The sequence below is a fragment of the Leptosomus discolor genome, chromosome 6 (genome assembly GCF_034619465.1).
Source record: "Leptosomus discolor isolate bLepDis1 chromosome 6, bLepDis1.hap2, whole genome shotgun sequence".
In the NCBI taxonomy this organism is placed as follows: domain Eukaryota; kingdom Metazoa; phylum Chordata; class Aves; order Leptosomiformes; family Leptosomidae; genus Leptosomus; species Leptosomus discolor.
This window is the reverse complement of record NC_141396.1, coordinates 8,026,022-8,098,110: the sequence shown is the minus strand read 5'-3', so window position 1 is coordinate 8,098,110 and position 72,089 is coordinate 8,026,022. Positions and strand designations below refer to the sequence as shown.

Here is a 72,089-nt window from a genome sequence, read left to right as displayed (position 1 = left end):
ATGGTGGCCAGGCTTTGTTTGCAAAGCCTTCCCCGCGCAGATTAAGAATTGTTGCACTGCATCTGTCAGCATTTGATTTTACTTCCCCTTTAGAAAGGGGCTGCAGGAGCGTTGTCTGTCCAGAAGCAGCTTTGCCTCCCAGTCCCAACTGTATTCTCACTTTGCACATGGTTCAGAGAGCAGAAGGAGCAGAAGGAGGGAGAAGCGCCTGCCACAGAGCTCTGCTGCGTTGGCAACCCGAGCTTTGCAGCAACCAAACCCTCCACACATGCTGGCACTGCTGTCTCCCAGGTGTAGTAGCAACATGAAGCTCTGTGAGGGAGAAGACATTGAGGTGACAATTTTCCTAAGGAGGAAGGGGTACTACTTCTCCCATTTGGGGTGCGTGCCTGAGGAGGCAGCTCTGCTCCTTCTAGACTATTGCTGGTTGCTTGGGTTTGGAGAAGAGGAGAAAGAAGAGGGGCAAGTGAAGTGTTTCCACCCAGGCAATAATTTGGGGATGGGGAAGAGGGCATGAAGAAGTGGCTGGTTGGCTTGTGAGTGAATGAAGGCTGGTTCTGCCGTTTAGTTACCAGGTGGAATAAAACTTCCCATCGAGGGTGTTTCCTGGTTGTGTGACTTCATCCATGCTAAAAAAAGAGGAGGAACAGAGACTAATACCCAAGCTTTGGCTGCTCCTGGGGAGTATGAGGAGTGTTTGCCTCTCATCAGTGAAATGATGGGACCACTTTCTTGGCTTTGGTGTGAATAAAGAATGAAATAGGAAGTGCTGCTATTCAGGGTGAAAGTCCTGGACGTCTTTGAATCCACTTAGCATTATATACAGTGTCAGGATGCTAGTCCTGAGTGCTCTCAGATATGCACAGAGGTGGCAAGCTCAAGCACTTGACTCAAGCAAAAGCTGAGACTTTTAAAGATGGATACAAAGGAAGCTAAACCTTCCCTTGGGGTATCCAATAGACCCTGAGCAGCCAATTAGTGCATTTCTCTCTCCATCCCAGCACTGTGAGGTGTGAGAGGACAGTGGGAAGAACAGGAGATATCAGGATGACTCATACTCCAGGGGAATATGGCTGGGGTCGGGAGGAGAAAAATAATCGCAGGGTGCCTGAAAGGCATGTGTCGCTCATCCAGCAGGATATAGATGCTCTGCACAAATGTCATGTGTCTGTGTTGGGGCTCGGACTGGGTCAGCCCGGCTTCTGGGCCCCACTGCGGGCTGAAATCCCACAGGGACAGGTCTCAAGAACCTGAGAGATGGGAGGGATAGTGGTAATCATGGTGGGTGGGAGGTGGAGAGTCCTTTGAAAATGCTTACGGACACTACTACTGAAACCTCACTGACACCCTCCCTAGCCTTCCTCACCAAGTGCAGTGTCCTTGTTTCTGGGGGCACAAATCTAATCTTTACAAAGCCTTGAAACTGCTTTCTTAATACAACTGCTGCTGCTACCGGTTTTTCATTGTTTTGGGGTGTGTTCTTTTTTGCTTGGGGTTGATATCACCTTTTTACAGAAACACTCATTTTCTTGGGGAGCTTAGGTATACTAGTGCATTCTGGAAACACTTTCTGGGGGCACATGCTAGAGCAATAGATCAAATCCCTTGTGATCCTTGCTGACATTCAATCTTGAACTGAGCGTTTTTAAATCTCATTGTCATCAAGTACTGCCGGGCTGAGGACTTTGTCCTTTTCCAAACAATATTCTCATCGGAATCGATGCCAGATGCAAATAAAAGCAAACAGCTTAGTCTGTTGCTATCTTTTTTTACGGGGCACTTGCCATCCTTTAAGTCACTTTGGTTTTGTTCAAAAAAAGGGGAAGGCATTACACTATTGAATATTTGCCCATACAGTATGTTGAATCCAACAGTGCATCGTAGAAGACAGGTAAACACAGCAGGTCTTTCACAACACAGTAGATGACTTGATGCACAAAGATTTTTACTATTATGGAAAAACATCTCACTGCCCAAACAATGACCTTCTTGGTTTAACCTTTGTAATCCAGAAACATCAGATACAGTAGGAATTATACATATATTTGTACTGGAATAATTAAACCTTGCAGCTGTGGTCACAAACTTTCCTTTCAAGCAGCACCTTCAGAGCACTCGCATTTGCCCTAATCAAAGAAATGGAAGTTAGGAAAAGTGCAGGTTTGCTGTCCATTAACATGAATAGGAAATATGTATTGCAAAAATCTCTCTCAATACAAGTACCAGTAACTCAATTTGGAATAACTTGTGGTTAGTGGGATTTGCTTTTAAGCAACTGAGTTCAAATGTGTAGTGCAGCAATAGTGGGAAATGGTTTAGATTAAGCAAATAATGTAAAAATCATTTCTGGATATATTTTTATTAAATTTTCTCATTGTCGCAAGCTCAGAGCCTGGTGTTGCAAATGGCTGAGAAGCTCCTGGGAATTGCTAAATACTTTGCAGTCCTACCATGCACAGGAGGAGGCTGAGAAGATTTTAGAGCACTTTGGAGGAAAGAGATTTATATCTGAGATGTAGATGAAAAAATCTGAAGGACAAACTGGGTCAGAATTACCATACTGGGCATAAAACCTTTTTTAGAAGAACATAAACACGAGTACACTGCCTCAGACATAGAGCTCATTTGTCCTAGCACCCCGTTTCACTTTTCCAGCTGCAAATTATTTTCAGTTCAGGAAGTTATTGAATCCTCTGTGACTTGTAGTCAGTATTAATGATTGTTCTTCTAAGCATCTCTCCATCATTTTCTTTAATGTATGTAAACCAACATCCTTTGTCAAAGAACTTTCCACCTATGGGAGTAACCATCCTGTTTTGTTTTGAAGAAGGTTTCTACTTGCTTCAGTTGATGGTCCCCAATTCTGGTCCCAGAAGAGACTACAAACATTTAATCCCTCACCTGCTCTCTCCAAACCACCCATGAGTTTGAAGACTGCTGTTATGTACTCCATTACTGATTTTTTTTCCCCTGGACAAAGGCACTATTCAGTCATTCCTTGTCTGAAAGCTGTCCATACCTTCAGTCAACAACAAGGATGATTTTCCCAGTTTAAATATGTGCTGAGAGGAGGGTACCAGGACCACATTGACTCCTCCATGTATGCGCAAACCATGCATTTGTACAGTAGCATGTAGATGTCCAGTGTTTTAGTCTCTATTTTTAACTGATAATTCCCAACATATGCTTTGCCTTTTCACCACGATCCTGTTGTTGGACTGATGTGTTTGTGGCACTGCTATGTGGTACCCCTAGACCTGGCTGCTGGGTGGTGACAGTCAGCCCAGAGCCCATCACTTTGTATGTGAAGTTGGGATTTTTTATCCCATTTTACACATATGTACATTGCTTTTATCTACCATGTCATTGCTAGGCATCCTCAGGTCCTCCTGGAATTCCAATCTGCCCTCAGTCTCGCTGCACTGAACAAGTTCATGCCGCCAGCAAACATTGCCATCTCCCTGTTTACCCTCTTTCCAGGCCATTTATGAATGTGTGAAACAGCAGAGCACCAGCACAGATCCATGCATAACTCCACCAGTGACCTACTGCTGCCTTTTACTCCTGCCCTCTGTTCCTCTCAATTAACTGTTAATTTCTTCCTGTGAAGACTTTCTCTTTAATGCCATAGCTGTTTAATTCCCTTAAAAACATTTGGAGAGGGACTGTGTCAAGACTTCTTTAGAAATCCAAGCAAACACTAGTACTCACTCTCTACAAATCTCTCCAAGATAAGCCAGCATTGTGCTTCCAGCATGGAGGACCCCACTGCCTACAGCCACTTCACTCTTCCAGCTGTCCCTTTGACTTTTCTGTGCCACTTGCTCCTCTGGTAAGGACACCAAACCTAAGTACTTTATCTCTAAGTACAAGCCCTCAGGAAGTTCTATTGCTTCTGATTAATTATGAACATTAGCATCTTTCAACCCTGTGTTTCAGGTCAATGGGAAAAAAAATAAGAGAGAGATTGACTGAAATAAGAGGATTTATAAATCTGTGGTCAAAAAGCAAGACATGGTCAATGAGGCAGATAACCAGAAAAGTAGCAAGCACACAGGCTTATTTTCGTCTTATCCCTGAAAGTCTCTTTTCTATAGTGGAGGCTTCCATATTGATGAGCATAAAATACCTTGTGATCCAATTTGCTCAGAGTTTGACCTAAAAGAAATCACTATAACCATGTAGGATTTCTTTGCAGTATGGATGTGTTGCTTATATACATCTCAGTAGGTCTTGGCTGCACAAGGTCTTTCAATTTTTAATGAAAGACTCTTAGAGATCAAATATTTAACACCTCTTTCTGAAAAGTCCAACTCCACTTACTACCACTGCTAAGACTGCAAAGGGCAGTGGTACTGCTCATTGATAGAAGTGTTTTAGAGTAATGGGCGAAAAGAAAGGTTTTCTTTTTAAAGTTGGATATAGTTTGCAAAGATCACTAACCTTGAACTGAATCCTGCAGTTCTTTCTTACTAAGGTCAGTGGGAGTTTCAATTAATCGGAAGACTTCGATCAAGTTGAGAACTGGGCAAAACCTTATTGACTTTTTTTAAGAAAAATCCTTTAAAATTTGAAAGAACCCCCCTACAAAGATTACGTGTTATAGAGAGAGAGATTCTTTAAATCATCTGTAAGAAATTAGTCATTCTAAAGTCTGCCCAGAGGTGACAACAATTAATGCCAACACCTTCTTTTAATGAATTTTAAATTTCCTTGTTCATTTCTGGGAGAAACCTTTAAAGAAATCCATCCCTTACAGTGTGCATTTTCCCTCCTGAGAGTTGGAAATGTTTCTACTGTATCAATGGGAAACTGCAGTTCAGAACAATAAACTTTAAACATGAGTTGGCTCCAATGAAAACCCACAGAAGCTGGTAATCTGTGTGCATTACAGCGCTGGCTGATCAATAGTAATTCAGGGATAGAGTGGCGTATCGTCAACCGAGAAATATTTCAAGGCTTGATTAGTTGTGCTCCTTTTCCATTGGGACTGTAGTGCAATCTTCACTTATAAAAACATGTGATCTGAAAGCCTGAGGCAGAACAATCCTTGTTTTCACAGGAGAAGCTTTTCTAGGATGCAAAAGCTTTTACATGCTCATCCTTGTTTCTAAAAGCTGTGTCTTCTCCATAAAATTAAAAAAAAAAGTAAGCTTAGGATGGCATCAACATCACAGCCTCTGCGAGGTAAAAGGGCATGTAAACAAATATTTTGGGCAGTGTTTCCTCATGCCTGCTTCATTCTGTCTCTTGTGATCTATGCTTTTCTTGGGGCTCTCATGTTTTCCCACATTGAAGGTAACCGGAAGGTCAATGTAAGTGGAGAATATAGAAAATTTCTGCAGAATCTGTGGTACATCTCCAGAAATTTATCAGGTATGTACTGGAATTTCAAAATGACTTAACTGTGCAGGGAGTTACTCATTCTCTTGCTTTTTGAATGAGATTTCTGCCTTTTGAAGACATTCTTCAAATACTAACAGCTGAACCTGCAAACAGGATTTTCCCTCTGCTTTGCTAAAGACTGCTGTTTGCTTGTCTTCCTTAGCTGTGATTTTGACTGCAAGCTTCCCTGGTCCCTGTGTTCCTGCCTGAAAAGACTTTTCCTGAGGTGCCTGTGTTCTCCCTTTTGCCCAAGTTACCTAAGGTCCTTAAAGAGCAGCTGAGATTCCCATGGTATTTCCTTCTGATTGCTGGGGACTGAATCCTCTGTCTCAGAAAGTCTCTTCCACTTCCCTCTTGCCAGCTCTGAGCCTCCCTACCAGCCCTCTGGCAATGGGATGCTCGGATGGAAGCAGGTGCAGTGCTGTGCCCCAGAGCCAGTGGTGCTGTTGAAGGGGGTAGAGGGGAGGAGGAGGGGTAGAAATCCTCCTGGATCTGTGTTAGGCTTGTACAAGGGGTTAGACTTTCACTCAGGTAGCTGTGCTGACAAGATGATCTCTTTGGGGCAAGCATCCCTGTAGATAATATCCTTTCAAGCGGAGCTCAGCCACCGGGAGGAGGAACAAGGGGTGCAGGCTCTGGTATTCACAGTGGGGTGCTGGGCAGTGCCACCCAAGTTGTTCATATCGGTGCCATACTGACAACCCCACATTTCTAGTATCTTTGGGTCAAAAGAAGGCTAATCTCCTGGGGAGTCCAAAATGAAATAGGACATTCAAGCTGAATATTCAATCTGTCTGCCCTGCTTCTTTATGCCTATTTTTGTGTCATATTTTGACTTTGTTGGAGCATAGGTTGTTCATATTTTCCTTGTTTCTTTATTCACTGAAGCCACTGGACCCACCTGATTTTTTTTTGGTGGGGGGGAGTGTGAAGGGGAAGGAGAGAATGAGGTGAATATTTTTATCTTCTAAAAGAGTACGAAGAAATCCTCAGCTGGAGTAAACTTCACTGGAATAACAGGCTGGCTGCTCCCTGAGTGTTGGTCTGCAAATACTCATCATATCTCATGTCGTTACTGTAACAGACAACATGACAGAGAATGAGGAGATATTTAAGGAAGAAATCCATGCACTGCTCAACACAGCTGAACGAGACTGGTTTGTCAATCCAAAAGATATATGGACTTTCTTTGGGTCTCTCTTTTTCTGCTGCACAGTATTCACGACTGTGGGTAAGTTCAGAGGTAAAGTAACCCCTGGAGAATCAATTGCTATTGCTGCTTTCTTGAACATATTTCTTCCAGGGAATTAAAAAACCAAATGAACAAACAAACCCTGAAACCAAATCCCCTTGAATTTTTCTCCTGAGTATTGCTGATGAGTCTGTGAGGGGTTCTGGAAACCCAGATTGCAGAGATGCAGCTGAGCCGCAGAGGCAAGTCAGAATTTAGTAACTAGTGATGGTACATGCTAGTCAGCTGCGTCATTACATGCATGCTATAACGGGTACTCATATATGACATGTACACAAAACTATTGCACTAAAGTAAAAAGAAAGCTCAACTTTCCAGCCAGACCTTATCCTTCCCACTATTGTGTGTTACGCTGGGTAATGTTTTCTTCACTGGGAGAGGAAATTCATTATGCATGTATTGTTTTTCAGTTGATTCGCTGTTATTTACGTCTAACCCAGCTTTGTATATCTATGGCTGTATAATTAACCATACTGTTGTTGCTCACACTTTTCTGGGTTAACAGCACACGGCATGTTTAAGTCACACCTCTGAAATCTTTTGTTCTGACTTCATATTTCAAAGGAGGACCTAGATCAAATAGGAACATCTGCTCTGCTTTTGGCTCCCTCTGCATTGCTAAATACAACTCCTCACGCTCATTCCCAAAGCTACTTTTATCCCTTTGCTAATCTTTCTCAAATGCTCGCAAGTACAGAGACTGACTATCGAGATTTGTCGGAATCAAAGCTGGATGGGAAATAGTCCCGCACCATTGTATCAAATTGCAAAGACATTTCTCCACTACATTAGGATATACTCAAGATTCCAGCACGGGCATGCGTCTTAATGCAAAAGAAAAACTGAACCTTAAAAAAGAGCCTATCCTCTACAAGGAATAGCACGAGAGTGAATATGTCGACTTGGAGCACGCAGGAGACCCTTGCGCGCTCTCTAAGTCACAGCAGAGGCTTGAACCACAGACTCTGATGTCTTAGGTGACCAGCTTCAAACTCGGCTTCCTGCAGCCCCTGTGTTTGAAGACAGTCATCTCTGTGGTCAGAGACACATGCTCGAGATGTAGACCTGACTCCTCGCCCCAGTGGATATTTCCTAGTGCAAACACAACAGCTAGGAATGTTTGAAAGAGGACGTGTTATCAGAAAACTTTGACTTCAGCAAACTGATGAAAACCCCTGTTGTTGAAAACTTCTTTTCTGGGTATATTTACCCATCTCCATTAACATGGGACTTTACAAATGTCCCCATACACACTGACCCAACATATTTGTTTCTAAACTGCCATTATTTTTGGCCTTCGTAGCTCTGAGCATTAAACCACTTCCTCAGGTTTTGAGCTGAGTTTTGGGATCAGTGGGAAGGTGGCTATTTCCATTGTGGTGGGTTTGTTACATGCAGTATTAGGAACTGATAAATCACTTCAGGTTAGAGTCAGCTTAGCTACCTTTAATTATGTAGGATAAGCGAGGCATCTTCTCTGAAGATCGGTGGTCTGAACTGCTATCTCTTCACTGCCCGTGGAGGTTGCCTAGTGGCTCAGCCAAGCTAGATTTCTGGATAGCTAAATTTAAGCTCAAGATAAGTTTCAACCCTTGAAACTGGACTAGATATTTTTAATGCATGTAAATTGAGAAAAAAGAAAAAAAAAATCATTCTGTACAATAATTAATCTTTGCCAATTGCTTCAGCAGTGAGGATTAGCATTCCCAGTTAGCCAGTGAGGAACAGAGTGTCAGAGAATAAATAGCTTTTCAGTTTCCCACAGCAAAGGAGTAACTAAGGTTGGATTCAGACCACAGGCTATCGTACCCATTAGTGAAAATGAACATGAATGGATGAAGAAAATGAAAGAAAACAAACCTGAGCATATGAGCTAGCAATCTTACAGGCTACTTACCTGGTCTGGAAGATCATCTGGAATAGAAGCATTTTTGAAGGCAGGGAAGAAATGCTTAATGTCTTTTTGGAGGATGAGAAGAAAAATTGTTGTTAAAATGGAATGCAATTAATATAATGCTGATGTTTTCTCCCAATGTAATGGAAAAGCACTAACTTACAATTTAAGTTTCATATCCAGTATGTCAGAGGAAGGAAATATAAATACCCAAATTGAATTTAGAGAAAGGGCATATCTTCTGCTACCATTTTATATATCATAAAGGCCATGCGTCTGGCAGTACTTCCCTATTTGTTGTAATTGATGTTTGTAAGCTTTAGTTCTCTAGAATAAACATGCATTTCCTCATGTGATAAACATATGCTCCGCCGCTTGATCCTTTGTTTTTCTGAGCACATTTAAGAGACTCTGAAAACTATGAAGTCAGTACAAACACAATGTCAATGCAACCTATGCCATTAGAACCAGATCTGATGAACTAGGGACAATTTCAAATTCTGTTATTAGCTTACCATTCCTCACTAGTAGTTTTGGCAAAGAAATGGAGTTTGAGGTATGGATCCCATTGTCCCAGTCTGATCCGTAGCTCTGTCCCAGTTTCCAAATTCAGACAGTCACACAGATCCAAATCTTCTCAGAGCTCAGGGAGTTTCGTTCCCAGAAACCATTCAGTCATGCTGTGAGATCTTGGAGGCTGGCCAGGAGACGATTCCCCAGCTCCTCATGAACAATCCGTTAGCTTCGCCCAGCATCAGCTGTTGCCTCTCTGAGCTCAGCCCTCAGCTTGACTTCCCTGCAGAGGGACCCGTAGGCCCAAGACCTCTCTTGCTGTCTTGCCTTTTGGATCCTTCTTAATCCAGATTCTCAGGTCAGGGAATCTTCCTGATAAAAGTCTCCAGCAGGACAGAGGCTGCACACCAGTCTTGGGCTGGCCCGAACCTTTTGTTTCTCTTCCCTAAATGACCTCTTGTGGTCAGGCAGTTAAGTCAAACAGCAGATAAGGTAGGAAAAGTTAATTCAACAGAACTGGCAAACTCCAATCCTCCAAGACCTTGAAGAGGTAGAATGGCTGCACTAGTAACCAGAATTTTGAAACTCAGAAATTAAATAGCTTCAAAGCAAAGCCAAAAAACCAGCATGCTCTGGACTAAAAATTTACTTTAAAAATTGACAGAAATAAAAAGCTCAAAGGATGTGAATATTTAATAAATCACAATGTTCTCTCTCTCTCTCCCTTTCCCTTCTCTTCCTCTTTTTGTTTTTTTTCAAGGTTATGGTAATACCTATCCTGTGACACGGATTGGAAAATATCTCTGCATGTTGTATGCTCTATTTGGCATCCCTCTGATGTTCTTGGTCCTGACAGACATGGGAGATATCCTTGCGACTGTCTTATCCAAGTCTTACAGTGAATTCAGAAAACTACAGTCAAAAATTCTAGCCTCTAAATTCTGTCCTGGATCCACATGTAAGAAAGAGGATGAACTGAAATCCAGAGCGCTGTCTAAAGTAGTCATCAATGAGCCCTTGACTATTATGGAAGTGCTGAAAAGTCAGGCAGGTGTTAAAAGGAAGCCTGTCAAATATCGCAATGCCGAAATTTTTGAAATGTTAGTTGCCAGAGCAAATGAACAGAGAAAACCAGCAAGAAATAAAAGCATTGAGAGATGGAGTTCATGTCCTGAACTAGCCAGGGGAAAGACAATGTCCAGAGTAATTGAGAATTTTGACAAAATAGGTAAACAGTTAGAAAAATTAGATGTGCCCATTGCATTAATGGTGCTAGTTATCTTTGTGTACATCTCCTGTGCAGCTGCTATTCTTCCAAACTGGGAAACCAGGTTGGATTTTCAGGAAGCCTTTTATTTCTGCTTTATCACCTTGACAACTATTGGCTTTGGAGATACACAACTGGAACATCCCAAGTTTTTCTTGTTTTTTTCCCTCTATATTATTATTGGCATGGAAATTGTCTTCATTGCTTTTAAGTTGGGCCAAGACCGCTTAATTTGTTTGTATAAAAAGGTGATTTCATTTTGTGGGGAAAAAAAGATGCCATCGAAGAAGGTATATCCGAAATAAGAGCAGTCATTTCTCCTTCATTTGTAAGCATTGGCCACTGCAACGAGATGAAACTGTTCCTGTGCATTTCTGCCTTGGGGTGGCAGGAGGCGTATTTTGTTCTGATTTCCTCTGAGAATTTACTGTAAAATGGATTAATATCTCAGGAGAAACTTGGTGAAGGCATCTCTAGTGAGTACTTTCCAACAGGGTCCCATGTCTTAAATAACAAAATCAAATGACAAATGATGAAAAGCTGATGGTTCTCCCTGCCAGTGCTCCCTAGCCTCTTTTGCAAAGCTCTGACCTTCTGCAACATTTGTGTTCTCTCTCTCACAGCAAGCCAATTTAGGATTTTTTTTTTCAGTACTGTCCAAGCAAGGCCCAGATCACTGTCTCGTCCTGCCACTTTGTCTGCATCCAGGGACAGCCTGGTTGTGGCTGTTGGTGCTGAATTGTGACAGCATGCTACTGCAATATGATTCACCATCAGAGAGAGCTGGGCAGAAGAGGTATGAATCCAGCTGCTCCTCTGTCATGACTGCATGTATTGCAAACATCGCATCCTTGTGCAGGCCAGAGGAATTTTAAAATGAAAGGAAAGATACCAAATTTTCACCTCTTTCTCTGTCCCCTGTCCAGAAATTGGTCATAAAATTATCCATCTGTTCAGGGCTGATACCACCCCTTTTCCATCATGATTTATCCTATCTGTACTTAGCCCAGAGCTGATACATGTCCCATGGTGTACAGCTATAGAAGTGCTTATGACAAGTTCTGCTCTTGGGATGGCCACCTCGGGGAAGGCATGCAGCAAACCTGAATGTGGCTACAGCCATGGAACAAAGCTCCACCTCTTTGCTGGTAAAAGAGCATGATGGTCTGGTGACACCGATCCCATAAGTCCTCACTCCTGACCCGGGTTTTACTCTGCACAGACTGCTTGACTGCTGGGAGTTCCTTGACCCACTCATAGAAAGAAAAGCCTACTTGTTTCACTGGGATGAAATGAGGATCCTGTAGTTACAAACTTGTGGAGCACGTTGTGAATAATGCTGTTTCTTCAAGATTTTGTTTATATTATTCATAATCTGAATTGAACTATCAATGCTTGATAATGTTTTCTGTCAAAAAAACCCCAACAACACACTCTATAAAAGAAACCACTGACTTTAATTAACCACCTCTTAACTTGTAAATTACATGCATGCCCACTGAATGTGAATGACACCTCTAGATATGAAAGCATGCTTGATTATGACAGAATGTACATATATCTCCATAGCAAATTTGCCATTTAACACTGAGATTTTCAGGACATTTACATGGCATCTTACCTCTGTTACACTCCATGTACATGGTCACGTGTATTCAGTCCTTATTAATAATTAGTTGCGATTAAGCACTGATGATATGCAAAAGATATCATGAATGGTGGTATACAGAAAAGTGCTTTACAAGCATAACAATAAAGAATGCAGCAGCTGGAAGGAACTGCAGTTAACTTTTTAATGTTTGCTGTGACTTTGGCTTCACATACAAAGCCCCTCCATTCAGACTACTCTCATATTATTTTATTTTATGCCTTTCGATTAAAATCAGTGTAGAACTTTGGGCTCATGCCGAAGTCTTCAGAAATCAATGAAAAGGCTCAGATGATTTAAGGGGCTTTGGATCAGAGAAATGCACTTCCTGCTCCTCAGGGTTTTCCCTTGTGATATGACTAACAATGCCAGCATTAGTAAGAACTGGTCTTTATATTATTTGACTTGTTTCTTGCATATCAGTGAGATCTCATTTACAGAAAGTGACTAATCCTGAATTCATCCCCTATAGATTTCTCATTGAGGTGGTACCTTGATACCTTCACATTTACTTTACAGACTTGGGGAATTCTGGCTGGACTTGCAATAAGGATTCTGCACCAAATCATTCTAGTTATGGCCAAGGGATGGCAGTAAACACCCTTCCTTCATATAGAACCTGTCAGTTATGGGGAATAAAAATATATTTTATAGAAGGAGAGAGAACAAATCACATCACCATGACCCTCTATATAAAGACAGCGCACCTGCCTCTTGAATGCAATGAACAGCTCTGGTCCTCCACCTCCCGAAGGACATGTGAAATTGGAAAAAGTTTATAGGCAAGGGCAAAGGATGAACAAAGACAGGGAACAACTTCCATATGAGACACATAGAGTAGCTGTCTAGTCTGGAAAGAGGCAAGAGACTGAAGGAGAGATGTGTAACATTATGAGGGCATGGAGGAGGGAAATAGGGAAGGACGGAATGATTGTTAAATGTCTGTCATTATGAGAGCTAGGGCTGCCAAATGAAACTTGCATGTGGCAGGTTTAAGAAAAGAAACAGAAAGAAGAGAAAATGGTGCTTCACACAACATATAATTAAGCTGTAGATACTCCTTGGCATGGGAGGATGTGGCGACTAAAAGTTCATGTTATATCACTGGAAGACGGGACAAAATCATGAAAGAAACACTTCAAAAACGATTAAATACAAAGATAACACTGCTGGTTAAATAATCACTGTGTCCCAGATTAGCAAATGAGGAGGAAGCATCTCCACAGACTTTCCTGTCTGTGTTTTTACTTTGCAAGCCACTACCTCTCAGAAACAGAATGCTGGTCTGCATAGTCTTGTTCTGACCTGATTCCAGTCCCTGTAATGCATCAAAACAGGTTGTTATGTAGCTAACAAAATATCCAGTAAATTTAATTTCTGAAGAGATATTTAGTTTCACATTTGCGTGCAAGGTAGACAAACCAGCACATTCTGATTCTGCAAAACATATTGCAAAAAATGTGACTTAGGCAACGCAACACAACGAGCCTGTGGCAAATATAACATTTGCCTTGTGTTGTGAACCTAAAGGAGAGTGGACAGCTGGAGACACACCCAAATGTCAGGGATAAAAAGGTATTTATGTCTTTGCTCAAGTGCACTGAAGCATTGATCGTACACAAACAGGAATACTGGCCCTAATTTTCTTATTATCAAAGTTGGAAGCCAGTTTCCCAGATGACAGAGCAGCATGCAGCAGCCTTGCACTGACAGTGATAGCAGCGGTTCGGTCTGTAGAGCAGTATCTGTACACAGCTCAGTAAATACAACAATAGAGTTAATGAAAATGAAACAAAGGAGTGAGTAGTGGCTCATTTAGTGAGTCTCAGGCATATTTATGAGTTGACTGTTGTGATCATGGTCTAAATCCCAGAAGAATTCACAGTCTCTGCCCCCAGAAGTTTTTATTCAACAAAACTGACACGGAAATCATCTTTGTTTGCATCAAAGCAGTACAAAATACTGCTTTTCATAACTTTTTTCCATCGCATGCTGCATGAGATGGTGGATTAGCTGTGAAGGGCTTCATGGAAGAACTTTTCTATCAGGAAAGACGTGACTGATGGGGAAAGAGTTGCTTGATGTGTAACCCACAAAGGATATGAGTTATTACAGACCCAGCTGGAGAGCTTTACAGATCAAATGCACTTGGCGCTGAAGGATGCTGGATCAATCATTCCTGATTGGGCCAAGATGGCAGCTGTCACGAGCACTTAGGAGCAGAGAGGAGGGTATTCCTGGTGTGGGAATTACAGAGGGAGGGCTGAAGGAATGAGTGGAAGGGGCAGAAAATAACCTTTGGGCAGAAGGGTTAGAGGGACAAGATGACAGCAACGACAGAGGAAGGAGCCATTTTCTGTACAGACATAAATGTGGTGAAGAGATGCTTGAGGGCTGGTGCCTCTGGCCTGGGGAAGGTTTGTGCAGCCAGCCCACGGACAGAGACCCCTTCTTAGATCATCAGGGTGGTCATGGTTTTTGGGCTTCAACACAGGTCTCACCGTCAACAGCCACAGGGAGGGCCGAAGAATTGGTGTGGGGGAGCCTCCTGAGAGATAAAACAGTGGCAGAAAGAAGACAGGGACTGGACTGAAAAGCCATTAGTGAAACCATCAGAAATATCCCTCTTATTCTCTGCTTTGTCATTTAAAGAACAACAACCCATTCAGAAGCCTCTTTTACATGAGCAATATGTCTGAGGACTCAGGAAATACTTAATGTGATGTAGGACTTGTCATCTGTGTGCCAGTAGTTCAGATGTAGTCCAGATTTTAGTGGGCTCAACGCTAATAACATCTGATAGCACTTTGATGGCCTTTATGCTTTTTCAACTCGTTCCAGGTGGAGATGCACCCACATCACAAAAATACTCTCATATAATGAATGCTAATAGCACGTGTGGTGGCAGGCTCAGCAGAGGCAAAGGCTGAGATTCCAGCTGAGAGCAGTCCCTGCAGTCCCCTTTGCTTCCAGGTTCCCAGCATACCTTGTGATCCTAATTTCCAGACCACAGTGTGCATCAAATGTAGCATGTGTGGCTGTTGCATGCAATATGAGTGTTTTGTGAGCCTAGAATGATGGGTCTTATTATCTACTCTGGCTTTCACAAATAGAACACTTTTATTTTTATTTACTATTCTTATTTATTGTTATCAAGAATTTATTATTACTATTAATATAATATCATTAGTAATTTACTGTTATTGTTGTTATTGTTATCATTATTATTGTAGAATAGAAATATTTCTCAAGCCATCCAAAACGACAGCCTGCATTACACACAGACCAAGGGAGATCAAGGTGCTCAGGATAAATTTTAATTATCTTTGTTAAAGTACATAGGCACAGATGGTGACAGAAATACTAGGAATTTGCTCCATCACTCATAGTAAGTAATAGCTGCGTGAAGACAACAGATCTCTCATATGTGGCCAATATTTTTAGGACAGCAGCACAAGGTCTAAGTGCAAACCTTCATGGACAATGAAGTCCATAAATGCATTGCTTGTGCGTGCCGATAGCCGGTTGTCTGCACGTGGTACTCATTAGAGAGTTTTAGGAAGTGCTTGGACAAATGTTATCTGGCTTGTGTGCTCACGGTTTTGCATGTGAACCTGAGCTTTTTTTTTTTTTCTGTGTGTTAAAAATTCAGCCTCTCAGTAGACAAAATCTAGTTCTTTTGGGGTTAGTTCAGACTTTTTCAAGCTGATGAAGCTCTCAGTGTCTGGGCACAGTCAGAATCCTCCTGACCCTGACCTTGTATATAAAACTTTATGTTTGTGCCTATTCACAATGTACCAAAGTCCAGAGGAAATGGAAAGACATAGGCAAGAAGGGAAAACAAAGCAAGAAGAAAAGCGTAGAGATTTGACAGTGAGAAATGAACTGCTGTGCTAAGCATCTACTGATGAGAAATCAGGGTAATGATGTTGTCTAGCAACATTGACTCATTACATTGTCTGCTTCCACAAAGTCCCGTGTGAACAGGAAAATTGAGAGAGAAGACACCACAAAATCAGCATACAAAATTGCCAATGTACTTGATGCGCTGCTGGAAGAGAGTTATTTGATCTGCTGTGTGATGTAGACTGTCATCATGCTCGCTGATCAGTGCCCTGTAGGGGAAAGCCACCCTTTCACTGTCTTTTGTCACATGTGACAAAAAGATTTGAGAAGCAGTGCCAGAGTTGGAGGTTAGGGCTCTGACTGTGAGTATAAGACACTCACATTCTACAATTTCCCCACTTTACGCTTTTCTTGTGGCAAGTGATAGAAGTTGTTGCTGCTAAAGGAATTTGGGAGTTTGGGGAATTCAGTGTACGTATAAAAGCTTGATATTACACTTGATTTTAGGCTGTTTTTCTCTCACACAACCATCCAGAGTCTCAGGAGAGCATTGACTGCCTAGATTTATTAATTAAATATTGATGTTTAATGGATAGTTTTCCAAATACACTTGCCAGCCAAAAGCACAAGGCTGCTGGTCTTCCTAGGCGATAGATCTGGCTGATGCCTGGATGAAAACTGATGATGTAGAAAAGAAGGTTGAAGAAAACAGAAGTTTTGAATATATATTACAGCATTTTCATAAAATGTTTTCAAAGCAAATATGAATTTGTAGGAGGGTTTTTGGCTGAACTGCAACATGTTGATGGTCAAAAGAGAGCTTTTGAAAAGGTTTTAGCAATTTCATCTTTGAATGACTCCCTTAGATAAGCCATTTGTGTGAGTAAGAATGGAAGGATCTGAAAGACAAAGTTCTTTGTGTTACCCCCATGCTGTCGCTATAACTCCAGCTTCTCACACAAAGACAGTGATGTGTCAGGTCACTGCTGGTTGAAGATGACTGGCTTTCTCCAGGGCTGATTCCAAGTTATTCCATATCTCCCAGGAAAAGCTCTGGTATGATCTACTTCAGATGATGCAATATGTGGGGTTCTTGTTAAAAGATGTTTCTCAAACAGTTTAGTCAGCTTTGTAGTTACTGGGACGATTAAAAAAAGAGCAAATAGAACCTCACAAACTTGCCTTGGAGTTTAAGAGCAGGACATGATTTGCTGTACTAAGAAGTTTGATTTACTGTCTGGGTCTGTAAATAAAATGCATGCTTGGGCTAACATTTGACAACCAACAGCACTTCTTTTCTATCTTTTCTCTGCAACAGAAGTTACGCTGCCAAATGGTTTTTACAGCAATTTACTACGCTGATGAAACAAATACATTTTGTGCTCAAAGAGATTTAGAATTGGCATGTATACAGGTTTTTACTTTATAGACAAGCCACTTCTAAATGCTACCTAAGAAGCAAAGGGCTGAATTCTGATCTTCTTGAAAACCATGGCAAAGCTCACCGTACCTTTAGCAAAATCAGGTTTGGAAACAAGTGACAAATTGACTATGTCTTGCCATGAAACCCTTTGATCCTGGCTTTAGAAGAGCCGTTTCATGCCTAAACTGGCATCTCATGGAAAGGTTCTTTTTCTACACACAAACCACCTAAATTCCTGATGGTTGTTGCTTGTCGTTTTCTCATGAAAGGGCTAGCTGTTTTCTTTGCTATCAGCAGTGACCTGCAATCAGGATATGATCACAGACTCTGGAGACACGGAAACTTCTCAGTGAAATAAAGCCAAGTTCTTCTTGGTCAAAAATAAACAAATATGAAGATGTTTCTTATACCCACATCAAGCACTCTTCTGGTTATTAATTATTTTTTCTGTGGCCATGTTTTGTCATTGATTTAGGGCAGAACTCTCCATCTCAATTCCTGTCAATGTCCCAGCACACCCTCGGATCCTCAGGCAGAACCCAAGACATGCGATGTGCTCCGTGGGACACAGGCTCACCCTGTGATGGGCCAGAGTTCACTTCTTCCTTGGAGAAGCATAGAGATTCCCTCTGTTGGCCTTGTTTTCCATTACAATAGAAAAGGGAAACAGAAGCACCAACATTAACAATGATATAAACACAACACTAAGGAAATAATTTAATTCAGTCTCTAGGCAATTTTCAAATAGATTTTAGGGATAATGTTCAAATAAACTTTTTGACTAACCCTTGAGCTTAGTTGAAGCCCAGTTTTTTTTTAAAGTTGGGCATTTTATTTTTTTCATTTATAAGCCATACTGATGGGAACAGGAAACCATATTAGAAACTGTTTTCAGTATTTCTAGTGTTTGGAAAAAGGCATCATAAAAAGATATTTGGAAGTCTATTCCTATAAAATTCTACAGTCTACTGCTTCAGATAGAAGGATTTGAAGTGGTTAACTTCAGTAAAATCTTCTTTGATCTAAAAATCCCACCTGCTTTTTTTTTCAGCCTGAACAGCACCACCGAGGATCTATACAACTTTTAAGAGTAGCTCAATTACAAATAACGGGGACAAAAGATTTGGGCCCTGATGCTGATTTCATTTTCAGCAGTTTCAGAGGGAAGCAGGTCTGTCCAAGTCAGCAAAATCATTAAATTCTAAACCCAGCATGGGAATCAAATTCTGTAATAGTTATTATTGCTGGTGTTCATTATTTTTATTATGGCAGTTCCTTGGAGCATCTTAGATAAGGACCTTAAGAAACCATCCTTTATCTAAGAGCTTATAGCTACATGCCTGCCGCAGCATGCATCTCTCTGTAACTAAAGCAGACCTTATCACTTCCTGCCTGTGCTGGCTAAGCAAGAAAGAAAAAATCTTTATGGCAAGTGTACAAGTATGTGTCACTGGGTGATTGAGTAGATCTGTGAAGCAGCTGCGGTGTATTTCAAAAAGGAAGAAACCTAGTGAAATAGGAGCTGTGAATGCAGAAGCCTCATGCAACACAATGAAATTTCATGACAAGGAAAGTGTGTGCACTGCCTGGTTGTCCTGTTCCAGCTGTGTTACTTCACCCTACCAGCTGTGATCCAGCTCATGGGCACTTGACCTGACCAATCAATCAGTGAATGCCTGACCAATGTATTAGTTTTGGGTGTTAGTAAATACCTCTTGTGATCTCTGCATAAATCTCTTGGATGAGTCCTCTGAACATTGGGAAAAGCAAGTGTTTGTCAGTCTTCAGTTGTTAATTTAGCATTCAGCAATGATCTGGATATCTCTTGTTCAAGGTGCTTGCAGCTGCCTGGAAAGCTGGAATAGCAAGGTAATCCAACACAGCAAGAATTTGACAAGCACAGAGCCAGTAAAACACTTCTCTCCTCTCCAGAGTAGGGAAAGAGAAATGTGATAAACTTGCAAAATTGCAAATCATCGAGCACATTTTAAAAAATCGGACTAGAAGGCAAGTGTGTCAGAGAAGTGCTTATACAGAAGTGTTTGTGGTTGTATTATTATATTGTCAAGATTATGTGATTGATAGTAAGAAAATCTGTATTCATGAGTCCGTGAGCATCATTTGTTCACAGACGAGAGCTGCCTTTGAACCAAGCTGGAACAGGTGCAGAAAAGAGAGCAACCACACTTGAATGCTTGTTATTTGGTGAGCAGGGACTGAGAGAGAACTGATAGATCCTCAGAGGAGAAGACGTGTTTCAACTGACAGACTGCCTGGCTCGCTCTCTGAAACATTCGCCAAAGTTGGACAGAAACATGCTAAGCTGGGAGAGACCATCATAGCAAGAAGGGCTTGAAACAACAGGATTTAAAGAAAAGGAAAGGAAAACAAAGCAGATTATGATGTCCGAGAGAGAACTGTGCAATGCACAAATGGTCTGATAGGTTATAACTCTCAAATCTGGCAGGGAGATGAACTCCTGAACCTAGGATGGCCCTTCCTTCACTTCTGCAGTCCTATATGGATCTCTGGAGTTAGCAAAGGAAGATGAATCCTTGCAGTCTGTTAGAACTACAGAGGTCTCTGGGTCCTCGCAGTCTGGAGAATACATTCCCACTCCTTCCTGCAAGGTTAACATAGAGATAAATTCTCCAGACTAACTGCCTATTTCCATTTAATGTCTAGTCCCAGAAAACACAGTGAGTGAAGGGAAGTTAAATTTGTATTGCAACTGGGCAGCGGTATACATGAAATACTGTCCATTCAAGCTGAAGTTGTCTTAAAGTCCCAGAGCCTTTTAAACACGATAGTGTCCTTATTTCTTCCTGCTTGTACAAGATAGAGAAACCAAAATGCCAACAGAAGAGCAAAGCAGAGAAGCTGGCCACAGCCTAGGTCTGTCTGGGCCCTGAGGGCACTAATAGGCCATGGTGTCCCTGCCCTACCCTCCCAGGGCTTCCCCCGGCCTGCCCAGGACCAGCCCAGGGCCATCAGTCCCTGCCCTGGCCACGGCATAGGATGCCAATCTCCAGCTCTCCACAGCCCTGCTCTGTCTGACCACGGACCCACTGAGTCGGGCTGCCCCACAGACTGATGTCCCAGCCTGGCCTCCACTGCTCATGATCTCAGCAATGTCTGTATCTGCATATTTAGCATAGGTTCTACACTCTTGTAGAGCTGTGGTCACTATTATATTGTAGGTGTCTTCTAATCATTTATCAGCACACTGTCCTCATGGGTGCAGGAGCTCCTGTCTGTTCCACAGAGAGGAAACAGAGGAGTAGAGAGATGAAATGATCTTTCTTACAGTTTGAACATAGAAGCTAAATGTGGTGAGTGTTCATGCAGCCTTTTTCATCATGATGTCCTCCTCCTGAGAGGAGTCTCTTACACATGTAAATACTGCACAAGAGCAGCTGCTTCTGGAGCTGAGGTCTTCGATTACAGCAGGATGCTACCTGCCTTGCAAGTGAGTTCCTTCCATGACTTGCCACCACACTCATCTTCATGTACTCTCTGACTCCCCCTGCTCCTGGGCACACAGTTTCACTGCTCTTCCAGTGGCAATAAAAGCTGAGGTGTCATAATGTACTATTGATCAAAACATTTTAACCATGTCAGATTCATTATTCTTTCAGCTGAGAGTTCGTTAGCTCTCGTATGACCTGTTGTGTCTGCTAGGCGTAGGGCAATCTTCAGAAGGACAGTGAAAACAAATAGGCTATGGCAACAAGTGCTTAAGTTCCTCAAAAGGCTTTCCAAGTCATTGTATATTTGTGCTCTGACATGACTCAAAGGCTGTTCTGAGCGAAGGATATAATTTACAAAGAATTTGGTCCAGGTGGTTTAGCAGGTCATGCACTTAGCTTGTGAAATAAATGGAGTCATAAATATTAACAAGTATCCTGCATTCTTACCTCACAACACTGCTAGGAATGATTTTTCTTTGTTCTGGAGCCAAAGGCTTTTGGTGGAGGCAATCAGCTAGGTAGGGCAGGTAGGCTCTTTGGAGTACCAGGGACCCCAACACACTGACATCATGATTGTGTTTACTGGCAGCACTTCCAGTTTGATGGCTGGTTCTTTGAAACTCCTTTACATGTGGTCATTACCAAGATGCAAATCTCAGCTAATACATCTGCCCCCCCCCAAGTTTTACATTTCTAATTGTCCTGAGGGACACACATTGTTTCCTAATGGGTGAAGCTCTACTTTCTATATATACCATACTGTCCTGACGAATGAACCATTTGTATTTGAGGAAGTGTATAGACATCCATTAAATACAAGCTGGAACTTCATAGCCAAGTGCCTATCTCAATACTTCCTGGGTGCTTTACATCTCTGACATGATTCAGATGGGTCTCCATGGTGAGAGGACAAGGTACTGCTTGCATAGCTCAAGTAAACTCACAAACTTGGAGTTACTGATGCCAATTGCAAAACTCTTATTTTCTTCAAAGGAAAAACAAAGACCTTACATGTGACCCTATGCCTGAATAATGCAGCTCCTACCATTTTAGTTGCACTGCTAAAGTCCTATGAGATGCCTCAGTGCATTTCAAAGACAATACCAACATTCAAGCCAAGGGAACTATTGACTCAGTAAGGCCTGTGGAGTCAAGGCCTTTAATTGCCTTTTTCTCTGTAGTTGTGTGTGCAGAAGATTCCTGGTGATTCCCAACTGTGGGCACTCCCCATATCTGACTCAGCGTCCATTGCAACGTTGTTATGGAAGGTAATCAACTGGAAAATAATATGCAACAATAATACTCTAAATTTCATACAGAGTATAGAAATGCTCTGTATTCCATGAGTATACTTCTAAACCTCCCTCAAAGCTAAGAAGTTATTATTATTTTATGAAGTAGTGTGAGGAGGGATGTGGAGGAGTGAAGAGGCATGCCTGAGATCACCCACTGGCAGGAGTCCTGTAAACTGTCAGCTCTGGGCTCCCAGTCCTTGACCAAAGATACTTAATCTTATTAAATTTATGGTTTGGTCCTGCTTAGTCTTGGACTCAGGGGCTCTTAGTTAACATTTCTGCTCCCTATTCTAGGCAAGATTGGAGGAAAGAAAGAAGGGGAACGAGAACTCATCTCTCATTGAGTTGACTTAAGAGTAATCTGGAAACACACAGGATGCTGTGAATAAGGCTGCTTTCCTGAGACGGGGGCACTGCCCCAAGCTTTTGGCCCTATCTTCAAAAGAGAGGAACCAAGCACACTTGTGCCTGAGTCTGAGTGTCACAGAGCTACCCACCATGAGCAGAACAGCTCTGCTCCAGTGCAGGCAGCTTTCTCTTGTCTGGGCAGCGAGTACAAATCCAAGGGAAGGTGAGGGGAGAAACAGGGCAGAATTTTCTGTGCTAAAGTTTGCTCTCACAATTTGGGTCAAAGACCAAGTTGTCTCCTGCTGCTGAAGACTGATTTCAATATTTTGGCTTTGTCTACCTGCAACTCTCAGGGCTTGTGCCTACATCTTCCCTGCTTCTCTTTGGTAGCACTGGCATGAGCAAGGTGTGAAGCAAGCACTGACATCAGCAAATACAGAAATTTTCACACCGTGACAGCACATTTGGCATGGGCAGACACTCCAGATTTAGCACTTGCTGTGGTGGTCCAAGGCAAGCTGTGCTGACACAAGGTAGCACTGATCGGTATAACGCTCCCAAGACAGCAGTAGGCTTTGAAGGAGCAGAGCTGGGAATTTCTAAAATGCCTTGAGGAGTCGATGGGAAAGAGCTTAGCCAGCCAGAACATCTCTCCTAATGGTCAGGTTTTCAGACAACTTCATGATGGGGGTTAAACACTGAAGGGATGCATATGGTGCTTCTTCCAGCCACACAAAATCTCGTCTCATTGGCATAGGGCTGGTCCAGACCACACCAGTGGTCCTACTGGTGCCAGGACTTGCTGAATATTGCTGTATTGCCTCTGCCAGGTCATACTCTTCCTATCTGAAGAAGAGTTGAAGATTTAGACCTCAGCCTGTGAAGCTTTCAGAAATGACAGTGAGAGACTCAGAGGTGTTTACTTCTGGGAATACTTAGGGAAATAAATATGTTATTCGGTCCCAACACAAGCCATCCTCGTTTTGGGTTATGTTTTTCAGTATTATGGTTACCACTGAAAAACAGTAGAAATGTATTTATGGAAAATGATCTTCTCTTTAACATTTCTTCCTAGAAATGTCCCTTTTTTTCCATTCTTCACTCCGTAAGAGTGATGGGATACTCTCTCTGTAACATCCTTTTCACAGCTCTGCTTCTCTCTGGAGGAAAGTAAAGCTGTTCTTAAGCAACTGCAAAACGAAGGATGTGTGACAGCAATTACAGTCTGACCTCCATAATCTCAGCCCTCGGAAGTGTGGTTGGACTGATGCCTTTTTTGGTATTATTGTGGAAGAACTTTCCTTCTCATTTTCTTTCTTACAGATTCCGCTTGTGCTTTTAATGGTGATAAGATGAAATAAAAATTGGGGAAAAAATAACTTATGATTAAAAAATTCTCGTTATACTACTGTAGGTAAGTTTGCTTTTTGTATTTCCTGTGTTCACTTAGAATAACTTGCAATTGCGAGTGCCTTGTATCTTTTTATTACTCAGGCTTGTTGGTCATTTGGGCTTGCGAGTAGAAAAGCCGCTAGATGGTGCAACTAGACCTCGTTCCTTCGGGAGGCCAACTGCCACCAGATGGCACGGCTGAGAGCTCAAGAGCTGCAGGGAGGTGGCTTGAGTCAATCCTTCCATTTCATTTAATACTGACAGCCGCTTGACACCGCCTCGGGATCTGGTCCTGCACTGCTTGTGTTCATCTGCTCTGGTAACCGGAGAATGACTTAGAAAATTTTATGCAGTGTTAGGAAAAAATTTATTTGCGTAGGACTAGTGCCATTTGTAGGTGGAGACTTTAGAAGGAGTAGCAAATGAATGAAGTTTGGGAAGGAATGAATAACAAAATACTTAAACTTGACATAGAAAAGACCATCTGTTATTAGTTTTAAAGCAAGACCATAAAGACCATTTAGTGGGATGCCCTACATTTACCTACATAGAGAGAGAAGAGACTCTAGGACTCTCCTCAATCAATCCTTAATTTAACCTTTCTTTTAGACAAATATATATAGGATGTACTGAAACATCTCAAATTTCTTAACCATGGCCATATAAATGGGTAAATTGGGGCACAGAAATCTTAAAACGGTAGCAGCCCAGGGCCAGTGCCAGAAACTGGGGTTGCTGGCTGCACAGTGGTGCTGTCCTCCCTCCCCACCCCTCCCCAATTCTTCTTCTGTTCCTGAGAAGGTGAAAAAAGAATTTCCTCCAGAAATGATGAAGTGCCCGCTCATCAGCCAGACCCATCCAAACCCATATGGAAGGCAGCCAAGGAAAACTGAGGCCTTTGCAACCCTTGTTCATGTATGAGGAAGGCCAAGAGGGGTACATTCACTGCCCACGTAACTGTGTGTGTCGCTAGGGAGAACTACTGGCTGATGGAAAGAAAATATTATATAGAACTGGGCACTTTCTGCTCTCTTTTTAATTTTTCATCACTGTGGCTGAATGACCTAAAGCAAATTAGAACCTTCCTTGGCTTCATTTGCCCTCATCCATTGAAATGTAGTAATAATACCTTTGAGGACTGTGGCAAAGCCTAATATGCTGTTTGTTCAGCATAGGGTTTAATTAATACCAGAGGAGGGACTGGGTTCTAATTCACTATACTCAAAACTGATCTCTACAGGTCTTTCTAGCATTAGAAAATGAACATAGAAAACATCTCAGACAGAAAGACTTGTTTTGAAGCTTTTCTGTCTTAAAGTGCCAAAAAAATCACTGGACAAAACCCAAACCAATAAATAAATAAATAAATAAATGTGTATATATATATATATATATATATATATATATATATAAAAGGCAAAACAAACCACCACTCATCACACTGAAATGAAAATAATTGTCAAAACAAACCCTATTGCAGTCAGAAGAACATTGACTTCAGGGTGTGTCGGAAGACAGCGGAGCTCCTGGAAGCCATGTCACCAAACATGCCCCATGTACAACTGGAGGAAGATGGGTAATCTTTTCCAAGGTTCAGTGGAAAGGTGTTTGTTATCATTTCAGCATTATAGAGAATAAAGAAATAAATGTTTCAGTACTCAATTTTCTTTAAACAATAGCTTTCTTAAAATCAAGAATCTGCAGGATTTCACCTTTTCTGCTTTCTGGAAATAGCTGAGGAACAACATTAATGTGAGGTGTGTAGGAACATGGTTACCACAGGCGTTTTGTTTGGACCAGGAGTGCACTTAGAAGTGAATCTCTTACTTGTCCCCACTTACTACACTTGGATTTGCACCCCAAATTGGGCATGTGGATCCCTGGGAAACTGCAAGGTGCTCATCAGGAACATGCCTGAAGCACTTCCATTGCTGATGACTGCTGGGTTGACAGGAGCAAACCAGACCTAATCCAAAGTAAAAGCCCTGAAACACAGACAGTGTGGACAGGGGTCCCAACTGGCAGCTGTGCCACCCTGCAGGCCTGCTCCTGCTGTGCTGCTTTACTTGCTGACGGAGACATACAGTAGCTGATGATGAATCCTGTTGGAGGAAAGATCCATGAAGGCATCCTCTGAAATGGTGATATTCATCCTATCTAATTGGGGTGACTGGAGACTGACAGAGGCATGCAGTCTGAATCGTGTCAAGACCTCCTCTGCGGTCATAGGGGAGAAACAGGCACTTCCAACATACCTCTTAGCACTGAGGAGGGAGGCAGCCCAGACTTCTTCTTTCTTAATGGATGAAACCACATGAGGCATTTTTGTGCGCATATTCTAGCAACCAGCTATGCTAAGACTGCTATTTGATGTTGTAAAGTGATGAGCATTGAACCATGGTGCTTAAGGTCTTGCCCCTGCCTTGCCTTTTCCTCTCATCCCATGGCCCTTCGAGCCCATCCATGCCCAACACTATGCCACGCTGCTTCTAGTGGCACTTCTGCTTGTGCAGATGAGCTGGGAGCCAGATTAGGGAACAGATCTGGTTGAATGATGCCCTGGATGCACAAGTTTTCTCTGGATCAGTTCCCCATCCATTTCACATCATGCCCATGAAAACAGCTGGAGGAGGGGGAGTATGTTCTCACAATGATCCCTCATGTTACTGTCACCACTGAGCACTTCTAAATGTCATATAGCAGCCTGAGGGTTAAATCTATGCCTCCACTTGGATTTCATACTGAAATAGTATCCCTGAGATAGGCCCCCTCAATGCATACAATGCCTTTTTTTCTGCTTTGGAGTCCTGGCCTTTGTTGGAAGCCTCCAAACATCATTTTTGCTTTACAGGTTATCTCTGAAGCAAACTCAGCCATTTCCATCCCACTGCAAGCAGCGATTTTCCTATTCTATAGCCGGTCAATATTTGAATTGGCAAGAAGGTGTGTGTTTCAAAGGACAGATAATCTTTTGTTTGTTCTCTTCCAACCTTGCTCATACTCAGCCCAGACTTCTGCTTAAATGTCGCCAGTTTCTCTTATTATTACTATTTTTAGTGGAATTTAAGTTGCACTTGTAGAGGCCATGGGGCCTGAATCATTCCAGCTTATGGTCTTGATAGCATGGCTGATTTTAACTGCGTGAGGCAGATCTGATGTAAATACACGAAATGTCAGCTCCTGCACTGCGGCCCCATCCCAGAACAACGCTGACCTTACCACCCCTTTAAATGTTGCTCTGGCCGCTGAACTTTCCCTGCCCCGAATGCAGGAGGAAATATGATGCACGGGGATATAATGGCTGCCAGCAATGGCAATAAATACGTTGTGGATGACTCTGTCGAAACTGGGAAGGAAAAGGAGATGTTAACCAGCAGCGACATGCTCCTAAGTGTCATTCCCGGGCCATGGAGTACAGTGTGTGACCTTGGGGTACCTTTCTGTGAGGAGAGGGGTAAACAGGCTCAGATCCCTAGCGATGGCCCTGTGCTGCCTCTTTCGCCTTCCCCTCAGCCTGCCAGCGCTGCACGTTTGCAGGGGTTTCTGTGTTTGCTTTTGAAGGAGGGGACAGGGCAGATGCTGAGGGTGCAGAGCAAACACAGTGGCCACCATGCCCTCCCCCTGCGCCTGTCCTCCCCACCTGCCTTCTCCCCTCTCCCCGCCGCCTCCCCCTGAGCAAATCTCACATCGGTTCAGACGGAAATCTGAGCAGAAATTAATGTTGCTTAGAGCAGCGTGAACTTGCCAACAAAGGCTTCAGAGGGAGAAAGAGAGCGATGGAGACCAGAGCAGCGTGAGCACTGTGCTGATCGGGCTGCTGTGCAGATCCAGGCCTGCACAGGGGTGCACAGAAGGGTGAAAACTGACCCAAATTCACCTCCCCAGCACAGATTTATCACTCTGGGCTTCATCAACATCCTCATTTACGTTTGCGCAAGCTGTACCTGTGTCTCTGCGACTTGGAGCTGCGACAGGCCATATTTTCCCAGGCGGCGGTTATCATCAGATAAGAGTAAGACAAAACAGAAGTGCAGGTCATACACAGAGACGGAGGCTGTACATGTACAGAAAATAAGTCCCAGTACTAATTTTGCTATCTGCCCAATGACTGTTGCTTCTTTTACTAGAAAGGAATGACTGGAAATTACTAACGAAATGCTCAGGAGTTATACCGGAGCAAGCAAATGATTTTGGTGAGTATTCGTTTACATTTGTCGATTAATTTTTTTTGGACAAACACAAATTTTAAAAAGAGTAAGAGCTGTTCCCTCAAGGTACCATTTGAACACCTATCATCACAGCATTGTGCTTTAAATAGTATCATATATCCATAGACAATTCTTGGCAAGGCTTATGTGACCCAGAAAGAAATGCTTAACATTTAAAAGATGCCTTTATTTCTGTTTATTGATCTCCTCTACACACTTCAGAGCCAGTTCTCTTTCTGTTCTACAAGTCCTGTACACAGAACTGATAAATAGAAACAGAAGCATGTTATCTGCATAATCAAATAGAACTAAATCACATAGGAAAGAGCTTCTAATATTATCAGCCATTTACACTAAATGGCTTGTTGCTTCATAAAATCAAATTAATTACAGTATTCGATAAATACTAAGAAGGTGTGCTCTGCTGGTGCAATATCCACAAGGAGAAGTTCCAACTACAGAATATCGCTTCTGCTTTCATAAACTAGTTGAACACAGCACTGCTAAATGGTTAATAGAAGTGCTGTTTGGACTTAGGTAGTCATGTTCAGTCTGCGATGGAACAAACTGCTCAGCTCGGTGCTGTCTAATAGAGGGGTGTTGCTAATAGTAATGATAAATCCCTGTTGATGTATTAGTATCTGTATGGAGATAGTTTGTAGTCCCAGTCCAGGACTAGAAGTCCTTTATGCTACGCTCTGCACAACTAAATGATATAAAGGTAATTCCTGCCCTGAGCAGCATATGATCTACATCAAAGAGAAGAGAGGCAGGGAGAGCTGCATTAAGAAGCACAAGGGGGAAAATGATATCGTCTAATGATCAAGCTGGCAGCAATTTCTATGTGCCAGATGTCCATCTGCTTGCCAAGATTTTTCTACTCATCATCGGCTGAAAGAGGACAACAAAGTTTCTTTGATTCTTCTTTGGAGGATGCTTTTGGTGTCAAGAATAACCAGAGAGGGAGCACAAGATACTACTTAAAAATATAACAAAGTCTGAGCATCAGCAGTAGAGTGGAAGCATCCTGGTAGCACAGAGGCACCCAAGGACACACCTTCAGTCAGGCTCTGTGTTTGTTGCAGCAGTGTGGTTTACTTTGGTATTCACAGACACAGCCACTGCGCTTCCCAGCAGGTGCAGTAAATGCAATTAGTTGCTATGGATATTGATCCTGCCTTTAGAGTCTAACTTTGAAGTTGTTTTGGGTTATTGGAAAAACAAAGATGTAGTATGATGCTTTGCCTTAACTATGATTGCAAATTATTTCTTTCATCCTTGATTTTTCCCTTTATTGCTTTGCTTTCTCTCTTTTATTTATTCTTGTGAAGAGAGAGACTCTATGCAAATACTGTGATTCGAAAATATAGGCGGTGGAAGCAGTCTATGGAAAGCTCCTTTCATGTAGATGCAGGCTCTAGCAGAGCTAAATTAGAGGTCATTTTTTGCAAAAAGTGGAAGTTGGGGTACCTGATTATTTTTGGCAAAGGGAGAGCACACTGAAAGCAAAATATATAGTCTTTAACGACAGGTGGAATTAGAGAGACATTGAAGGTACGTTTGGACTCAGAGTGAGACTGGGAACAGTCCAGAATTCAGACGATGTCCTCTCTCTGAAAGTGTGTGGGATTTGCAGGAAGATACAGAAAGAAAACAAAGTTTCTGGAATAACAGAGATGTACTTGTTAGGTGAATGGTAGAGGAGATGCAGCGCTCTGTGTGACATTTTTGCATCTGACAGTGTGTTGTTTAATATTTGACACAAAATATAGCAGAAGGATGTGAGGGCTCTTGCAATTACAAAGAGGGAAGAAAATTCCAGTGTGTCGCCTGGGCCTGATCTATGGCCCTCTAGAAAAACAGGAAAGCCTCTCCAGAAATGATGCTACTTCAGGTTTTGTCCTCTGTAGACCTGTAGTAGGTGATCAGTGGTGTCCAGCAGATAGAAAAGTGGATAGGGAAATTTTTGAATATAAATAAAGATGTGGGCAAACTAGGATACATTTTTAAAATCAATACTTATTTTTTTGAAATCTATCAGTTACAGATATACAGTGTTGAGCAACTGTGTTCTGTTTATATTTTGGTGCTTCACATTTTTATCAGAAGCTTTTTCTTATGGTGATTGTTCACAATGTACTATTTCAAACACCCTTCATTTCCCAAAAAGGATTTCTAATGAGACTACCAGGAAAAGTTATTGGGAAACACATCATTACACAGAAGCCAATTAGCACCTTTGTCAGTTCTTCACTTTCTTTACTGCAGGCAATCTAGACAGTTAATTTTAATTATAATTACAGCAACAGATATAATTTGCAACTTTCAGTGGATATAGCTAACCTGGATTCCTCATGAAAAAAGCACAGAAAGAGAAGGAAAAAATGAATGAACATATGCAGTCCTGTTAAAATCCAGAACCCTTTTTCCCCATGTCAGGGACTTAATGAACTAGACCAGACTGGCAGAGAAGATATTAATCTTTACAAGTCAGTGTGCTGCTCTGTCCACTTCCATTTAAATACAGAGCATGCCCTCAAAATGGACAAAATGGGATTTATGCTTTAAATCTGTGTATAATTCTTGTGTGAAGTACCTGTAGTGCCTGGATTTTGTCCCACTAACTGTAGTCATTTCTGAAAATGCAAAACCTGTTTTCTTTATGTAGTGATTTCCTTTGATAAAAACCAAACAAATGTAGCCTGTAAACCTGCAAGTGCTTATCCGTAAAGCTATTCTCATCCATAACTTCGTGCATATGATGAGACTCCCTAGAAGATAAAAATCAAGCAAGTGTGTGCAAATATTCGTCAGTGTAGCACGATAAAGCTCAGTAAAGGACCTGAAAGTTGAGGGGAAGAGGTTATGAAAATGGCTCTCCCTTAATTTAACTGAATGAAGCAAACAAACCTTTAGAAAATGAAAATGAGGAAATCAGATAATGAATAACTATAAAGGCTCATTAGAACTTAGACGTGCTCCCTTCAAATATAATTACGCTTAATATGATTTCATCAAATGTCACTGAAGAGCTGGAAACTCATAATGATGAAACAGTTTTCTCTCCTCCTGCCCTTCAGTGAAAAGGTCTCATCAGGCTTTATAAATATTGACAATGAGTGACTCTTCCTTCAGGGAAAATCTGGTGACAGGAAAACGCGGATGCTTAATCTAATACACAGCCTGGCCAGCGTCACACGCTGGGTGTGATATCAGGCTTCTCGGCTCCATGCCGCACTGCTCAGCCGCGGTGCCTGCATCCCACACGTCTGCAGAAAGCTGCTGAGGTCTGGCTTTTAGGCTAGCACCCCCATGGCAGCCATAGATAGTTCGCAGGTTGACCTGCCATACCTGGCACATGAGATCCTGGAGCAGAAGGACGGCGGTGCTGGCCGGTGCCTCTAGTAACATGCTGCTGGTGGGCACTTAAGAATGTGGGACCTCTGATGATGCTCAGAGGTGGGAAGATATGTCACCTCCACTCACATCTCGTGTATTAGGATGCTAAACATTTGTCAGATCTGAATATCTAACTGTAGAACTTCCCTCCCCTACAGCACTTAAACTTTTCTGTGATTAACTAACCCACACTGGATCAAAACTTCAATTGTGGTGAGCTGCCATGGAAAGCAGAGGAACTACAGCAATTTATGTCTATGGAAGAGCTGGCCCCAAACATTTCATGTGTGATTGGCTTTGTTCACACAGGAAAACTGAAGAGGAAATTATTTAAATCTATATAGGTTATAGAAAGTTATATAAAGCCAGGATTGTATGACAAAGAAAATATTCCATGTAGAATCCTGATTTTACATAACTTCTTTTCAGAAAGGTAGAAATGCTATATAGTAAAAGTTTAATATCCTTGATGTCATGCACAGAGGAATCCCTTTACTCACTTTGTAGAAACACTCTCCTGCTCACAGGCTTGTCTCTGGATAAAGATGGAGGTACTGCAGGTTTTTAAATTCAGTGTTCAGAAAATCACATTTTCCCCTTTCATGACTTCTGTGGTCTTATCCATCATGCTGTATTCTGCTATATTAAAGAAAAAAAATCTCCAGTTGCCAAACTAAGCCCTTTTAAGGCTTCCAGGGAAAGCTCTGGGCTGAGCTCATGGCTTCTCAGTTCAAACAAATTCATCTTTTGACTCAGCAGTATCTTCATTTTTTATAGTTAACTTTTCAACGTAAAAGGGATGAATCGCTCACTTCCCAGACTCTGTGAAGAAGCTTGGTACCTCTTGTTGGCTCTCAACGACCGAGTGGAACCTCACCTGAGAGATGCTGCCATGTGGCTTTTCCATGAGGGTCCTTGCCCAACTCTTTCCCCACCTGTGTTAAGGCTGATTGCTTTTTGCTCGCTGATACCACCTGCTTCACACCTACGCACCCCTCTTTCCTACAGGCCAGACACAACTAGTCAAGATTTCTTGCCATTGTATCCATTAGTTACTGGTTTGTTAACCACCTGCTACATGCCGACTTCATTCCTTTCTTACGTTAGTATCAATATTTGAATACAATGGCAAAAGGAAAGGCATATAAGAAAGTACAAGTGTAAGAAAGCATTTTATTGAACTGCTTTCTTCTGGAAGATCCGTGGAAATCCTCCAGCCCATATACCATTGAGAGCTCACCTTAGGACTCCTGTGGCCCTGTGAAGCTATCACTGACAGCAGATCTAACACCCCACGAAAGATTTGGTCCTTAATAGCTGAACCTCACATGAAAATATGCAGCAAGCTCACCAATAGCCAGAACTTCCTTCACTGCTTGGAGCCTTCTGGCTCGTATTTGTTTCCTCTTTCACTGAAGACATTTAACACAGCTTCTGCTCAGTCAGAATCAGAGTTCATTAATATGGTTGCTCTTTGTGTCCCCATGGAGAGTATCGATAAAGACATCAGAGAAAGCCCGGTCAAATATGCTGCAACATAAATGTGCAGTTGCAATGCATACATTGTATGAGGTTTCACGTCTCTTTGTTAAAGAGGGTTGAAAATAAAACTACAGAGCACACTTTATATATATAATGTACCCATACATACATATACATATGTTTGTACATAAATGTGACATTATCTGTCCATGCTCATGGACTCCTGCATGTACTATGCAAAATTGCCTGTCACATTAAAACTGCACTTACAGAAGCTCAAAACACCGACAGAAATTAGAAAGCAGCGCAGCCAGTTTTGATGGCTTCCAACATGATAAGGTAACCTTTGTTTTTCAGTTATATCATCATAGGCCAGACATCGTGTGTACGGGCAAACCTTACTATAGCTAATGGAAATATATCCATTAGCAGCACCAATTTATTATCTTCTCATTTTTTGGTTCTATAAAGCAAAATAAAATAAGAAGCAAAGCAGGCTTTGTGCTAAGGGAAATGCAGTTTTGAATTTTAATCCATGGAATCAGTTTTGGGCACTGATCAGAAAAGAATCACTTGCTCAGTGTTTTGGAGGTCATTAGTCTGCAAGATAGCACAGTGCAATCCAGCACAGTCTAAGTTTGCCAGCGATGATTCTCATAGAATGTGGAGCTAATTAGCCCCTCTGAAATTCCTGCTTGATCCCTTGTGGATTTCTTCATGAAAAAGCTTAGAAAGCCAATATAAAAATTCTTCTTAATGCTTTACATCTCCAGTTCACTATTTTTCAGTGTAGGACTGGAAAGAGTATCACAGTCTTGAAGGTTATTCACAGCTCGTTATGCTTGTAAACACATATGCTATTCTGATCTTTAGTATTGCTGCCATTGATACGAAAAAAAAAAGTAAAGTGTTTGTCCTGCTTTGATTTTCTATTGCTAAAGTCAATGCTGAAGAAAAGAGGATGTCTAAGAACCCCAACATTTGCACCTTCAGTTCCAGGCTGTAGGCACTACCAAGCACATGAACACTAGTGACAAAAACACCGTGGATTTCAGTGGGTCTTCAGGGAAACCAACAGCTCTACTTACAGAAGAGCTAGTGGTTGTACACCAGAGTCCTATTTTCTGCTGGTTTCTTCACTTATCGCTTCTTCCTTTCCCCTGTTCACCTCCTATCCTGCCCTGCTTGCAATGTCCATCGTTTACTACCGCTACCTCAAAGGCTTTTTGTAAACAGCCGTCACGAAGACACCCTCTGCCAACCGCAGCCGAGACGCGCTATCTCAGGATCAAGTCTTATACCCAAGTTATAAACTCAGACTCACAATTATTTTCTCAGCAGACCGACAACATGTTTTCTCTTTAGATGGGCAGTACTATCAAGTAACTGCAAAAAATTACAGGCTGTGAAATCTCTCTGTGTTGTTCCCTCTGCCAGGGGTGAGGATCTGTTGGAGCCGAGTTCCCTTCGCAATGTGTAAACTGTGCTCCCCAGGAATATTCCAACTAACTCTGCTCTCACCACCCACTGTTGGATTATTTCTAGGCATTAAAATGGTTTTCTTCAAACAAACACATTTAGGATTTTCTAATAGCAATTTAAACCTAATCTGAGAATGTCTGGAAGTGGAAAATGACTTCTACATGCTGAGGATAGTGTTCCATTACCAGTAATTTATTGTCTTTAAGAGCATCACTGGAACATTTATTGACACAACAAAACACAGACATTTCTGGTTTATTGTAAAATCTCATTGCACTCAGACATTTGTGACTAAGCACAGCAGTACAATTTATATTCCCAGGCAGGGCTTCCTATTTTTCCAAGTGTCTTTAGACTCATATGAAGATTGTATAATCCAAGCAACAAAAGATATCTCCTGTTGAAAATAAATGCAAACCCAAAAGCACTCTTGGTGGAAGAAAATCAAATAAGATTTTTACAAAGGAATTTGGCTGAAGAAGTTTACTCCATTTCCAGTAGTGTATGCAGGTATCTATGAGATTATGACAGATTTGAGGAAGCAAAGTATTTCGGTCATTCCAGATCGAAAATCATGTTTTTCAGACTAAGAATTAAGAATTAGAATTCAACAAGCTCATGTAAAATATAATCCTAGTTTCTGTTTATTTACTTAACTCTAGAACAGATATTCCAGAAAAAAATATAATTTCTATTGAAAGGTTACTCAAAGGAGAATTTTTTAGAGAACAATTTTTTTAAAAAAAAATACTTAAATACTTATTATTGCTAGCACATTTTAGGATCTAGTCCTGCAAAGTCATATCTTGAAGTCAGGGATTGTGTGAGTAGCTGTTAGGGCTGTCAAAATGTTAGAGTAGAAATCTTCCTTGACTTTCATCCATAAGGTGAGGGAATAAGGCCATGAATAGTTTTAAGCTACTTTAGATGCCCTACAACAGCCAAGTTTTTGTTCCAGGTGTCTAAGGAGATCCTGAGTGAGTGACACGTGCAGCTGAGTGGTAGAGCTCATGCACCCTACATTTCACTGGTATTTTACTGCAATACTCAGAACAAACTCAGAACCAAATTTTTCAAGAATTCAGAGCTGTCCAATGTCAATTTTTAACCTTCAGATCTTTCAGAAGCAGTCATGTGTATTTATTTTGAATACATATTTCTTGATACCTTTACCTAATCCATCCTTTGACCTGACCTCTATTGCCTTGCAAAAGGGAAACCCATTGACTTTGTGGGTTTGTCTGGGAGAGCCGCACTGTTCCTACTTGGAGAGTTGCACCTCCCTTGTTTTTTTCTGATGTTCATCCGTAATCTTTTGGTGTGTTTGTGGCCAGGCAGTTTTAAATAAAAGAAAACAAGCTGGTCATTTGATTACATCCTTCTGGAAGACTTTCAGATGTAACTTACATACATTAACAGAAAAGGCTGCGTGAGTCTATCAGTGATGAGATAAAGAGCGTTACACACATCACACCAAAGCAGCAAGTGATTATGTCGTTATTTTGTGACTTGTCCAGTGTCTTATGGGTTAGCATAGACAGAGGCAGCCGCAGCGGGCAGTTCAGACTGCAGCAAGGGCAGCCTCCCTCTGAAAGCACCCACTGCCCTTCCCTGAGCTCTCAGGGAGCCCAGAAGGGAAAGAGATGGGTGGCACAAACCTCTCCTCTTCTTCTGCCATCTCACCTTTCCCGTACAACCAGGATATTTTGTTTAAGGCCTTGTCATTCTGCAAAACTACGGTGATTCCCTCCAGACCAGGCAGTTAACATTCCTCATTACATACAGGTCTGAAGAGATTTTGTTTATGCCAACAGTACAAATAAGGCCACACAAAAGCTTTTCATCTCCCAGCTAATCTAGTATCTTTGTTCCTGTGTTATGGTTGTTTGTTTTCTCACAAGCTCTGAATGTTTCTTTGTGCTTTTATCCTGTAATTATTTCATTAGGATCCATGAGGCTGTTGCATCAGCACAGCACATTCAGCCCAGGTGTTGCTAAAATTATAATCTATGAGAAGCAATCACAGTATTCGGCAGCCTGCAGGTCACGCCTGCTCTGTGTTGGCTCATTTTCAGTATGAATTTTCCACAGGGTTTGATCCAGGATAATATATTTAGTTGTAGGTCTGGCAGGAAATTAAAGGATTTTAGAGTGGATTCACTTTCCACAATGGATGGGATTTGCTCTTAAATGTTAATCGAATAGGCCAACTTTTTGGAGTCACTTCTGCTAATGATAATTGTGTATTTGGAGGATGCTACTATGATATCATCATTCTTAAACACAGCAAACAAAATCTTGTTTTATTTTATTGACACACAACTCATCCTTTAGAAAGACAAAGTTACAGCTTGGTTTAACCTTTTTATACAAGCAGAAGCCAGCCGCTCTAAAATTGTGTTAAAGAACAAGGAATGACTGCACAAGAAGTCCCAGGCATCCCACCACTTGTGGGATGTGACTGCTGTGCCCTTGTGATGCCAACAAATGTTAAAGGTGAACAACCACTTAAACCAAATTGACCTTAAAGCTTCCTGTACACTGAGTTACTGCACAGGCTGATGCCTGGGCTAAAAAAGCAGCATTCGTCTCTGAAGCCCAGCCGCTGAAAGAAAAGCTATTGCTTCCTTTCCCCACAACCTGCTCACCCTCTACTTTGCCTTCAGACTTCCCAGGGCAGGTGGCATGCGCACCATTACCTGACTAACTGATGTACAGTGGCGTCTTACACACGTACACATATGTAAGCAGATGCATATACAAATTTATGTGCATATGTGTGTGTATAAATACAAACATTTCTATTACTAACAACATTTCTTAATATATGGAGTTCAAACTTAACAGTTTGTGCCTGGAGGGGACTGTGTTTTCTTGCAAAGATGCCTAAAATGCACCAGTTTTGAAAGACATGCAAGCGGTCAATATAAACACGCGATTTACATGCAATGACTGAATTCCTCTGGGCTCCAGGGATAGGAAAGATTTTTTTGTCAGGTGCCTTTTAGTTTCAGACAGATTTCTGAAGAAAATAATTAGGTTTGTAAAACTGAGGCCAGCACATCTTCCCATTGATCATTGAGCTAACAGTGAGTTGCCCTCAGGGTTGTGTTCACTGCAAACAGATTACCAGCTTGGAAAGAACAGATAAAACAAGGTGTTATTTAGCCTAGTTATTTTCCAGCTTTTAATGTGCTCAGCAGACCCTCTTTTGTCGTCAGAGCAATGAAACCTGTCAGAGCCAGACCTCACCATGGCTAACCTGTGGTCAGTCATACCAGAGTGGTTAGACAAATCCTGCCATGGAAAATGCTAAAAATAGCTTCCCTGGCCATCTTGCAGCACGATGGCTCTCCTGACAGATCCTGAGGACAGTCACGTTAAATCCTCAGCATCACGTGGCTCTTGCTAGTGTTCGCTTTTGGGAAGGAAAAAGTATTCTGGGGGCAAAAAGCCAGCAAAGAAACAATGATGTTCTGGGGTGTGGGACTGAAGGGGACTGCCTTTCTCTCGTGTTGCAGGCAGGCAATAGTAACATAGCATTGGAAGACAGGAGGAGAAATCAAGGCCAGTGCTGATATCTGACCCGTCCTTCATCAGTTTTGGGTTTCTTTAGGTTAAATTTTCAAGCAAGTCTGAAAGGTGAGGATGCACATCTGAGGCATGCCAGGAAACCATTGCACAAGCATTACTGGCATTTATTCTTCAATTACTTCAAGTACTGTATCCATATGTAGATAAATATTTTCTCATATATAGCTAAATATAGTTTTCATGCTATAACATGCTAGCTGAAGTATTATAGGCTATGTGTTTTCTTCAGGGGTTTAGACAGGGAGCAGGATACGCGTGATTTTCTACTCAATCACTTCCCCAACTCCAGAACAGCCGAATGTTTTTTCTAATGTGAAGAGCAAAATAGTTTAAAAAGTGAGTTTCAGAAGAGGGATATTGTGCTGTAGAATAAAATTTCGTACTTCTGAAACACTCTGAAAATGTCAAACCCTCATTAAAACTCTTACAATACTGTTTTCAAAACATCAGCTTCTGGGTGGGGTTTTTTTTTCAATGTGAATCGTACAGAGAAAACCTGAAGGGACTGCACCTCAGGCTGCTGCTCCTACTTTGTGTCAAGACTATGTGTGAACAATATTTTAGAATGAGTGTCCTAACTTGAAAAACTTTACTTTTTAACAGGTTAAATTAGTTACTGCATAGAGATAGCCTATGCCATTATGTATCGTGGTCCAGGATTCTCTCCATGACACATCTATACATCTGACGTCTGTCAGTTCCCATAAACATCACAACAAAGCATCACCTGTTTATCTTCATCTCTCCTTCTACTCCTCTTCCACTACAGCCTTCCTACATCTCTAAAAAATGTCTGCATCTCCTGCCACAGTTTCTTGGTGCATGGGGAAATGGCTGCCCTATGTTCCTACGTTAAAATTAACACTGCTGTTTCTGTGCAAAGGGGATCAAGTGATGTTTTACTTCTTTTTAGCAGAGACAAATGAGCTGTGTGATATCTCTTCTTCCCCCGTGCACCCTTTCTCCACCCTGAGCCTTTCTAGCTCTAAAGCTCGTAGTCTCGGACCTGTCTATCACACACACAGTTGTTCAGCTAAACAAATGTTTGGTACTATAGATTAATTGATAAATGACCCACTTAAAAACAAGATTTCTGCTTTTTTCTCTCTCTCCTCTGGACATTACATGCCACAGTGAACAATCACATGTATGAATAGACACACTCGCACGTACACTTACTGTGGGCTATATGGCAGAAGATTAAAATACAATGCATATCCTCAGTGCCTGGAGAAGAGGAGATGCATTATTCAGTGGAACTAACTACCACACAGTCTTACTACAGAGTAATTAGTAGCATGACTGTCGGGCAGAAAGAAAAAAATCTTGAAAGAGCTACAAAGGTTGGAAAGGCTGACTAAGTATATTACTTGTTATTAGTAAAACATAAGCTGCCAGGTATGTCTTCCAACTTAAATTGTAAGAATTATTTATAGCAGGAATTTTCCCCAATAGCAATAACTGCAGATGATTAATTCATATAGAAAGCTAAGATAATTATGAATTATTGCAAATTAAACTCCAAGCACTAAAAATAAATGTAAATCTTAAGAAGAGACAGCTTTCAGCTTTAAAAGGGATTACTTTTCCCAAAGAAATCAGCAAGGTAGTGCATTTCTCAGCCTGGATGGTGAGAACCAGAAGTGGGTTTTTTTCTAAATTTCGGCATTTAAGGAACCTGTAGGCAAACCAGCAAAATGTCACTTCTCCCTGGTGCTTGTAATGACATCGTGCTGCTTCCCATGACAGCATCCAGGACATCTTGCCACAGAGAAATTTTCAGCTGAGGTCAAAATTTTGGCTGCTAAGAAGTACTGTTCTCCAACTTAATTTCCAGACTGGTGATAAATTGCAGTATCATTGCCTGTGTTTATGGCTATTTTATTTGTCTACACAGCTCACTTGGCTGTGCAGGCTCTATGGCACCGTGGAGGTGATTCAGGGGAGCCTACCATTCAGTCTACCAAAGCCGGAGAGTCAGATACCACATTAAAACATTTTTTTTTCATCATCAGCTTTATGATGCTCTGTGCTTTTAAGCCTGTGCCCCAATGGTTTACACAGAGGGAAGTATTTTTAAGTCCTCAAAATTTTGATTCCTAAATAAATATATGCTTTTGGAACTCATTTCAGAGTTCATATTTATTTCTAATTAAATATTAATGAAATGATAATTTTATTAAATCTGGGTGTAACAAGCACATGTACACTTTAAAGCATAGTTAAAGCAACAAAAGCTAAAGACTTAACAAAAGACGTGGAGCTGATCAGCATTTTTCAAAGCATGAAATCTTGCTCAACTGTTCTGTTGAAGACTTAAATAACAGCTGGAAAAAAATCATAAGTCTTTTCTTCTCTCGTTTTTGACCAATATCGATTAACAATTATATAATATTAAGAAGTTCAATAGGAAAGCCAAATCATCAACAGCTTCCCAAATGGAATTCTGATTTGGCTTTGGTCCTATTCCTTTTCTGTTTGTTCTTTAGTAGACACAAAGATCACTGATTAAAGATAAATAAATATCAGTGAAGGAATCATTATTGGCCTGAACACGGTTTACACTTGCAGAGCAGCAAGCCTAGCAGGTTCCTGACCTGCTCACTTCCGAGAGGTAACCACAATTTCATCTGCTAGATCAGTAAAGCAATAGCATCCATGCACAAGTAGGCATCTTTACATGCAAATGAATGCATTCAAAAGCACTCATGCTAACGGTGCAGGCATGATTTTGCATCTAGCTTTCCACATTATTTATCAAACAACCAACTGGCTTAAGGCAAGAGAAACTGTGCCAGTAGGGAAGAGGAGTGATGTGAAGTCCAGCAAAGCAAAGTGGCCAGATGCTGGCAGCGTGAGTGTCAGCACCGCAGCAGTAGACACATGAGGAGGAGAAATATTCTAGAAGAAAGGACTGGGAGGGGAGGCAGGGGGAAGGGGAGGTTCACCTTGTCGTGTAGATGATACGGACAGAGAAGCAAGGTTCTTCTGCAAACATGTCCCTCATCAGAAATGGATGGAAAAGCATCTTATTTCTCTCCACATCTGCTTTCTCACAGGTGACAGAAACAGCAGTTAACTCTCCTGTGAACTGCTGGGAATACAAAATACCCAAACCCATGTTTTCCTGGTAGAATATTGCTATTGACATTTCACCAACATGCATCCCATATTAATGCTGCTTCTGCTGCTAACCAGAGCTGGTGTTCCCCTTCTCCTACTGCACTCCACACCAGTTCTCAACTAAACGATGTCATTTGCTGTCTAAGTGCCTTCAGGATCTGATACTTGAAACATTTTCTCCCCAGTCGAGTCCAGTAGATCCTACTTTTCTATTTCCTCTGAGTACAGAAGCAGAAGCTCTGTTTTGGAAATTTATCTTCAAACATGAATGTGCCCAACTCCTCAAGCTGATGGTTCAAAAAGTTTGGAAAAGACAAACATTTATAAGCCATCCTTCAAGAATCTATAGCTTTTTAATAGCCTTGGATGATATGTGTCATGTACCAGCACAATAGGTCCCATATAAAAATAATACATGGTGGACATGTGAAATAAAATCAAAGTTACCTGCATACAAACAAAAGAGAGATGTGCTATCCTCTCCCGCTTTTCATTATTTTTAGAACAATCTGTGTATAGCCAATAACACACTGTACTCAATATTTACTCCCATTCCCAAGGCCTGTTAAACTTCATCCAGAGATGGATTAGGACCTAAGAGAGCATTTTAGACCATAAACATTTATCTTCTACTGTTACTCACATTGGCAAAATTCCACAGTGTAAATGGCTTTTGTTATTCCTGAAGCACGAAACGACGGCTGCCACAGAGGCACCAGCACGATTTGACCTGCCTAAGAAACCCGCATGAGTAATGAAATCGCATCGCACTGGAAATGGACACCACTCAACTGGTTAACACACACAGCAGGCAACGTAGTTAAGGAAATAAACGGTTTGTATAGTGATGATGTCATCAGCTTCAGGCTGACGTTTGGTTCGGGGACCATTAAACTCATCAGCAGACTTCCCTCCGATTCAGTGGGCTTTGCCAAAACGTGAAGCTCAGTGAAGACAGTGAAGCGAAGAACAGTTCACAAAGTTCGGTACTGGGTGGCTAAAAGAAAGCAGTGTATTACGTTATATGAAAGATGACATTTAAAAAAAGAACCAACCCAAATCTTTGTTAAAACATGTTTCTTGATCAGTTCAATGTGGTTAATCTCTTTCCTAACTTAGACTGAGAAGAAAAGAAATCCGTGATGATGATGACCAAGTCCCACAGGCTGGGTACACCACTCGGCATCCCCTGCAGAGCAGACAGGGGGAGAAAAAAAGCAATTATACGCCAAATGGTGCAAATTCCTAATTTTAGGCAAAAAATCAACTGGTGTCACTCTTCGGATTCAGCTCGCCAGGAGGGCACGCGTGTTTGAGCCTATGAGCGGTGACTTTTCGCCCCCGGCCCCCCCGGTCCCCATCCGTTGCGGCACACCCCGGCGGGCACACGGCGGGTTTGGCGTGGCCCGGGGCGGCAGGCAGGTAGCCCCAGGTAGCCCTGCCCGCTGCTTGCCCCGCAGCATCGCCGCCCGGGGAGCGGGGAGGAGGCGGGTCCCCCCCTGCTCCGCTTCCAGCGCTCCCTGGGCTCACACGGGGACCAGAGGTGCCGCCTCCTCCTCCTCCTCCTCTTCCTCCTCCTCCTCCCCCTCCTCCTCCTCCCCTCTCCTGCCCGCTCGCAGCGTGCGGCTGGCCGGGGACCCGCACGGGGAGCCGGGACCCGCACGGGGAGCCGGGGACCGGGCCGGGCTGGCGGCGGCCGGGTGCGGCGCGGCGGGGAGCGCGGTGGCGGGGGGCGGCGGGGCGGGAGGGGGGGTAGGGTGGGGGTGCGGGAGCGGGGCTGCGGGGGCTCCCGCGCCCGCCCAGCCGCCCGCAGCCCCCGGAGCTGCCGCCCGGGCTCCCCGCGCCTCGTCCCGGCGGGCACTGATGGCCTTTGTGTCCCCGCAGGGGAGCATGGCTTGGGGCGAGTTCAGCCTCCTCCGCTGGCTGCGGGAGAGCCGGCAGTCCAGGAAACTCATCCTGCTGATCGTGTTCATCGCCCTGCTCCTGGACAACATGCTGCTGACGGTGGTCGGTAGGTGGAACGGCTTGGTTTGGCTTGCTTTGCTTTGTTTTGTTGTGTTTTCCCGGTTTATGCCAGCAATAATCTCCGGTGACAGATGCACTCCCTGAATGCCTGCTTAATGCTCTCAAACCAAACATTTTCAAGCACTGATTTTTTTTTTTTTTTTTTTTTTTTTAAAAACACGAATGATGTTCTAGGTATTGCAAACACACTGCCGTGCACATCAAAGTCTCGCTTTATTGCCATGTTAATTGCAGGATAAGGAATAGTATTAAAAAGTCTTTGTATTTTTTTTTTTTTCCTACTAAATGCCACTAATACTTCACAGAACGACAGATAACAGTATTTTTAGCTCATCATCATTTTTCCTTCTGTGGTCATGCAACCGAAACAGAGGGCTAGATAACGCTGGAGATGCCTGTTTCCTTGTGATAGTTCCTCTTTCCCCTACGTTGGTCTTAAAATGAGAGGTTAATAAGAAAACTATCTAACTGGGTTTTACGAAAATCACCTCTATGAGTTGGTTTAATAAAATAACTAGAGTTTTGATCGAAGTTGAAGATGCAACTTTTACTGGCTTAGTGGTATTGTGCCAAGATTTAGGAGTCTACTCAAATAAAACATTTGAACATTTTACACTGGTAGTTTTAGAGCTCCTTATATTAAAATGTTCACATGAATTTAAAGAAAAGGGTTCAGAGACACTAGTGAGCGGTTCCTGGCTGTGCACACACACACACACACGAAGGCACATGGATCTCTTGGACGTGAGCTGGGCTGTGCAGAGCCGGCTCTCAGACACTGCTGCAGGGTCAGCTTCTGAATCACACTCCTGAATTTCTTGGGGGACTTCAAAGGGCTGATGCCACAAAGTAGACCTTAGCTGAAAACGTACATGTTTTTTTACATGAATACGTTTTCTTATAAAGCTGCTAACACTGAATTACTTATTCAGTGATATGCATGTTAGAAGCCCTAGAAATTGTTATAGTTTGCAGACTTATTGAAAGAGTGGGCTTTTTCAGGAAGAGATGAAAGACAAGGGGGGGAGGGGGTAAATTGAATGAACCCGACATCTGTTTTCACGAGTTCTGAAATGTTAATTTCAGAGATACATATTAATGCAATTAACTTGCAGCTAAGATCCTAAAGCATATAAAGAAGGTGCCTTCTGGATGATCTTTTCATTGTAAATTTTTATAAAATAGTGAGACATGCAAACATCAACACATTAGTTCAGGTTACTTAATATAGGAATGTTACATTTTTTTCCTTCTTATGGTTAATATTTTTGTGCTTCATTTTAGAAATGTGTTTTATTACATTTTCTTATATTTTGGTTTAACAATAGTTTCAATGCTTTTCTCGTCTTTCGTGTTTTTGTAATGGAATAAATGTATTTGTGCAGACGTGCAACAAAGAGACTCTTCAGACATGAGTTTTGACACATCTTATATTTTGCTTTCTGAATGATGTCTGTATAGAAAATCTTCTATTTATGAAAACAGGCAAAAAATAAAGACTAACATAAAAGAACTTTTTGTTTTAAACTGCACTTCTGAGTTACAGGTGTGCTTTTTCCTGTGAGCAAACCTCACTTCTGTGTTTCTGCTGTTCAAAATCCTTACTAATGTGCTTGGTAGGAAAGTCTTGTGTTTCCTAATCAATGGCAAAGCAAACAAGAAAATTTGGTGGTTCCATTTACAAATAACCCAATAGTAAGATGCCAATATATTCTATTTGTTTTTCCAGTGCCAATAATTCCCAGTTACCTTTACAGCATCAAACATGAGAAAAATGCCACAGAAATCCAGACGACTAAGCCTAACATAGTCTCAAAAACGATGGACAGTTTTCAGAGCATCTTCTCCTACTACGACAACATGACAATGGTTACTGGAAATGAATCTGATAAGACACAACCCAGAGAGTTGCATCATACTCAGACAGAACAAATGATAGTAAATGTGACTCCTTCCCCATCCGACTGCCCTAAGGAAGATAAGGACCTGCTGAATGAAAACGTTCAAGTTGGTCTCTTGTTTGCTTCAAAAGCAACAGTGCAGCTAATCACTAACCCCTTCATAGGGCCGCTGACAAACAGGTATGTTATTTCTGCTACGTTACTCAGGTAGGATTTCATGTTGGTGGTTTAGTCTGGACTAGTGTTTCAAACAAAGTATTTTTAATTCTATTGTGGCCCTGGCTTACTGGCCTTCTCACTTTATCTGGAGGAATATTTCAGTGAAATATGTTTGATGAACACCTACATCATTTCCAGAATAAATTGGTAAGCTGCATGTGAGCCATCTGATATTTTCAGTATTGTACACTTTTCCTCCAGCTCCTGAGACCTCGGCTTTTTATAGAAACATTAGCTGAAATGGTGTTCAAACATCTTCAACACAGTTACATGGGGCCAAAAGACACTACAATGTAGTATTTACGAAGCACTGTGAATTGATGACGTTATCTGTTCCACCCACATTAGGCAAACATGATATTGAAACTGTAGGCAGGGTTCAGATCTCTCCCTTGCTCTCATAGAGATGCTCAGCTGTTGGTGTGATTTGGTATTCAATGATTTGGAGTTGTCTGAGGTAAGAATCAGTGGGAAATTCGTGTGGACTTCAGTGAAAAATTGACACGTGTCAAACTTTGCTGATGCCATGTTCATCACTGAGTTCAGGGGATCACAGGTTTCCACCAGTACATGATCTAGGCCAGCCTTCAAATTATTCTCTCAAAATTCTTACATATATATGACATCTTGAACCAAGCATTTTTAAATGGTGCTTTATAGAAGATCTGTTTGAGCCAAGGGTTTGATCGAGGGTATAAGCACCGATATCAATGACTTCAAACCGCACCCCACCCCCCAAATCCGAACACTAATTATGTTTATATGGAGATTAAAATGTATTTATAATATCATTTACATTTTTATGTTAATAATTAAATTGATTTTATTGTTAGCATTTTGTGTAACTGTTCCCCACAGAAGCAGCTGCAGTCCTCCTAAACAGAGTATGAGATCAATCTCTGCAGGAAATAAACCTGAAATTGTATTTAGTCGGGTCACTAATTTTCATATTTCTTCTAAAGAATGATTTTTCCTTTCAGAAAATAATACGTGGCAGAAATTTTTCTTTGTAAAACACTTCTGTTTAAGCAGTTGATGCCCGTCATATGTGACAATACCCAAAATAACCAAGACACTTCAGTGCTAGATATTTAGGTTTTGAAGCCAAAACTACCTTTCTCAGGTTTTACAGCTTATATACATATATATTATCTGAGTATTTAATTTCAGTCTGATAGAAGAGTATCCAGCTGAGGGCTAGGCAGTGGTTTGACTCACAGTGCTATGAATTCAAAACCTGTGTTCAATCTGCAAAAGCGATCTAAACACAAAAGCTTTAGATGAGAGACAGTTTCATTTTTCTCTCATTTCACCTTGTCTCCTACTGCATACCACCTAGACAGATACAAGCACGCCTTTGCAGAATTGCTTTTACACAAATATTGCTGCAAGTTGAGGAAGAAAACCCGAATTTTGTGTATTGTTTTGTGAGGATATGATAGCTCATCCACTGGCAAAGTAACGTAACATCAAATAGTATTTTCACAACAGTTCTTTAGGCATTCTTCTAGGTTTTCCTAAATGTCTAAATTATTGCCCTATTGATATTTACTTTTCTCTGTTAGCGTCGCCATTTCCAGGAGAAAGGCAATAATCCGCCCCACGTTTTGAATAGCACAGTTACGTCATACTGTAGATACAATCTCTGCTCTTTCTTTGGTAGACATCTGCCTAAGGAAGAGGGTGAGCGTCCTTGCCGATGCCTCTCCATGTGCCTATGCATCTGAGGACCGGAGCCTGGTGCTGCCAGTGCCAAGGCACGGGGCAACACCTTTTACCTGGAGCTGGCTGTCACGACACACGGGATACATCCTTAGGTTTGGCAATGGGGCAGTAGATGTTCTTGGAGCATCTCCCTTTGCTGTTAGGAGCAGGGTTGGCAACACACCCGTGTGAACATTAGCGCTGTAAGCTGAGATTTCCTCCTGGAAACGTCCAAAAGGGGTTTTTTTGCATGGGGCCAAGTCTGTGCCTGCAATCACAGGGGCAGGTTTGCAAGCTCAGATGCCCAACAAGTGTAAGAAGAAAAACCAAGATCAAGGAGCACATCATCCCAGTGTCCTGTGAGACAGATTCTTCTCTCATACAGCAGAAATGAGTGCCTTAGTGGCAAAGTGGCCCTAAATTAGATTTAAAGATTACTGGTTTTCTTTCATGCATTATTTGTATCTTGGTACCAGTATCTGCCTTTCTTCTGAGAAATGTTTAGTGGAAAATACCAGTTAACACATTTATCAATTAACTGTAAAAGTAATTGGCAAAAAATCCCCCTCAAGTTGACATTTCCTAATAACAATGTATATAATCAGTTAAAAAGCAGTGTGAAAATTGTGATTATTATAAACGAAACAGAAAATATCTGAGTTATCATTGTAAAGACTCTTCCTTACCACTGATAAGCTCTTTAGTGATAATTGTTATTGCCGTTACTACTTTTGCAAAATTTCAGCAAAATATCACAGCTTAAGGAGAACTGATTGCTTAGTTCAAGATCAGCGTGCACACAGTTTGTTAAGATGCCCAGTAAGTTTCTTTTTCAAACATGCTGTGTTTGTCTTTTTTATTTTTCAATCAAATACAGTTGTTCAAGAGCAGTTTAGCTTATTAATCGAGTATGAAGTTACTGGCTTTCAGTAGGCACTGGCTTTGAGTGCTTGAGTTTTTACAGGATGCAACAGGATGTGCCATTCATTGGTGTCTGTGCCAATAATAACTTTATTTTAGGTTTTCTGAAGTTTTGTAGACCGTTTTTCCCTTTTTCTATAACTACTGGAGGTATAGATTTTTAAAAATAAATTTCAAAATTGATTTCATTCAAGAAGTAAGTTCTGCTAAAAATATTTCATCTTTAAAGCCCAGCTCTTTCCATGGAGTAGCAGACAAAACACACAGCTGGCTTTGTGAACTGGTTTGCAATTTGTGAAACAGCACAATTTACCCTTGGTCTAACAAAGTCCTAGCAGAGGAAACAGTAGTTGATGGCTTTGCCATAGGTGGCATGGCCTCAGGGAAGGGCTGACAAGATTCTATGGCTCAGATGCCTTTCCTTGTGGTGAAATTGTTAAGAAACTATAGAAATAGCACAGCACTCGATACAGGACACTTTGTGAGGAGGATGTACTGGCAAGCAGAGACTGAAGGCTCTGCTTAATCCTTTCCAGTGAAGAGTATGAGCAAAAAGCTGCTGTGCTTTCTATAGCTGATGTGCTCCTTTATTTTTTTTGCTCTTACCAAGTGCTAGGAATGCAGCTGTGAGCCCAGCTGTGCTAGCCCCACAATCCACTAGAGGCAACGATGTCTCCCCTGCCATGTCTTTCTCTCCCTTTATTTATTAGTCTGAAAAATATATGTGGTCTTAACTTCATGCTTACCCATATTGGCTTCAAAAATCATTAAAAATGAAGTTACTTACATCATCGTCATTTGCAGATTTTAGCTTCTGAGAGAGAGAGTGGCCAGGACCATGGTACAAGCAAAGAATGAGGCAAAGAAATAAGTAGCATTTGTAACTACGTAGTTACAGTTCAGTTCCTACGTAAGCTTTCCTTTCAGTTTTGGCAGGTGATTGAAATGACCAGTTCTGCAGGTTGGACAAAGCCCCTCTGCCACCCTGTGCTACAGCACAGAGCATGGAGGTGGAGGGTGCACCGACCATGCTCCCTGCCCCTGCTGACCCTGCACGTTCTTCCTTACCTTCACACACATTCAGCAGTTCGTTGGTTCATAACCTCAAGGAAAATATTCTTCTTGCCATACGTCCTCTCTGGTCTTCACTGGCAGTAAAGACAACAGCCAGACTGCCAACCAGGACAGACTCGACAAGGGGTGCTCACAGTGGTACCAGTGTAGCTGTGGAACGACATGGTTGAAATCAATGGATTTCCAGTACTGTAATGGACAGATCATTAGGCTCTAATCATCCACAGCTACTAACCTGGTCAGTGTAACCTTTATTTTACTGCTGCACAGGACCCATCACTTGGTTGTCTTATTGTAGGGTAACCTTGTTAATGGGTATAATCCACTTCCAAACAATCCTGCAATTTTGGGGCCAGCGTGGGACTGAAACAGGGTGATTTAGGCATTCTTCATCAGTGGCAGCTTTTGCTCTCCCTCTTTCACCTAATGACTCCAGCTTTTGCAGAGGTCAGAAAAGCTTCTGGGAAGTCCCTTTAGCTGCAGGTAGCCTTAGTGAAACATGCTGGACTCTGCTTCAGATTCTGTTGGAAGGTTTTGAAAGGAACACCCAAGAAAATTGCCTGTTTGAGCGTGGTAACAAGAAAAAAGAAGAGAGAAGACAGGCTGTACTATTCTTTTTTGTTGCATGCATGCAGAGGAACAAAATGTAGAGATAAATGTGATGGAGTATGCCAGGTCATGGCCAAGAGGTAGAAACTGCATATTCACAGGTTTCACATGGCAAGAACACGAATGGCCCAGGACTAAGGGACAGAATCACTGAATAGACGGTTGTAACAGTTAGTCACTCTCCTTTTTGTGATTATTTATATTGTATAATGTAATTGTTCAGCAAAACCTCCCAGTCTGTGCTCTCTAATATCGGTCGGACAGATCAGGAAGTGTAGCTGCAGATTAGACATTTGTGGTACCACAACTGCCAACTAATTAGTGCTGCTATTTCAGGAGGAGGCAGGGTTTGCTAAGAATATGCAGGAAAGGACAATCTTCGTATCTAACTAAATGTCAGCTGGATGTGGGTAAGACCATCCCTTGAGCAAGAGCAACCATGGCTTCTAGAGGTTCAGCAGTCTTGTGCAGGGGCAGCACACCAGAATCGTGCATCTCCAAATCGTGGGTGAAGCTCCAGGCAATTTTTAGCTATTCAGAGGATTATAACGACTTGTTAAATTCAGCACAAATGCATGTCCTATGCTGACTTGTATACCTTTGCATCTGCTTGTATGATGGATCACTGGCAATGCAGACTTTGGCTGAAAGGGCTAGCTGTGCCCATACAGAATCTAGTTCTGAAATGATTAATTTCTGTGTGGAGGAAAATATGTGTTAGACCTCGGTATATTATGATAAGCATCATGATCTGCTGGGTAGCAAGAGTAGGACCGAGCTCTTCTCCAGTTCTGCTCTCATCACCCTCTGCTACGTATTGCTTCACACCTTGCTGTGACTCTGTTTGTCCAAGATAAATGAAGAACAATATCTGTAACTGCAAAAATTAAGAACGGTATTACGCTGAGCATTAAAAGTGACTTCCAAAATACTCATTTTCTTACAGCCTTCAACCACCAGAAACTTTCCAAGTGTAGGAAGCCTGTTGGAAGAACTGAAATCTGCTGTAGCTTGATAGGCTATCATTTAGAACCATAGAATGGTTTGGGTTGGAAGGGACCTTAAAAATCACCTAGTTCCAAATCCCTGCCATGGGCAGGTACACCTTCCAGTAGACCAGATTGCTCAAAGCCGCATCCAACTTGGCCTTGAAATTTAGAACCAGTAAGCTAGCCCTTCTCCTTGTTTAACTCATTAATGTTTATGGAAGATCTCACAGCTCATGTCTCTGATCTAGTGGAAACGTGAATGTGGGAGCCAATTTGAACGGCATTTTTCTTCATGCCAATACCTGAATTTTAATTCAGTGCACTTGTAGCAGAAGCAAATTTCAACGAGGTATTTCTACAGGTTGTTCAGAGTCCTAATGAAGAAATGGGCTGATGAAATAAGCTTTGATCAACTCCATTTTTACTCCTAAACCCATGGAAAGAAAAAATACTATTCTCAGGCTCCTTGGGACTCTTCCAGTGCTCCTGGCTGAGGCAGAACTCCCAACAAAGCTGATGACAAATTTTTCCCATAAAAAGGCCTCATTATAGTCATTGTCTCATGAGGATGGAAACAGATGAGCCCTGAAACACTACCGGGATATTTCAAAGTTCGGCATGCTCACTCAAATCTTCCCCTCTCATAACCTTGGCAGCCCCATGGAGGCCCAGAGGGACTTTATTTGGAACAACTATGGTGGAATGAGAATAGGGCAATCAGATTCTAATTAGAGAAGGATTCCTTCCAGGGATTTCAGATACAAAGTCTGCTGTGCCAGATGAAAGGCATTTGTAACAGGGACAAATTTGATCATGTGGTTCACAATAAACAGTTCAAAGCCTACCAAGGAACTACAGGTTGAGTTTTTGTGGTGTGTGCACTCATAATAGTAAGTCTAACTCTAAATGTCAGTGACACGATCCCAGAAATGTGAATGTTTGTTTTGTTTTCCAGAATAGGCTACCAGATTCCACTGTTTGCTGGCTTCTGCATCATGTTTGTGTCAACAATCAGTAAGTGTCCACATCTCATTTGGTCTGGCCCAGATGCAACTTTTAAATAAATTATCTATAATAATTACCACTAGGAATTCTTCTTGCTGATGTAGAGGGACTGATTTCCAAGGTGGCTGCTCCCTGTGGATGATGGCACTAAGATTTGACAAGTATGCTCTTATGAACACGCTCTAAGGAATTCATGACCTTCCATCCCACCTCGGTGGGTCTCTTCCTTAGCTGAATCTTTCTCTCAGGTGCTTGTAATCTGAAGTGGTGCTCAGACAGTTTTAAACAGATAGCCATAAGAGGGCTATCTTGCAAGGATCCTTAACAACTAGCTATGGTCGGGGCTTATCAGAAAGATCGTGAGACTGCAGTGGCTCATGAGTGGAAGATGAGTCAACAGTATCATAGCATTGCTTAAACATCGCTGCGGGATGTGCAAACAGGAGCACAGCCTGCAAGTCAGCTGAGATAATTTGTATGCTCTAATGGCATTGATAAGGCTTCAGCTGCTGTTTTACATTCAGTTTTGGCATGGCACTTAAAGTTGTGGACCGGCTGGAAAGAGTACAGAGGAGAACATCAAGTATCATTAGAAGCCTGTGAGGAACAGTGAAAGAACCGAGGTTTGCTTCAGAAGGCAGATGTAAGATGTATTGGAGTCTTTGACAAAAAGGAAGGGAATAAAGTTTTCCATGTCTGCTGTACATAAGAGAAAGAATAACAAGCTTTAAATGGTATCATCAAGGGCACTGAAGTGCTGGAGAAGATTACCTGGTCTCACGGTCACTGACAACTCTGCATTTTCAGAACATGTTAGACAAATTGTGGTTGGGACGGAGATAAGAGTAGTGAGCCTAATTCATGGCAGAGGGGGTACTGTTGATCTGTTGACATCCTTCACTTATTGTTCTTCTCTCTTTTTCTTTTCTTCTTTTTCTTTTCTTCTTTTTCTTTATTTTTCCTTTCTTCCTTTATTTTTCTCTCTCTGCACAAGCAGGGATTTTTGTAAGACTGGTGGAAAGCCCGAGAGGCACAATGCCACAGGGTGGTCGGGAGAAGTGTACGTGGGTCTTGTATTTAGTTGGTGCATAACAGCTTCCCCCAGCTGTAACCTGTCTGGCAAAGTTCCTTAGGTGGCCAACAGAGAGAAGCTGAAAAAAGTTTTTAAAAACTCACTGTAGATTTATTGACACTGATCATGACACAAGCTCTACCCGCAGAGATGTGCTTGGGTTTCTGGGACACTCTTCCTTTCCAGTGTTGTGGATGGGAATTTGGCTGGACTGATGAGTGCAGCACCCAGGGGCTCAATCCCAAAAGGCAGAGTGGAGCCTGGGGTAAAATCACTTGGGGAGAGATAGAGAGTCACCTCCTCATGTGCAGTTTCTCTGGTGGGCTGCTGTTGGGAGGATCAGGAACTTGCTACAGCCCTTGAACTGGTGGAGCTGGCTTCCCTGCACCTTCAGCCAGCTGTGCTGCACAGCATCTATTGCAAAGCTGGCAACACCGGGGTAAAAACCTCTCTCCACCCATCTACTTACTGGAGGAAACATCAGTGTGTGCATGCGTGCAGGGGCGTGTGTGTGTGTGTTAAATCCTGCTTTCCCTGAACGCCTGGAGCCTCAGACTGGGCAGCCTTAAATGAAGCAGCGTGGGGAGGCAAGGCTGGAAAGAAAGGTCTTATTGCTCCTTCTGCGTGCAGCTGAATCAGAGCAGGATGTAATCAAATCCTAAGTAATTAGTTAAAACTGCTTGTACGCTTGCATTCTGTCTTACCAGGAGGCTTAGACACCTGAGAGCAATTCAACACTGACACATCTAAATGCAATAAAGGAAAATAATGCTGTTAGCATTGAAAGTGGCAGAAGTCACTGTAAACACTTGACTAAATTGCGTGAAGTTTTTGTGATAGTTTAAAGAAATCTAACTTTTTAATCTAGTTAGAGTTAACCTAATTTAAAAAAATTCACCTCTGTTTTTTCTGTAGTGTTTGCCTTCTCTGGAAGCTACACATCACTGTTTATTGCCAGGTCCCTTCAAGGAGTGGGTTCCTCTTGTTCTTCGGTGGCTGGTAAGGGGAGAGATGACAGAGCAAAATACAGATCACCGATGCTGTCATTTTTAGTAATTTTCTGTATTGTATTTTGTCTGCAGTTTCAGTAATTAATACAAAAATATTCAATTAAATCAATTCCACATTTTTTCTGTCCCTTTCATATAAAGTAACTCAAAAGCAAATGTCTTTTCAGACTTCCTTGGTATTTGGGTTGTGGTAAGGTAGAGCACTAAATGAACTTCACTCTCCCTGGGATTTCTGCATGTGCATCTTCAATATTTTAAATTCATTTTTAGCCATTTTAAAGGTCATCAGGAACTTATGTTGGTACTTCTTATAGTAGGGATAGCAGCTCTGTCTGTTACTGAAATTTCTGTTATAAAATGTTGTTTTCAAGGACTTACCATGCTATCTGCCAGTTTGGACTCAGGTCACCTGTACCAGATTTCCAATACAAGGCTGTAAGTTTTAAATGAGTAGGTGAAATGGAGCACGGGTTTTCAGCCCAAACTGTTCAACCATTTCTGAGACTGGAGAAAATACGATTTGTTAATGTTAGAACATTTCACAATCTTTCATTTGAAAAATTTCCCGTGACGGCAGCAGGAACATAAATTTGGTTTGGGAGGGGAGGTGAAGAGAGCTTTTTGTCGAGAATGTGTCTTTTGGCTTCTTCAGGAAAATTCCCCTTCCAAGTTGGGGTGGCCTATAACCAGGGTTCACACGCACTCCATAGAAACTGATCAAGAATTTGGCAGCTGGATTCCTCCTACGTTCCTTTTGCAGGGATTTTGCTCCAGCCCATATCTGGGCAGCGCTGCTTGGGCCAGCTGGGGAGACGCAACGTCCCAGACCGAGCATTCAAACTGGGAGCAAGAGGCACCTTATGGCTAAGATAGGTTTGAAGCTGCACAACAAGCACTAAATAGAGATATTTAAGCCTGGATGAGCAGTGGGAGCAGTGGGGATGGGGCTAAGGGAGCAGGCAAGGGCTGGGATGAGGAGCCAGGGATGGGGAAGGCAAAGACAAGCAGGAGGGGTAGAGACAAGAAAATCCATTTTTTTCTCCTTGTACCAGTTAAGGTTACAAGTCAAGATTTCCAAAAGGAAGGCATGTCAGAATCAAAATTATTGTTCAGCTTTAGACCAGTCCCTGTGCAAGTGCGAACCTTGAGATTGGGCTCTTAGACAAATACGTGACTTTTTTTCACAAACAACCTACAAAATAGAGCAGAAAAGGCTGAGAAACCATCTAGTCCACCCCCTTCCTGAAGGCAGGATCAGCTTTGTATCTGTCGTTCCTCATGCATACTTGACAGGCATGTTCTCAGAAGCCTCCAGAAATGCCCTCAGCATCTAGCTTTGTGCTTAAGTACCTCTACCATCAGGAAGTTTTTTCTGACGTCTCATCTAAATCCTCCTTACTGTCACGTAAACTCATTTCTGCTTCCCACAGTTGAGAGAACATGAAGAACAGGTTCTTTTCTTTATCATTGTGGCTCTTTTTCATATTGCAAGTCTATTATCACATCTCACATAGTTTTTCTCTTCTCTGGTTTTAAATAGAAAGTCCTGCAGTTGTCCCTCACAGGTATTTGTCTAAGCCTTTGCTCATCCTCATTGCTCTTCTCTGGGTAGTCTCCAGTCACCTCCACATTTCTTCCTGTCCCGCACCAAAACTGGACCCAGCACTCAGAAGAAACTCTGACTCTATACAAGAGCAAACAGCAGTGAGAGTCACTTCACGTATCTCACAGGCAAAGGAAGATTTGTGTAGTACTGCTGCAGATCAGTTGTTTACCCCTGCTGCATTTCTGATTGTAATCTTTCCTACCTAAGAGAAAAACTTAGTGTTGTCTTCTTTGTATTGCCTCCTATTTTTTCCCAGAGTATTTCTTCAAGTCTCACAAATGCATTGTGAATTCTGATATCATTCTCTAGCTTGCCCTTCAACTGTTCATGCAAACAGTTTGACGTCATCCACAATTCTCCAAACATGTTCATCTGCACAGGATCTCTGCTCTTTTGGTGCACATGATGGATGGTATTCACTTAATGATCTATCATGCAACATTCTGTTTTCTTTTTCTGGCTCACTGTATAGCTGTGGACCCTTTTTACTGAGTCCAACTTAAACATTGACTTGAAAACAGAATTATTTGTTTCTATGAGGACTCTTCTGCACCACTTACCTCTACAGTGTCTGAACGATTCACAGAAAACATATAAATTTGGTTTCATGTTTCCTTTTGTGAAATGAAGGCTCATCATCAAATGCAGAAGGGAGGCACGTGAAGATGAAGGTCAAAGAATCCTTTAATTTTGGATGCTGAACTTGAAATACTCATTTTCAAAGTAATCAGCTCTGCATAACGCCTCATGCCCAGAGCACAGCTAGCACTGACCACAGTTACAGCCGGGAGTGGTCACCAGACCTTTGTGTTAAGTGCTCAAAGTATAAATCATAAGTAGTGAATGCTTGTTTCACCTACTTGAGAAGTATCTTCTGTGAAAAAGACACAGACAAAGAACCTAACAAATGAGGGCATCATTAAATTATCTGACTAATACTGAATAATAGACCATGGTCTCAGAGACCATTTACATTTGCCAAACCTCTTTTTTGCTTCAAGGTGAATTCCATGTGGAGATTATATATAAATATATATATATATATATTTGTATTTATATAGAGATACCTGCTGTCCTGTCTGTATGATGTTTAGTAGGGCTGGCAAATATAAACGATAATACACAGCTGCCTACATTTGTCTTGTGCTTTTTAAATTTTTATTTTTATTTTTTTTTAGGGATGGGTATGCTTGCCAGTGTGTATACAGATGACGAAGAGAGAGGCAACGCAATGGGAATTGCACTAGGAGGCCTTGCTATGGGAGTATTAGGTCAGTGAGACGGAGGCTCTGCAGGCAAAAGAAACCACCCCCCAGCCTTCTCCTTCAGACCTTGGCATGGACTTGTGATCTATGAAAGCAGCAGAAGAGGCTCATCAAGTGCGATGTTCTTGTGCCATCTCCAGATTAGATTCATGGTGCATGTTAAGAATAGTTTTTCCCACAGAAGCACATTTCTTAGGCAGATACATACGTTGGACAACAATCTCTGAGATGTTTGTGTTTAGTTTCCATGGAAGAGTATTTTTGGGAGTGAAGAATATGGTTATTGTCATGATCAATGAACTTTGTGTTTGGTTTGTTGGGGTTTTTTTAAATTGAGCTTTTTTGTCGCTGAGTGCCAATAGCAGGATGCCCAAAGGCTTGCAGAGGATGTTTGTTCAGAATCAGAGATGTGGCTTCACAACTGTGTCCTTTCTTTCTCCCTGGCAGTGGGCCCACCTTTTGGGAGTGTCATGTATGAGTTTGTGGGGAAGAGTTCTCCTTTCCTGGTGCTGGCAGCACTAGCTCTGTTAGATGGAGGTCAGTAAATACGAAGATTCAGTATCACCAGGTAGCACATCCCTTTCATTTAACTACCATCTAACACCCTTCTTCTAAGAAACGTTACAGTGTTGATTTCTTTTCACAGCTGTTCAATTATTTGTGCTGCAGCCATCCAGAGCACAGGCAGAAGTAAGTATTAAGGTAAAACACTCTAGGCGATGGATGACACTTTGCCTTTCCTAATCCCAAACTTTTGTTCCACAGAGTCAGAAGGGGACACCATTACTGACACTTTTGAAGGACCCATATATCATTATTGCAGCAGGTACCAGATCCCTTTTTTTTTCTTTAAACAAACCGTTGGTGTTACACCTGGCATCCTGGAACACATTAGGCTGAGCTGGTTTAACAATTTTGCCATTTGCTGGCTTCATTTACATAAAGCTCAAAGAACCTGTTGATAATACAGGATGAATATATCAGCAGAAAAGTAACAGGCAGAAAGTTTGAAAAGTAAGTGTCTTTCCAGCTGAGAGGACACTAATGACTTTCAGTTGCTTGCTAAGGCAGTGAGATGTGGCCGTGAAACTTTCTGTGAGGCAAGTGAATAGGGCCAAGGCTTTCAGAGAGAGGGATTGCCAGCACATCGCAGGCAGGAGTAGGGAATAACACTAAGCTTTGGTTTTGTTTGAAAAGGAAGTGAGTTCAGTCTCTAGAGTGTGGATTACATCTCAGAAAAGGTCTGGGTTGAACGGTGAATGTATTGTTCGTCTAATGAGTCTTTCTGTCTCAAGGGAAGTTTGCCTTTTTGCGTTGCATTTTGTTGAACGTTTATTCTGAAGTCTGTAATTAAGCCTGGGCCTTTTTTATTTTCATAAAATATCTGAAAAGAGATCATAAATTTTACAGTTTTGTTCCTAAATCCCAACCTGCTTGTCCAAGAAAGCAATTCTTCCAGGCGCTATTTGATTTCAGTGTTTCTTAGTGGTCTTAGGGAACGACGATTACCCTAGCTCTTTGACTAGAGACTGTGAATCTGTGACTAAACTTACACAAACACTTTTGTTTGAGAAATTCTCGGAGAACTAAAAGACTTTTTCATAGAATAAAAGTATTTGAGGGAAGAGAGTAGCAAAGACAGTACCTGTCATAAGAGATCAGATCTATCATTCATCTAATTCAGTACCTTGTCTCCTACAGTGCTTAAAGCAGGTGCTGCAAGGACAGGTTCATGTAGTATATGAACTAGATTTCTGGAGAAGAATGTGATCCCTGCCAAGGTCTGATCTGTGGCAGAACTGTGGTTTAAACCACACAATATGACCAGGGGACTGATTTCAAGGAGAGCTTGACTAAGACTTAGCTGCTCATGCCAAACTAGTCTTAGCTGAGGGAAAGGTACCAGAGACTGTAGATCCCACTATTTTGACCACATCCCATGTCTGCAAAGAGCAGGGATGGATTTTGTTCCCATTTTCTAACACACTTGCATGGCATTCAATTTGTGCAGCTATTCTCTTCACTGAAGCTGTTTCAGCTGATGTTTCGGGGCTCTCTAAAGCAGGGCTGCACAAAGAGTCTCAGAACAGCAAAGCAGTGACGAGATTCAGGACTGAGTAGCCTGGAATAAGGACAGTGCATGTCAGAGAGACCTTAACTTTACTGCCCTGTCTGTTTGTGCCTCTTGCTTCCCTTCACGTGCCTGCAGGCACTGCCAGTGCCTCCTGTTTCCCCTTCCCATCTGTGATCCACAGTGGCTGGGCATGATCAGATGAAGGGAAAGGAAGGGGGTACAGATGGGTAGAAAAGTAAAGACCCTCTCTGTTCTGATCCCTCCTGCTCTTTACAACTGCTCTCGGTGACCTGTCCTGCTCCCACCAAGCACCAGTGCCCATGATCTGCGAAAGTCCCTCCCACGGGTTAATGGCAGGGTTAGGTACAGCACCCAGGGTCTCTGCCTCCAGGGACAGACTGCCCAGGACTTTGACAGCATGGATGATGTTGACATTCTCTAACCTCAGCCTCTTCTCCCTGTGCTTTGTTTCCCTTGCACATTTTTTTTCAGAGCTGAATGCCAAATACCAACTAGAAATTCAGCCTGTTTTTCTGGCCTATCAGTGCACATCAGTCCGAAGGCAGATTTCTTGATTCACCAGGAATACAGTTTAAATGCTAATTGCTTCTGTTGGGAAATGGTTGCTTTTTGCAGCGAAAAGGTTCTGAAAGTTTCGTTTGCTCTCCCTTACCCCAAGGAGTTCGAGTTTCTAAGACGGGAACTTCTGATTCTGATACTAACAGGGAAGGGTGGGTAAGCGGTTGGTTGGGACGGCAGAGTCAGCTCTCTGCTGTGACACCTTGACACAATCAGTCAAGGCATCATGCCACATTTCTCAATGTCTAAGCCAGGATAATATCTTCTGCTTCACAAGGATGCTGTGAATGTGAATGTCCCACACCGTGTATGATGTTCCGATAGAACGATTAGAGAGAGGAAGGTTAAAAGTCCCATTGGGTCTGCACTGCTCAGGGAGATTAGAGGTTTTTGAATGGCTTTTAAGGCAGTTATCTACCTCATTAAAAAACTGACTGCATCTCTAGTGGGCTGATTTGTTAACCACAAGTAAAAGCCTGGTAATTTAAACTTTAGGCATGCTGTGAACGGACTAGCAGTTGAAGTGCTTTTTGCACTCTCGATTTAGGTACACTAATTTCATGATATAAATTCAGATTCAATCTCCTGAGTGTGCGTCATACACTTGAGTCATAATTGTTTGTATTATCAAAGTACAAGCACTTTCTAACCAATTTGGCTTAACTATAACACAATATTACTCTTTAACACAAGGTGTCCTGAACTCTTCTTTCTGAAAGAGTGACTTTTTCCCTTGATAACCCATATTGCCTGTCAGTTAGTGATTGTCACGACAGAGAGGAGGCCAGTGCTCTCACTCATTCACTGTATATCTCAGTCCCTACGGCCAGTCCTGATGTCTGGTTGCCTTCAGTGCCAGCAATAGCTTTTGCAGGACATGCTGTGGCCACTGCAGCTGAACATGCGCTCACCAGTCACAGTGAGGTGGTCATAAAGATGTGGGCACCGGAGGGGCAGATGATATGACAAGCTGACATGAAAACCTCTGCAGGAGAAGGGAAATAGGAGCAAACACAGACTCTGCCTCCTATATGGATTGAGTCAGGGGCGATGTTTCAAAGTCTGTGCCATTAGTAGTCACTGACCCAGGCAAAAGAAACGTTACTGACATTTTTTGTCACTGCTGGTAGGAGCTCAGTGAATGAAGTCAACTGCGTTCTCACAGCCAGGGCTCACTGATGGGGATTAATGAAACTTTAGGTGGTCACAAAGTTGCATTGGCAGACAAGTTAGTTTAAATTATCAGATCCAAAAACCAGAATCGAGGCAGATGTCATCATAAGCACATGGGTTCCTGAGAAGGTGTGTGACAGCTTTTCACTGAGTACCTGCTTTTTCACAGAAAAATGTCTACGGCACTCTGCCAAAAGCTGCAGAGGTTCTCAGCTGCAGAGATGGGATCTGGCTGGAAGGCTGCAGTTTCACACCTTCTGGCCAAAGTAGGGTGTTTAACCTAATTTAAAGAAGAAATCGTGTAGGATTTATGCCTTTGAGATATGGCCCTCTAAAGAGAGGTCAGCTCCACGCAAGACAGAGGGAAAAATAGATTTCATCTTCTTTTGGGGGAGCTTCGCTAAGGTAGCACAGTCTTTATTGGACTTCGCCCTGAGTTTGCAGAGTACCAGCTCAGGCTCTCACTTTTCTTTTGGGGCACATCCTCAAGATCTGAAGTACCTTTGTCACCATGTACCCGACTGCTTTGGTAAGCTCTGGTGTTGTTTCCTGACCTAATGAGAAATAGATGCAATACATGTGTGCATGCACACCTATTTCTCATTTCTTTGTGAAGTTTAAGAGTGGAATAAGACCTTTGCCTCTGTTAGAATGGCCCTGCACTTTGTGTGGCCTGAAATGTTTTTCCAGCATCAAGGAAGCTGCTCGAGTGTGGCTGATTTTGGCTCGGAAGAGGACAGCCCTGCGGTGTTTAACTGGGGCTCCTTACAGACACTACGCTAGTGGGAGCTTGCAGCAGAGTGGAAGCTTCAGATCTAACCTTTCATCTGTAGGGTAAAGCAGTGATGAACTGTTGCTCCTTGCCGCGGGAAGGGAGTGAGACAGCTAGCCTGGAAGTGCATTTTAGGAACTGTGGATACGCAGTCTAATGTATTCTGACAGATTTGAACAAAGAATGACATCAGTGCTCATTCTGTTTTGAATGGTATGATGAGGAACTTGTTCCAGGAGAAATAATATTTCTCTGACCTCAGACAAATTAAGCTTATTTTTTATAAGTAAAATTTAGATGGTAGATGACTGTAAGAGCCTAGAACACTTTCCTAAATTTCACAGACTATAAATATTAGGAAGAGAAGTGGGAACACAAGTGTGAGGTTGTCACTTCTAGTAACTTCCAAAACTCCCCTGAAAGTCATTTTGCAAGGGATTAGCAGAGGGCACGTGTCCCGTTGCCCTGCATTAGGCTTTGACTGCCTCAGGTTCTTTTCAGTAAGCAGAAAAGGCATCTTGAATCCAAAGAAATACCATGGGGTTTAATACTCCCTGCACTAAAGCTGAAGTGCACTGCTGAGGATAGACGAGCTTGACACAAACCCACTGGAGTCTGGATCTGCAGGCAGTGGCATAGGGCAGAGCTGAGCCGGCGGGCAAGACTGAATCAGCACTTCCACCACTTGGTATCCTTTGCGTCTGGGTGACTAAAGGTCCAGAAATTCAAAAGAGATTTGGAAGCATTTGAAATTCACAGGGCTGGGCAAGCTCAGCCAGACCCATGCTTTGCTGCATGGGCTTCCTGGCTGGTAGCTATAGGATCGCTATGCAAAATTCCCTTTCGTAGAGGATAGACATCTTTGTGGTTGTCTTGTGGTATTTTTAGGCTCGAGACCTCCACATCTCACTGTAGTCGTTCTCAGATGATGGAGGCATAGGGTCAGAGCCTGTGCCTCTTACACAACAGGGCTCCATTTTTGCCCCAGGAGACTAGAAGAAGACCAAAAGATTGTAGTTTTAGCTAATCATTTGTACAACAGTCAGACCTCATGAACTTTCTAAATGTCATCAAGCTCACTGCAGACTTTCACATTATGAAGTAGCTTAACCTTTATTGTAGAATTTCTAGGAGAACAGAAATACAGAGAAAGTTAATCTTCAGTGATTCTACTTTCTGTTCTATTTAACATTAATCAACATTTGATGCATGACAAATAGGACTAGAAAAACGTAATGTTTTTTGTAAAAGCATCCATTCTTTGCATGGCTTTTTGTTCACAGTCAAAAGAAATAATTATTACTTTTTTTTCTCTCCTTTTCCTTCTCCAAGGGTCAATCTGCTTTGCAAACATGGCGATTGCTATGCTTGAACCAGCATTACCCATCTGGATGATGGAGACCATGTGTTCAAAAAAATGGCAACTTGGTAAAGTACTGTATATTATTTGCATTGCTGTGTTTTATCTAATGACTGTCTCAGTTCTGATCCTGTTGGTGATGGTCTCCATACAGGCTTCAGGGTAGTAACTTTTTTTTTACTATTTTTAAACTGACAGTGTTATATCTGCACAATTGCAAACATCAGTTTGTAAGAAAAACAGGCAATGGATTGATGTTACTGTCATAGAGGCTCTAATAAGGGGCATTGAAGGAAAAATAGATGCAGGCAGCCACGGCGCTGTGCTTGTCCTGGCTCCTTTGGGAGCCCCAGCAGCGCATCTGGCAGTGAGTCTTGGCTGGGCCAGCTACAAGATGCCTGTTGAGCTGCAGAGCCAGCCCAACAGGGCAGAATAATTTTTGGGGGGTTTTTGCCAGAGGGAATCCTTCCTCAGTTCCTAGTTTGAGTTGCCAGGAGCAGGCAGCCACAGAAATCTGCAGCAGGTGCAGTGTTTGGTGCAGAGCATGCCCATGCCAACACGCACTCCTTCCAGGGCTGCTCCTGGCAACGTGTACAAGAAGGATGGACTTTTCTTAACGTGTAGCCACCAAGGGCATGGGGAGCATTTTCCCTTGAATCTGACAGATTTGACACCCTTTCAGTGGTTACTTAGTCATCCCATTCAGCAGAAAGCAATGGAAGAGACCCAGCTTGGACCACCTTATAACCTGTAACAGGGGCACAGTCTCGGGAAACCAATGTCCACAGGCAAACTGGGAACTTGTGCCATGTATCAAGTTGGACTAGAGAGTAAAATTGGGGCAGTTACTTTCTCTTTGAGGTGAACAAGGGAGGGAGAGAGGAAACGGACTAATTGCCAGTGAGAGTCGAACTGTGTGCAGGAGGTTAACGTGAATCACCCTGGGGGTAGGATAGAGTTACCATCAAAAACACAACACGTTTGATAATGCCAACAAATGTTCTTTGCTCTGACTTTTCATTAGGGTATTTTTTGTATCATTATATGGCATTTGAAAGAAAAAGAAAAACCCTTCATGAAAATTATGTTCAGCTACCATCCTATGCTAATGTAGGTGTCCCAACACCATATAGAAAGCACAGACCTTAGTTCTAATTAAGGCAAACTCAGATCTAGGGTGGCCGTAGGTAGCAGTACTTAATGTGCTGCTGTACTGTTGAACATGGTAAGGACTGCTAGCCTGTAATATAGCAAAATTAACACAAAAAGATATTTTAAACTTCACAAAGAAAAAGAAAGATTGTTTATCATTCTCCCTCACAAGAGTTTCATATTACTGGTGCAACAGAAATGAGGTTTACAAATCTCTTAGTTGAATAAAGGTTCCTAGAAGGAAAATATCCATTTTAAATTAAGACTAATTTTACCCCTTAATGATGTAAGTAATTGACTCTATTATGCTTTGTCTGCTTTGACAGCATTAATTAAAGTTTTTAAGCCTCTTAAATTACATCTTGAACTGCAGGGTTTTAAGCAAATTATTATCTTAGGCAATTTGGAGATCCAGCTGTTTGAAGCATGATCTGAAGAAGGTACGAAGAACCTTGATTTGATCAATTAATGTTACTGTGCATAAAGCTTACTTAGAAAACGACGGTTCTGCTTCAATATACCACAGCTTACACCCCAACCTGCAAGTCTTACTTAACGAGCCTTTGCAGTATTTTTTTTAACAGTTGTCAAGATCTGCTGTATGTGACCGTTTGGTATAAAAAGATAGCTCCAAGCAGTAGAAAAGCAGTTGCAGTTACACAAGTGAAAATGTTTCCCCAGTATCACTGTTGTAACCCACAAGGATTTCAATCACAGGATATTGCCGTGCTAAAAATTACCTCTCAATTTTTTTTCTTATGACTATCAGATAGGATGGAAGATGGATAGGCAGGAAATGAGAAAATCTATGTTGCCTTGGTGAAAGATGAGGAGCATATACACTTAAAGGCAATGGTTTGATTATGTACCATGATGTCACAGCTGCTTTCCAAATCTGAATTACCTGATTTAACAGTGACCAAATGGAAGGCCTGTCATGGCATGTGCTAATTAGTCAGACTTTCCCAGTTTTGACACGTTTCCCAGCTGTGTTTTTCTCAAGAAGATGCAAAATCTAAGAGGAACAGCAGAAAAATACCGTGTGTTATTTCTTCCAAGACACACGAACCATTCAACACCATTGCGCAAGGATCCACCGTCAGGCACAGCCACCCTGTTCCTCCGCCTCTCAGATATTTTCCACACCATGTCTTCTCCTCAGGGGCAGTCCCTGCTCTCACACACCCTGCATCACCCTCCCCGGCGCCCTCCAGGCAGCCGAGGCAGTGGCACACAGCGCTCCCCGTTAGCACTTCTTCCTCGGACGTTTCCCCTCCGGCTGGGTCCTGCCCTGTGCCATACGTGGGGGGAGAGGATGAACCCTCAAGTACAGGCTGGAACTGGCTTTTAGACCAGAGATGTTTCTGGCCATCGTGCAGGCAGCGTCTGCTCCAGCTACAGCCGCTGCAGCGGAAACCTCAAGACTAGAAAAAATTGCTGGTCCCAACAGTATGTTTTTCCGAGTGGACGTGGGGGAGATGGGAGAGTACAGGAACAGGTACCCTCCCGTCAGGGTCAGGGGGAATTTACTCAGGTGCCTTCATCTGCAAGTCATTACAGATAATTAGCTTTTTTAATTTAAACCAATAACGGAATTTTTTTTTTTAAATTAACTTTTACTGTAAATATATTGGCTAAATAATTTCAAAACCATGATATTAAGGTTTCTTCACCTTTACATTGTTAATACATACTCGGCTTTTGTCGCTGCTTGACCAAGGACTGTGTTGCTGCATTACCAACTCGCCTTAACACGAGGCCTCATGACATTCGCAGGCTGGGAGGGGGACCGTGACTTGCAAAGCTGCAGCAGCAGTCCTGCTGTCCACTCCTCCAGGGAGGGATTCACCCACCCCTGACCGTCCTGGGCTTGCTGCATGTGCTGAGCATACACTCCATAAGCCACACAAGCAACAGAGTTGCTTTCCTTGACCTATCCCAAAGCTTATTGTAGTTAGATATAAACTTTCTGCTTTGTTCCATTCCCTCTCCCATACCAGTTCTTGTAGCTGATGCTGAAAAAGTTTTCAAAGGCATCACATCACTCCTGTATTTCATAGATGATGTCCTAAGATTTCATGAGAAGGCTGCAACAAACCGGATATTTGATTCTTTGGGCTATGCACAGAGGCTCTATTAGATGCGTTCAAATCAAAATTGAGGTTTCTGGAATTTATTAGTTTCTTCTAACACTTCACTAAAATCCTTGCTGATAAAACATCTCGTTCATATTTTTCAGGCGTTGCTTTTCTTCCAGCTAGTATCTCTTATCTCATTGGGACTAATCTTTTTGGGATACTTGCACACAAAATGGGAAGGTATGCTTAATTTAAAAATACTAATAATCTTCCAGTCTGTTCATGTACCATATCCAGTGTTTCCCAGGGCAGTTTATTGATAGTGGAAATTATTAAAGTTTGTTCTATAGTATCAAAATGGCTTTTTTGAACATGTTATTTCTTTGATTGCATAACTCAGCACTTCAGTTATGACTTTGAAACACTCAAGATCAGCTCTAACATCTCAGTAGTGCCGATCGCTGAGTGATGTTTCTTCTTTGATAGGTGGCTTTGTGCTTTAGTCGGGATGCTAGTCGTGGGAATAAGTATTTTATGCGTAAGTAGAAGATCATGTATCTTTCAAACCATCTAAATGTTCATGTGTTCATCTTCAAATATGTGCTTTCCCCTTGAGAATTTTCTGGAGTTTCTGCTTTATGATATCTTATTAAACAATGTGTAGTTAATAGGTTCCAGATCAGAGTGCTTTCAAATTTCAGTGCTTTGATTATTTTAAGGAAGAATGGCTCTGCAAGGAGGAGGATGATCCATTTTTTGAGCTGTGACTCAACAGTTTATTCTTGCTCATAATAGTAAGTGTGTCAGTGATTTAATGGTACAGTTGTCTGAAACAGCCCAGTACAAGGATCAAACTCTGACTCTCACATCTATACAAAGCATGCTCTAACTACTTGGAGAACTTATCTTAAAAAAAGAAAACTACCCTCATTAGCACATGCAATGTGACATAATTAACTGCCTGAAATTTCCTTTATAGGTACCATTTGCTAAAAACATTTATGGGCTCATAGCACCAAATTTTGGAGTTGGATTTGCCATTGGTAAGAAAAACTACAATGACTTCTTACAGTGTGTTGCTTATGTAAAAATGATTTTATATGAAGTTTCATGCAAAATTAGGTTTGTTGCCATTCTGCTCTGACAGCGGTGAAGCCTGAGCTGTGGCCCAAACCAGTAGGTAAAGCAAGAAGGATTAAAGGACAGTGCTCGAGGCGGTTTGAACCAGGCTGCTGTTAGACAGGCTGGATTCTGAAGTCTGTCCAGAATTGCTCCATTGACCTAATCTTTCGACAGATCTTTCAAACTGTCCATGAATTTATATCTTGTTTTCAGAAATAAAGCGATGCACTGCCCAAAACCCACAGTCTTCCCTGTTGTGGAAAAGAATTTAAATGGACATTTTCATAGGGGAAAAAAAGAGAAGTCTTAAATTTTTTCATCAAATAGGAATTCCTAAGCCCATGTGCACGTACTCCTCTTCAAGCAATACGTGTGAACTTGCTTATGCTGGACCACACAGTCAGGCTGGAGTGGGGACCGTGGCTTTTTTTTTAGCACTTGGCTGGTCAGCAAATGTTCTGGGGCATCTTCACACATGAGGGTTGTGTAGTTCAGAGAGACGTTACAGGCACAACTACAAAACAGCAGTTTTGTCAGCTGTCTTGTGCTGTTTCTAGCTAGCAATGAAAGTGTGGCTCAAAAGGCGTGTTAAAACCACGGTAATAATTTCGATTGACTGGAGGTTAATGCAGTCTTTTAGGTCTACAGTACGTGTAAGTTCATGTAAAATACCTTTCTCCTAAATGAAAGCTACCTGGCTGGTAACGTGAGACAGGAGCCTTTGTGCAGACAGTGGTTGCACTGAGCAGTGCTTGATATGCGCTACGCTCGTATCTCTCTTGTCCTCTGGCAGATGTACATGTACACATGTCCATGCATGACCTCAGACACAGTAAGGACCATACAAAGCATGGAAAATACAGTCTATTTTCACACAAATCTTTTGCTTATTTAAGAATAAACATATTTTTAGGTGCTTTTGCATCCCTTTTTAGCACATAGTTGGCCAAGACATCAAAAGAATAACAAAAGTAAAATTTTCCTGAAATATGTTTCCTTCTCTCACGACCAGGAATGGTGGACTCCTCCATGATGCCGATTATGGGCTACCTCGTAGATCTACGTCACGTATCAGTCTATGGCAGCGTGTACGCAATAGCTGATGTTGCCTTTTGCATGGGCTTCGCCATAGGTAAGTCCAGCCTTTTCCTGCCTGTAATGCACAGTTAAGAAAAGAGAATATGCTACGATGCCAGGTGTGAATCCCAGTGGCATTCACAGACTTTATGAGCAGGAGTTCTCATTTTCTACACGAATTCAAAGCAGAGGGCATTGTGTTCGGCATCTCCTCCCCTCCTCTGCCGTGACACCGTGCTCAGCTTTGTTAGCTACAAGAGGCTTGAAGGTGTCAGACACTGGACACACATAGGATAGCCTGAGGAAAGAGGCCTTGGAATGTTTAAAACTAACACCACAGCTGTGCTCCTAATAGTCTGTGAGGGGATAACTCCCCACTGACCCCTTGCCTCCTGGAGTACGTGACACAGATGCCCCTAGGAGCATCTCTAATTTCTTCAATGAATGTGGAGTACGGAGCCCAGAAAGGTTTATGTCGTAATTACAAACATGTCTTTACAGTCCTCAAATCAATTTGTGAAGTGGGAGTTTTGTATATAAAATTACTGTTGTTTACAGTGACTGCTGCAAATTTTGTCTCTGAGTGATCTTCAGCACAGGGTTTTTATTTATACAAGGTCCCTCTGCTGGCGGTGCCATTGCAAAGGCCATCGGATTTCCATGGCTCATGACAATTATAGGGATTGTGGATATCCTCTTCGCTCCCCTGTGCTTTTTCCTTCGAAGTCCACCTGCCAAAGAAGAGAAAATGGTGAGCATAACATGGTTTCTTTATTATTTTTTGTTGTTGTTGTTTTTGTTTATTTGGTTGGTTGTTTTTTTCAGTGAAACAAATGATAACTTCCTTCTGAATCTTTGCCTGTAACCTCCCCAAAATGGGACCAGCACAGTTAATTTCACCCTCATGCATCATCTTTGGAATGAATTCCCCCTTCTTTTTATGTCCAAGATGTATAAAGAAAAGCTTTTTATTAGTTACATGTTACAAAGTCACAAATTTGATTATTACAAAACAGGGTCCAGCAGACATTCATCTGCAACAACATGCACTGTGGTGGAGTCAGTATAAAAGCCATGTCTGTTTTCCTTGAAGTGCCAGAACTGTATTGACCAATTTTGTTTTCTTTTTTTTTTTCCTTTGTGTGCCTCAGCCTGGTTTTTTCCTCATGGTCCTCTATAGTGTGCTTTGCATAATTTTTCCTCCTCTTTCTTTCCCCATACAGATCACCTGCCCTTATGAATTAATGGTTTCTCTTATCCCATCTGTACCATGGGTCTTATCTTGACTATTTTTTTAATATAACTTTGCCAGTGGCTTAACTTTCTAGAGCAGCCAGCGCTCCCCAGCTGCTGTGTGGTGCATAAGAACGACACTTGGCCAAATCAGCATCTTGCTCAGTCCCCTGCAGCCCGCACTGGGTATCTAGGGACGAGTCTCAGAGCAGGCAAATACGTTCTGATACATCCCTAAAAATAGGGGCTAATAGACCTAAGTCAAAATTAACTGCAATTAACAGTCTTTAACAGACTTTTTTCCCCATTTTTCCCCATTAATGTTCACATTTGCTCTCTGAATCCATGTAAAAGTCTACTTTCACAAGAGCTTGAGTGGAGAGTTCCCCTGTTTAGTCCTTATTCTGCCCCAGGATGCCCATGAGTGTGACTGCTCCTCCTGTTTCACTCCTCCTCTCCTACTGCTCACTGTTTACTTAGACTGTCACCCCCACAAAAAAAGATCCCTGCTCTGGTTTTGGTAGTCTTTTTCCTTCATTTCCCCTCCTATCTATACCACTCTCCTCTCTTTTGTACTTTACCATTTCTGCAACTCCGTTTGCCCTTTCATATAATGGCCCTTATCTGTTCCCCTCTCTGCTGTTGCAAGACTTGCTGTTGCTGCAGGCTTGTACTGAATCAAGCTCAAAAGCCCCCCTCCTGCAGGAGGGGATCCCTGGCTTTGCCCACTAGGTTCCCTCGGTTCAGCAAGATGGGAAGCTCCCAAAGGAATTATGAGGCAGTGCAGTCAGAAGGCAAAACAATCCCCATTGTGATTCCAGGGCTGGGAAAATCCTGCAAAACAAGCACCAATCTTTTCTGCAATATCCGTCACTACCTGTAGGTCTAGCCCACCCAGTGCGTCATCCTTGCTCGTGCCAAACAAGGTTGACTTGGGCCCAAAATGTGGTGGTTAGTTGTTTATTCGGGTGAAAAGAAAATATAATTTTGCATGTCCGTGGTCTTACTATGCAGCGGCACACCTCTGGAAGGTAAGAATAGAACCTGCTGCACATGCTGCTCACGCTTTGTACTAGCATGAGCGGAACAGAAGGTGGAAAAATGAATCTTGCTGAAATAGTGGCGTACGTGAGGCCAGAGACCTTTTGTTTTGCACATATTTGGACTGCAGAATCCCAGAGATTCCAGTTAATCCCTTGTCATGACCTTTGCAGACTGCACTGATTTATTTTTTTTTTTAACATTGACTAAGGCAGAGGAACAGAAAGGAAAAAGAAAAGCTGCTGTTGTTTGCTAGAGATATGTAGTTTATCGTGTGCTTCCCTGGCCACTGACAGGGCTTCACTTGTAACACAGTTATCACGGAAGGGACAGGATCTCTCCCCATGGCTTAAACACCTTCCAGCATCTGCTGCCCCACAAAATACCTTTAAATGCAAAGTGACTCCTATTCCCAAAGTGGCTAGTGGTAGCAAACTGATGTACGCTTTCTTTTGGGTTTGAAAAGAGTCAAAAGGAGGGTCCCTACTTTGTGTGACTAATTAAAACCCAAACTTAATCACATTCAACATGAAATGTGCTACACAATTGCTCTGAGTACAGACTCTGTCCTAGGAAAAACTCATCCCAAAGAATATAATATTGCAGCTGGCCCCTAACTATGATAATCACTTTTAGCGTTCCGTGGGCATCAAGTCAGAATATCCGGGCCACCCCTCTCTGCAGAGCCCAGTTACGCTCTTCTGGAGCTCCACAGAAAGGGGTGGGAAAGGCGGAGCTAGGAAGGGAGGCTCAGCTTGAGGCAGTAGGACTCCTCTTGCTCATTCATTCAGCTTTTAATAGATGGTGATCCAACACAGGAGAGGTGGGTTACTGCAACTGGAGAGCAGGCACATCTATTTCAGTTTAATAAGCGGGCTGAAATACTGGTTCCAGTAAGGTAATACAAATTTGCTGGTGATGCCTTTAGGGCCAAGATCGCACCTTACTCAGACCTATGGACTCAATTTACTCTGAAATTAGTTTGGGTTTTTCTTTCAGGGAGGAGAGGTGAATCCCTGAAGGATGGATGCAGCCAGACGGCTGCGTGGTGGAGTCAAGCACAGCCCTCAGCTGGGTGCTAAGTAGAAATGCTAATATTCACACTCTGTTTTCTTCTAGGCAATACTCATGGATCACAACTGTCCTGTGAAAACAAAAATGTATACCCAGAACAACATCCAGTCCTACCCCATAGGTGATGAAGAAGAATATGAAAGCGATGAATAACATGAAAAGCCATATAACATATTTTGGTGTACAAAATGCAGTGTTTCATGTGAAACATCCCATCCAGAAATAGGTTTTAGTTGTACTGTACATTCAATAGTGACATGGCCAAACAAACCAAAGGTATATTATCCATCGCCCAAGGTTAACAAAGCAGACTGCTAACCGCCTTATAAGGGGGGAAAAGGCTTTTATAGAGGATTTGTATAGTGTTAATCTTTATTTTGTGTATTTAATTTTATTGAATATTACACTATATTTTTTATTAAATGGGTAGTATAAATCTGTAAAAAACCCAAATAGTTAAAATTCACAAGTTTATAAAGTCAACTCATTGACATAGCGTCTCATTGTGTTTGGAGTCATGAGTCACTGTCAGGAGCTCAGGTCTTTCCTATCTAATTGGAAGGGGGGGGGGCGGGGGGAAGCAAAGCTCAAAGCCTGTCCACTCTGCATCCTTTGAAATTGTGCCCTTGTAAGTATGTTGAGAGGAGCTGAAGGCTGGAATTCGGAGTGTGGACATCACTATCACTTTTTTTTGGATCAACTTCAGGTCATACATTAGTCAAATAAAAGGTACGACGTCTTCGCCAACTTAAGAAATGAGCTCTCCATGAACCACTCATGGAATGGTGGAGGAAACAGTATTTTAAACAGAGGAGCGTATTGCCAGTAGTACGATTTAATGAAGTTTTACTTAATTAACCAGTTGTGCAATACAAAGCCCCTAAAACACACATCGTGCACTGTTCCCTTCCCTGAAATGGAATAAGAACAGCA

General features: G+C 42.1%; 2 protein-coding genes across 2 annotated transcripts; both read left to right on the top strand.

The window, feature by feature from the left end:
• Positions 1 to 6,474: 6,474 nt before the first annotated feature.
• KCNK18 (potassium two pore domain channel subfamily K member 18) lies at positions 6,475 to 10,616 on the top strand. The gene is made up of 2 exons (XM_009952698.2): positions 6,475 to 6,616; positions 9,805 to 10,616. The coding sequence occupies exons 1-2, from the start codon at positions 6,475 to 6,477 to the stop codon at positions 10,614 to 10,616; spliced, it is 954 nt and encodes a 317-aa protein (XP_009951000.2).
• Positions 10,617 to 42,911: 32,295 nt separating this feature from the next.
• SLC18A2 (solute carrier family 18 member A2) lies at positions 42,912 to 71,593 on the top strand. Its single transcript, XM_086466446.1, has 15 exons — positions 42,912 to 43,032; positions 44,776 to 45,127; positions 51,419 to 51,477; positions 53,456 to 53,539; positions 56,335 to 56,427; positions 56,869 to 56,958; positions 57,068 to 57,111; positions 57,187 to 57,247; positions 62,352 to 62,447; positions 65,771 to 65,849; positions 66,096 to 66,147; positions 66,589 to 66,652; positions 67,744 to 67,863; positions 68,426 to 68,559; positions 71,202 to 71,593. The coding sequence occupies exons 1-15, from the start codon at positions 42,912 to 42,914 to the stop codon at positions 71,307 to 71,309; spliced, it is 1,557 nt and encodes a 518-aa protein (XP_086322572.1). The 3' UTR covers positions 71,310 to 71,593.
• Positions 71,594 to 72,089: the final 496 nt, after the last annotated feature.

Bases quoted from the DNA above. Each gene is read 5' to 3' on its own strand.
- SLC18A2 (XM_086466446.1), top strand. From the start codon at position 42,912: ATGGCTTGGGGCGAGTTCAGCCTCCTCCGCTGGCTGCGGGAGAGCCGG. The intron at 43,033-44,775 runs GTAGGTGGAACG...TTGTTTTTCCAG, and splicing joins CATGCTGCTGACGGTGGTCG to TGCCAATAATTCCCAGTTAC. The intron at 53,540-56,334 runs GTAAGGGGAGAG...ATTTTTTTTTAG, and splicing joins CTCTTGTTCTTCGGTGGCTG to GGATGGGTATGCTTGCCAGT.
- KCNK18 (XM_009952698.2), top strand. From the start codon at position 6,475: ATGACAGAGAATGAGGAGATATTTAAGGAAGAAATCCATGCACTGCTC. The intron at 6,617-9,804 runs GTAAGTTCAGAG...TTTTTTTTCAAG, and splicing joins CACAGTATTCACGACTGTGG to GTTATGGTAATACCTATCCT.